Consider the following 72,089-nt stretch of genomic DNA (forward strand, 5'->3'; position numbering starts at 1 on the left):
ACAATAATAATCAATAAAAACAATAATACATACAACAAACCAACAAGAGCAACAAGTCTCTCAATAAGAGTCATTGTGATCCTGGAGGAAACTAACATATTATAAACAAACGCAAACTAATACATCAGTAACACAATCTCTAAACTAAGCTTCCCACAGTAAAAACATATGTCAGAGACATAGAGCAATTAAAAAGACCACAGACATTAGAGGAATTTGTAACCATAAGCACCATAAGCACAGCCATCAGGGTAACCATAAGCACAGCCATCAGGGTAACCATAAGCACAGCCATCAGGGTAACCATAAGCACAGCCATCAGGGTAACCATAAGCACAGCCATCAGGGTAACCATAAGCACAGCCATCAGGGTAACCATAAGCACAGCCATCAGGGTAACCATAAGCACAGCCATCAGGGTAACCATAAGCACAGCCATCAGGGTAACCATAAGCACAGCCATCAGGGTAACCATAAGCACAGCCATCAGGGTAACCATAAGCACAGCCATCAGGGTAACCATAAGCACAGCCATCAGGGTAACCATAAGCACAGCCATCAGGGTAACCATAAGCACAGCCATCAGGGTAACCATAAGCACAGCCATCAGGGTAACCATAAGCACAGCCATCAGGGTAACCATAAGCACAGCCATCAGGGTAACCATAAGCACAGCCATCAGGGTAACCATAAGCACAGCCATCAGGGTAACCATAAGCACAGCCATCAGGGTAACCATAAGCACGGCCATCAGGGTAACCATAAGCACGGCCATCAGGGTAACCATAAGCACAGCCATCAGGGTAACCATAAGCACGGCCATCAGGGTAACCATAAGCACAGCCATCAGGGTAACCATAAGCACAGCCATCAGGGTAACCATAAGCACAGCCATCAGGGTAACCATAAGCACAGCCATCAGGGTAACCATAAGCACAGCCATCAGGGTAACCATAAGCACAGCCATCAGGGTAACCATAAGCACAGCCATCAGGGTAACCATAAGCACAGCCATCAGGGTAACCATAAGCACAGCCATCAGGGTAACCATAAGCACAGCCATCAGGGTAACCATAAGCACAGCCATCAGGGTAACCATAAGCACAGCCATCAGGGTAACCATAAGCACAGCCATCAGGGTAACCATAAGCACAGCCATCAGGGTAACCATAAGCACAGCCATCAGGGTAACCATAAGCACAGCCATCAGGGTAACCATAAGCACAGCCATCAGGGTAACCATAAGCACAGCCATCAGGGTAACCATAAGCACAGCCATCAGGGTAACCATAAGCACAGCCATCAGGGTAACCATAAGCACAGCCATCAGGGTAACCATAAGCACAGCCATCAGGGTAACCATAAGCACAGCCATCAGGGTAACCATAAGCACAGCCATCAGGGTAACCATAAGCACAGCCATCAGGGTAACCATAAGCACAGCCATCAGGGTAACCATAAGCACAGCCATCAGGGTAATGGGTGTCCATGTTGTTGTGAGTCACTCATTACAAATGGATGACCTCCTGTTATCTTCCATCTCACGTACCTCCTGTTATCTTCCATCTCACGTACCTCCTGTTATCTTCCATCTCACGTACCTCCTGTTATCTTCCATCTCACGTACCTCCTGTTATCTTCCATCTCACGTGAGGCTGGCTCTGTCATTCCTCTGGACAATACCCTGGGGAGGGAGGGGGGAGAGGAAAATAAAGGAAGGGAGGGAGAGATCGAGAGAAATGGATCAAGGAATGGAGATAGAAAAATGTGGGTGAAGAAGAGAGAAACAGTGGAGAGAGAGAGAGGGAAGGAGAAAGAGAGTGGAAGAGATACAGAAAAAAGAGAGATGGAGAAATAGATGAAGAGAGAGAAATTTAAAGGCGGATAACAAAAGTAAAACAGATAGGGTGGGACTGATTCAATCATCTTTGTCTGGGACAGATAGATGACTGGAGGAGGAGAAACAGGAAAAATAGATGAATTGTAACATTTAACAATATCTTCCAGTCCAAGCGATGCTATCTATTAAAAACAGGTGTAACTGGAAGCAACACAAATGTGTAAATATGGCTTACTGCACATGCTGGTGCCATAACCATTCGTTTGTGTCTGGTTGTAAAAACAAACTATAGTGCAAATATGGAGGGACACATTCTCTGTTTGTTTAGGGAAAATATTTAGACTGCCAGGGGCCAAAATGTGTTTGTCATCTGACAGTTAATGGGATAAGCAGCTGACTCAGTAAAACAAACACAAATTATGATGGCTACTCTGATTCTATTACAGTGGTTGATGTCTTATTAATAACAATTCATTCATAATTTATGCATGTTGTATTATAGGATGACAAGCTAGGTAAACTCTTCTATCTGTGGCCATGGCAACGTGTGTGTGTGTACTTGATGTACCTCTGAAGAGCTGGCTGTGTCTGCTGGCTGCTCCCATCCAGTACAACTATTAAGATTCAATTCATTCATTCATTCATAGACTCAAATGTATGATCCGCTGTCCTTGTCTGAATCTATCAGACACATTCCTGGAAAACAACCTGTAAACAGTCACCCATCTCAACACAAGGACAGCCAGAGCAGTCTGTCCATAGGAGTCAACTCCATCACCAAGAAGACACTTTCCAGTTACAATATAATCACCGCAAATATTCTCCCTCAGAATCACAACTGCATCTCATGTACATACCGTACATTCTCTCCTCTTGACCAATCACACTCCTCTTCCCATGCTCCCTTACCACATTGACTTCCTGTTTGTTTAGCTCCTCATGGTCCTTTGCTCCCACACTGAGTACACAGCATCACCCTGTCTGACTGCAGAGAGAATAGCTGCTTTCATTCTGGCATATGCTTTGGTATCTTTACGGGCCAAAATTCACAGACACTAACTTCTATCTTGAGTAAATAAACATAAGAATTCTCTTTCAACCAAACTTTGTCCTTTGTTGTTGGTAATTGTGTTGAATAGTAGAGCCCTATGTTGTGTGCTGTGAGGTGTGTGTTGTGTGGTATGTGTTGTGTGTCTTACTCACTGACAAAACTCAGTATCTGAGAGAGACAGATACAAACTTAGAAAAAGAGAGACAAAGACAGAGATACAGAGAAAGAAGGGTCAATGTACCAGTGCTTAGTCCTGCTACCTTACACAACAACTTGAGCTACATTCTCTGGCTCCAACTCACGCCACATGAATCAGCTGTGTGAATCACCTCAGCATCATAGCATAGCTGCCCCTGACACTGGGCTTGGGTTGTCAAGATTACACTTTTAGAGACCAAGTCCTCCTGTTAATGGTTAAGAAGAGGGTTTAGCTGGTCATTTACATGAGAGCCCTTTTAACCACAGAGAGAGTCTAGGTCCTCTATGACCCAATCCTTTCAGCATGTACCTATAAACAGGGTAAACAGTTTCTTCTGTAAAGTCTTATTCTGGTCCGTTCTCAGCAGGGGGTGTGGTCAATGTGTGTGTTGTTTCCCAGAACACCTCCAGTTAGGAAAGACTGAGGAATGGAGACTAATGAAAATGGGATTAGTGTACCAATGAGGAGTTGATTTAAAAGTGTCAGCTGGGAAACACATTATAAACACATGCTAAACACATTCTAGTATTAGAAACCTATCAGCCAGTGTAGTCGTCAGTACTGTATTTTATGTGCAGGCATACGTGTATTTGACTTGATATGCGTTATAGTGTTGAGTGTTGTGAGGGAGAGCTGTCTTGAGTTGCTATGTCTTGAGTTTGTACTTATTTTTTTAAGTGTTTATTTTTGTGCCTACACTCTGTGTAGTTTTTTAATTTTCCCCGGCAAGGAACAAATCAAATCAAATTAAATTTATTTGTATAGCCCTTTTTACACGCAAGCATGTCACAGAGGGCTTCACATATGCCCTTAGAACTGCCCCTCAACCAACCTAAACCCTCAAGGAAGACAAGGAAAAACTCCCAAAAAACTCTCAACAGGAGAAAAAAATGGAAGAAACCTTGGGAGGAGCAATTCAGAGAGGGATCCCCTCCTCCAGAGACGGTTGGTGAGAGAGAGGAGCAGAACACAGGCTAAACATAGTCATACAGTGTCGATGGGTTTTTAAAACACCAAAATCCATTGTTCAACTTTATAGATGTAGGACAGGACCGGGAGACTCGCGACCAGGTCCAGCGTTGGCTGACCGACGACCAGGCAGGTGCTGACAACTCAAACCCCCCACACCACAAGGGATGTGTGTGGGGGGGACAGAGAGAGGAGAGCAGGGATTAGAGAATGCCAGGAGCAGCTAACAGTTACAGTCATAATAGAATGAGATCCCCACCGGTCAAGTGTGGACTGGTGCAGCAATTTAACAGAGCAAAAAAGGGGAATTTTATGCAACCCCACACACCAAGACAGCGACAGCCCCCCTCATTTGGAACATGAAATCTGTTCCAGGGGAAGAGAACTCTAAAATAAGTTATACTTATAGAATAAGGATGGAAACAACCCGTCCCCCGTTGCCTCCAACTAGTAACATACTTACCTTTAACAGTCGTAGAATTGACTAAACAATAACGTTTTTAACCTAATTTTAAATGTCAAAACAGTATCAGACTCCTTAATTGAGACGGGTAATTTGTTCCAGAGAAGAGGTGCTCTATATGAGAACGCCCTACCTCCAGCTGTTTTTTTCTTAATTTTGGGAACCACCAGATAGCCGGTATCTTGAGATCTAAGTGTCCTTGCGGGGCAATAGGGTGCAAGGAGACCGGAGAGGTACAGTGGTGCCAATCCATGCAGAGATTTGTAGGTTAGTAGTAGAACTTTGAAGTCAGCTCTGGCTTGGATAGGGAGCCAGTGTAGAGAGACAAGAGTAGATGTTATGTGATCAAACTTTCTTGTTCTGGTCAATAGTCTAGCAGCAGCATTTTGCACCCGCAGTAAATTTTTTAGGTGGGTAATTGGGAGGCCAGAGAACAACACATTGCAATAGTCCAATCGGGACGTAACAAATGCATGTATTAGTTTTTCGGCATCATCCTTTGAGATACATTTTCGTATTTTGGCAATATTACGTAGATGGAAAAATGCAGTTCTGGTAATTTGCTTAATATGGTACTCAAACGAAAGGTCTGGGTCCATTGTGACTCCAAAAATTTTTACTAGCTGGCTTTGAGAGACTTTGACGCCGTCTAGGTCTAAGGTCAGATTGGAAAAATTATTTCTATATTTTTTAGGACCGAAAATTTGAACCTCGGTTTTATCCGAATTTAGAAGAAGGAAATTTGCAGTCATCCAAGCTCTCAACCTAGAAACACATTTTTCCATAGCATGTGGACATTCTCCAGACTTTATAGACATATATAGCTGAGTATCATCTGCATAACAGTGAAAATTTACCCCAGAGCTTCTAATTATTTTTCCTAAAGGCAGCATATAGAGAGAAAATAACAGAGGGCCTAGAACTGAACCCTGTGGTACTCCGTATTTTACAGTGGAGCTCCTGGATGAGCAGCCATCATAGTGGACATATTGTGATCTATCAGATAGATACGATCTAAACCACTGAAGTGACGTACCAGAAATCCCAACATAGTTCTCCATACGTTCCAAGAGAATCTCATGATCCACCGTGTCAAAAGCTGCACTTAGGTCTAGAAGAACCAGGACAGAGATAGAACCCGCGTCAGAGGCTAACAGTAGATCATTGACTACCTTGGCTAATGCTGTTTCAGTGCTGTGGTGGAGACGAAATCCAGACTGGAGAGGTTCATAAAGCTGATTTGAGGAGAGGTGCTCAGTGAGCTGTTGTGCCACAGCCTTCTCTAAAATTTTGGAAAGAAATGGCAAATTTGAAATTGGCCTGTAGTTGCTAAGACAACCTGGATCCAGGTTTGTTTTTTTAAGAAGGGGCTTAATAATAGCTTGTTTGAAATCGTTGGGGACTTGGCCAATTACAATAGATTCATTAATAATACTAAGCATGGGTGGTCCAATAATAGGGAGAAGTTCCCTACAGAGTTTAGCAGGGAGGGGATCGAGAAGGCAGCTAGTGGGTTTCGAGGAGTCTATCAGCTCGATGAACGCTTCCATAGAAATAGGGTTAAAGTGAGTGAGAGCCTCAACATGCAGCATGCTTGGTATAGGGGAAAGTTCAGTGTTGATGGCCACTCCTCCAGGACTAGTCTGTAGTTTGTCCCTTATTGCATAGATTTTTTGGTCAAAGAAATCTAAGAAATCATTGGGAGAGAAATCTGAACTAACACAGAGTGTACTTTTCTTAGTGAGATTTGCAACAGTATCAAAGAGGAACTTAGTGTTGTGTTTGTTCTTACTAATCAACCTAGAGAAATAATCTGATCTGGACCTAATGAGGACTTGCTTGTACTCCATTAGGCTGTCCTTCCAGGCCAGGCGGAAAACCTCCAATTTAGTGGTACGCCACTTATGTTCTAGTTTTCTAGTGGACCTCTTAAGAGTGCGGGTTTCCTCTGAATACCATGGAGCCAGTTTCTTGTCCTTTCTTTTCCTTGGTTTGAGAGGGGCAACAGAGTCTAGGGATAGCTGAAGAACCAAATTCAGATCCCTCGTTTTAGTATTTAATGATTTATTTGGGACGTAAAGGACTTCTAGTGCAGCGGGTAGAATATTAGCCAGTTCCAGAGCTGTGTTTGGGGTTATGCAGCGGCTAGTAGAAATATTCTTAGTGCCTCCAAGGCTCTGGCAGAGGTCCATTTTGAAGGTGACCAGGCAATGGTCTGATAATATAGGATTGTGGGGGTGGACAATGACGTCACTAATCTTGATTCCCCGCGTGAGAACTAAATCCAATGTATGCGAGTGAAGATGGGTAGGTTTGGAAACCACCTGAGTGAGACCTGTGGAATACATTAGAGCAGTAAAGGCCTTACTTAAAGGATCTTTTGGGTCATCCACATGAATGTTAAAATCACCCATAATCAAGACGTTATCAGTATATGTCACAAGATCAGCACTAAAATCTGCAAATTCCTCCAGGAAGAGGGAATACGGGCCGGGGGGCCGGTATAGAGTAACTATACAAAATGAGGGAGGGGGGCCAGGAGTAGTAGCATTATTCCTTTTTAAAATAGTTGGTGGTTTCATGCAAATTATTTCAAATGATTTAAAGGTATTTACAGATTTTAGGCTGAGGTTGAAGCTAGCTTTATATATCATAGCAACACCACCACCTTTCTTTGATACACGAGGGATGTGTGAGTACGCAAAATCCGGAGGCGATGCTTCATTCAGGGGGGAATATTCATCAAGTTTTAACCAGGTTTCGGTGAGTCCAATCAAGTACAGGCTGTATTCAGACATTAGATCATTAATCAAAACGGCCTTTGTGGATAGAGATCTGATGTTTAGGAGCCCAACAAGCTACCCATGGGTCTACTCTCCCATCACGTAGTTAAAACCCTGTTGAAGAACACTAGGCAAGGAGCGGGTGCCGCCCATAGTACTTGTTTAGTTGGTATATAGGCAGGGTGTTTTACTCTGCTCTTTTATTTGGCACCGCTCTCCGTTCCCTTGTAACCTTGTCGAGGCTGTTAGTTTAAAATAACATTATTATTTCCATATATATCTCTATATATTATATATTATAGTTGCAATCCCCTTTCCTGACCTAGACACACCATATCTGGGCAACGATATGTACAAGAGCCAACACACACAACCCCAACACACACAGACTCAACACACACATGTCCAACACACCCTGAACACACACACCTCTAACACAGACACCTCCAACACACACACCTCCAACACACACACTTCCAACACACCCTCAACACACACAACCCCAACAAACACACACACACACCCAACACACCCTCAACACACACATTCCCAACACACTGCTGTTTTGTAAAAACAGCAGCTTTCCTCCTGCCACAGCACTCCCTCATCACATTAATATGAATCATGTATCGTGGAAGGGCTATACAAGCACTTTCACAGACATAATGAGATTACAAATGTGTTATACTTCTCTCCGTGTACAGAACCAAGGATGCTGGGTGGTGTGTCACAGCAGCATAATGAGCCACAGCTGAGATGTTTATTCTATCTGTGACTAGGATCTGTATCCATTAGGACTTAAGGGCCTTTTAGAATGGGCCTGTGAGAGGGGAAACAGAATAGGAAATATGATTAAATTGTATAGATTACACTGTATAGATAGTGATAGTTGTTACAGGAGGGTGGGACCCTGTAGAGGGCAAAAGGATAATTAGTAAAGTGTTTGTGTGTGAATGTGTCTGTGTGAGTATGTGTGTGTGTAAAACCATGTGAACAGGTCAACAGTGGGTCTACTCAGCTGAGTGGGATAATGGAGGCTTTACCAACCCTGACACCAGCAGGCTGGTCAACTGCTGCAGCAATAAATACGCCATTGTGTGATGTTGTCCTAGTGTGCGGAATAAGACTACTTTGGGCCTATAAATACCGTGATAAGTCACTTATTATTAGAAAACGGACATGTCAGCTCTCAATTGTGTGTAAGAGTGCTCTTGGGTGTGCGTAAATTCTGTTCTTACCTAAGAACAAATACCAAATAAGAAAACATTGGTGAATGCCAGAATCTTCGTGAAAACTGCGTAAGTGGGATTTAAAAACAAATAAGTTCTTAAAGAACATTTTGTGAATGAGGTCAATTGTTTTGGGGGGGCAGCCCAGGGCCTCTCCAAATTTCTGGGGAGTGGCCCTGACACCTTTGGTGCCAATCACCAATTGCTATGTCTATCAGACAGACAGATCGGCTTGATCTTCACTTAAAACCATGCCTGTACCCCTCTTCGTGGGTACCATTACTACATTTGGTTTCTCTCAATCAAGAGGGAGTCAAGCGGGAGTCCAAACCCCCCTTTCTTCAAAATGGTACAGTCCAAAACACCCCTTTCTTCAAAATGGTAAAAGTCTCTTTCTCTTTCCTCCATGGTAAATTTCAAACCCCCCTTTGTTCTACATAGTAAAGTCCTAACACCCCTTTCTTCTCCATGGTAAAGTCCTAAAGGCTCATTAGGTGCATTCGACATGGATTGCGGCTGCATGAAACGACCGGCGAGAGTAGCCGCTTGCAGTCATGGATGTGTTAAAAACGGCTCTGCGAAGTCGGCTATCCAGCTTCTCGTGGTTTGCTGCATTGACGTCAGTCATGGCCGATCAAGCGCTGTTTGCTTACTTAACTTTATTTATAATTAATCTTAGTCTTTCCGTTAGTGAAGAGGAGTACTAAAACCCTTTCTTCAACACATATTTTATTCAATTAAACTGTTCCGTCCGGATTAGAGCATTGGCGAAACTGAAGGTGTCAGAATAATTAGCAAGTGCAGGTAAAACAGAACTCATCATCCCGGCCAAACCCTCCATCTCCCACGATCTCTCAATCACCCTGGGATCGGCGACGGTGACCCCTTCATCCTCTGCCAGGAACCTCGGGGTGATCATGGATGACGAGCTCTCCCTCACGGCCCACATTGCTGCGGTCTCCCGGTCGTGTAGATTCACCCTCTACAACATCCGGAAGATCAGGAGATACCTATCTGAGCATTCCACCCAGCTGCTAGTCCAAGCACTTGTCCTCTCAAAGTTGGACTACTGCAACTGGGGAGTCAGTTGGCTGAGCGGTGAGGGAATCGGGCTAGTAATCCGAAGGTTGCCAGTTCGATTCCCGGTCCTGCCGACTGACGCTGTGTCCTTGGGCAAGGCACTTCACCCTACTTGCCTTGTCCCTGTACTTACTGTAAGTCGCTCTGGATAAGAGCGTCTGCTAAATGACTAAATGTAAATGTAACTCGCTGCTCGCCGGTCTCCCAGCATGCGCAACCCGCCCTCTCCAGAGGATTCAGAACGCGGCGGCCCATCTGGTCTTCAATCTACCCAGACGCTCCCATGTTACCCTGCTCCTCATCTCCCTCCACTGGCTTCCCATCACGGCCCGTATCAGATTCAAGACTCTGGTACTGACCTTCCGAGCGGTGAACGGGACTGCACTCGACTACATCAAGTCTCTCCTCCAGCCTTACACCCCCCCACCCACCACCTACGGTCTTCTTCTGACAACCGTCTGGTGGTCCCACCGCTCAAGAGCGCCCGGTCCCAACACAAGCTCTTCTCCTGTCTGGCCCCCCAATGGTGGAATCAACTCCCCACCTCCGTCAGGGACACTGACTGTCTCCCCACCTTCAAGAAAAGGCTCAAGACGCACTTGTTCCGGGAGTACAACGGCACTTAGGAATGCTTGGCTGGACCTTATGTTAGTTTCCTCCAGGATCACAATGACTCGTATTGAGAGACTTGTTGCTCTTGGTCGTTAGTTGTAACGGTTTCAAATTCTTGTACTCGCTGTGAAATATTTTTACTGTTGATTGTTTTTTCTACAGGTACCCTCTTGCACTCTTGTGGGGAGTTTCATGTTGTTCAATTGTAACTTGTTTAACTGCATGTTCTTATGGTTCTTCCCTTTGGCACTTATGTATGCTTCATGTTTTGGCTGCTCGCAATGTTTGGCGCTATCTCGTTGTTATGATCAGTGACCTATGCTCTTTTGTAAAGCTCTCTCTTGGAAGTCGCTTTGGATAAAAGCATCTGCTAAATGCATAAATGTAAATGTAAATTACAAAACACGTATCAAAGTTGTTGTGTGTGAGTCTGGCCAATCATGAAATAGCTGTGTCGTCATTAGAACCCGTGCAGTTGCTCTTGAGAAAATGCGCTCGGCTACACAGCCGGCAGTTCTCGAATCGATCTCACGGTACTTTGAAGGCTACGTCACAGTGACCTAGCCTCGGTGCTGTCTCAAGTCGGACAAAAAGTCTGACTAGAGAGGGTACAATTTCTGCGGAAATTGTAGGGTGTGCTTGCTTGCGTCGGTTGCACAGGGGTCCGTTTTTGAATGACATTTTTACAACTGATATTTCTGTATATTTTATATAAAAATGCATACTTATTTTTTATAAAGATTACATAGATTTAAAAGCATTTTTTTTTCTGCTCATTTACCACTGAATACGAGTGAAGTGTAGAATGAAATAGATGTCTTCTCATTTCCCCTGCAAGAAGCAGCCTCATCGTTGAATCAAAACTAATACATTTGGCAGACCGGTGTAAAAATTGATCTAATCTCTATGATTTACACGTCCTTTTAAGTTTTTCCCTTCTTGTGATATTTTCAGGCATTTAGCCTACTCATTGCATTCATTCATTAATAAAGAACCCCCTTTGAAGATTATTCTACGACGTTACCGGCAGTAGAAGATGGAATCGCGATTCAAACAGTACCATCTGCTAACTGAAAATATGCCCCCCAAAACGTGAATAAGCTTGACATTTATTTCGTGGAAAATCGCTCATTCATAAAAAGCTCACTGGTAGCAATCATTGTCAGTAACAACGCAAAATGCGATATAGCCCTGTGTGGAGAAGCTGCCCCGGTAAATTGTACTACTACGGTACAGTACTAGACTACTGCTGTGTTCGTCTTGGTAGCGATTGCGTTGGTTGAATTCGATGTAACGTTCCGTTGTACGGTTTAGGCTGAAATTAAATATTTTCATGAACAGATTTACAAAGTTTAGGCTGTGGCAATGAAGTTCAGGTTAGAAGTCAGATAGTTTCACCTATTGAAAGACTTTTGATTTAAGTAAGGGGAGTGCCAAACATGTTCTGTTGCCGTTTGACTTCCTAAACAGCTGTGTAGATGTTTTTGTAGTGTGTCTCGCGTAGGCTACAGCGTTGCAGTGAGCAACACTGGTTTGAAAAAACAGGTAAATGATCATTTACCTGCTTCCCAGGTGCTTAACAGCCCAGGTGCTTCCCGGGTGCTTCCCAGGTTCTTAACAGCCTAGGTGCTTAACAGCCTAGGTGCCTCCCAGGTGCTTCCCAGGTGCCTAACATTCTAGGTGCTTCCCAGGTGCCTAACAGCCTAGGTGCTTCCCAGGTGCTTCCCAGGTGCTTAACAGCCCAGGTGCTTCCCAGGTGCTTCCCAGCCTAGGTGCTTCCCAGCCTAGGTGCTTCCCAGCCTAGGTGCTTCCCAGCCTAGGTGCTTCCCAGCCTAGGTGCTTCGCAGCCTAGGTGCTTCGCAGCCTAGGTGCTTCGCAGCCTAGGTGCTTCGCAGCCTAGGTGCTTCGCAGCCTAGGTGCTGTGCTTCCCAGGTGCTGTGCTTCCCAGGTGCTCTTAGAGCAGCAGACCTGTTGATATGGTCTCCGCTTTCTCTTAGAGCAGTAGACCTGTTGACATGGTCTCAGCTTTCTCTTAGAGCAGTAGACCTGTTGACATGGTCTCAACTTGTTGAAATCCAATGAGCAGAGAGTGTCTGTGTGTGTGTGTGCCGGGAGTATTTTGAAAAGTAATTTGAAAAGTATTAAAGTATTTAGAAAAGTATTAAAGTAAAAAAGGGAAGACAAATATGGTCAAAAATCTTAAAATCCAATCCAAAACACGCCCGTAGAGGGGACCCTGATGAGCAGACCAGACCAAGTTTGGGGCATGTAGGGCATTTCTAGGCAGAGTTATGGGCCGGACAAAAAAAGAAGACAAATATGGTCAAAAATCTTAAAATCCAATCCAAAACACACCCGTAGAGGGGACTCTGATGAGCAGACCAGACCAAGTTTGGGGCATGAAGGGCCTTTCTAGGAAGAGTTATGGGCCGGACAAAAAGGGAAGACAAATATGGTCATAAAAAAAAAAAAATCCAATCCAAAACACGCCCGTAGACGGGACTATGATGAGCAGACCAGATCAAGTTTGGGGCATGTAGGGCCTTTGTAGGCAGAGTTATGGGCCGGACAAAAAGGGAAGACAAACATTGTCAAAAATCTTAAAATCCAATCCAAAACACGCCCGTAGAGGGGACTCTGATGAGCAGACCAGACAAAGATTGGGGCATGTAGGGCCTTTCTAGGCAGAGTTATGGGCCGGATAAAAAGGGAAGTCAAATATGGTCAATTTTTTTAAAAATCTAATCCAAAACACGCCCGTAGAGGGGACTCTGATGAGCAGACCAGACCAAGATTGGGGCATGTAGGGCCTTTCTAGGCAGAGTTATGGGCCGGATAAAAAGGGAAGTCAAATATGGTCAATTTTTTTTTAAATCTAATCCAAAACACGCCCGTAGAGGGGCCTCTGATGAGCAGACCAGACCAAGTTTGGGGCATGTAGGGCCTTTTTAGGCAGAGTTATGGGCCGGACAAAAAGGGAAGACAAATATGGTCAAAAATCTTAAAATCCAATCCAAAACACGCCCGTAGAGGGGACTCTGATGAGCAGACCAGACCAAGATTGGGGCATGTAGGGCCTTTCTAGGCAGAGTTATGGGCCGGATAAAAAGGGAAGTCAAATATGGTCAATTTTTTTTTAAATCTAATCCAAAACACGCCCGTAGAGGGGACTCTGATGAGCAGACCAGACCAAGTTTGGGGCATGTAGGGCCTTTCTAGGCAGAGTTATGGGCCGGACAAAAAGGGAAGACAAATATGGTCAAAAATCTTAAAATCCAATCCAAAACACGCCCGTAGAGGGGACCCTGATGAGCAGACCAGACCAAGTTTGGGGCATGTAGGGCCTTTCTAGGCAGAGTTATGGGCCGGACAAAAAAAGAAGACAAATATGGTCAAAAATCTTAAAATCCAATCCAAAACACACCCGTAGAGGGGACTCTGATGAGCAGACCAGACCAAGTTTGGGGCATGTAGGGCCTTTCTAGGCAGAGTTATGGGCCGGACAAAAAGGGAAGTCAAATATGGTAAAAAAAAAAAAAAAATCTAATCCAAAACACGCCCGTAGAGGGGACTCTGATGAGCAGACCAGACCAAGTTTGGGGCATGTAGGGCCTTTCTAGGAAGAGTTATGGGCCGGACAAAAAGGGAAGACAAATATGGTCAAAAATCTTAAAATCCAATCCAAAACACGCCCGTAGAGGGGACCCTGATGAGCAGACCAGACCAAGTTTGGGGCATGTAGGGCCTTTCTAGGCAGAGTTATGGGCCGGACAAAAAGGGAAGACAAATATGGTAAAAAAAAATTAATCCAATCCAAAACACGCCCGTAGAGGGGACTCTGATGAGCAGACCAGACCAAGTTTGGGGCATGTAGAGCCTTTCTAGGCAGAGTTATGGGCCGGACAAAAAGGGAAGTCAAATATGGTTTTTTTTTTTTAATCCAATCCAAAACACGCCCGTAGAGGGGACTCTGATGAGCAGACCAGACCAAGTTTGGGGCATGTAGGGCCTTTCTAGGCAGAGTTATGGGCCGGACAAAAAGGGAAGACAAATATGGTCAAAAATCTTAAAATCCAATCCAAAACACGCCCGTAGAGGGGACCCTGATGAGCAGACCAGACCAAGTTTGGGGCATGTAGGGCCTTTCTAGGCAGAGTTATGGGCCGGACAAAAAGGGAAGTCAAATATGGTAAAAAAAAATTAATCCAATCCAAAACACGCCCGTAGAGGGGACTCTGATGAGCAGACCAGACCAAGTTTGGGGCATGTAGAGCCTTTCTAGGCAGAGTTATGGGCCGGACAAAAAGGGAAGTCAAAAATGGTAAAAAATAAATAAAAATCTAATCCAAAACACGCCCGTAGAGGGGACCCTGATGAGCAGACCAGACCAAGTTTGGGGCATGTAGGGCCTTTCTAGGCAGAGTTATGGGCCGGACAAAAAGGGAAGACAAATATGGTCAAAAATCTTAAAATCCAATCCAAAACACGCCCGTAGAGGGGACCCTGATGAGCAGACCAGACCAAGTTTGGGGCATGTAGGGCCTTTCTAGGCAGAGTTATGGGCCGGACAAAAAGGGAAGTCAAATATGGTAATTTTTTTTTAATCCAATCCAAAACACGCCCGTAGAGGGGACTCTGATGAGCAGACCAGACCAAGTTTGGGGCATGTAGAGCCTTTCTAGGCAGAGTTATGGGCCGGACAAAAAGGGAAGACAAATATGGTCATTTAAAAAAAAAATCCAATCCAAAACACGCCCGTAGAGGGGACTCTGATGAGCAGACCAGACCAAGATTGGGGCATGTAGGGCCTTTCTAGGCAGAGTTATGGGCCGGATAAAAAGGGAAGTCAAATATGGTCAATTGTTTTAAAAATCTAATCCAAAACACGCCCGTAGAGGGGACTCTGATGAGCAGACCAGACCAAGTTTGGGGCATGTAGGGCCTTTCTAGGCAGAGTTATGGGCCGGACAAAAAGGGAAGTCAAATATGGTAAAAAAAAAAATCTAATCTAATCCAAAACACGCCCGTAGAGGGGACCCTGATGAGCAGACCAGACCAAGTTTGGGGCATGTAGGGCCTTTCTAGGCAGAGTTATGGGCCGGACAAAAAGGGAAGTCAAATATGGTAAAAAAAAAAAAATCTAATCCAAAACACGCCCGTAGAGGGGACCCTGATGAGCAGACCAGACCAAGTTTGGGGCATGTAGGGCCTTTCTAGGCAGAGTTATGGGCCAGACAAAAAGGGAAGACAAATATGGTCAATTTAAAAAAAAATCCAATCCAAAACATGCCCGTAGAGGGACCTCTGATGAGCAGACCAGACCAAGTTTGGGGCATGTAGGGCCTTTCTAGGCAGAGTTATGGGCCAGACAAAAAGGGAAGACAAATATGGTCAAAAATCTTAAAATCCAATCCAAAACATGCCCGTAGAGGGGACTCTGATGAGCAGACCAGACCAAGTTTGGGGCATGTAGGGCCTTTCTAGGCAGAGTTATGGGCCGGACAAAAAGGGAAGACAAATATGGTCATTTTTTTTTTATCCAATCCAAAACATGCCCGTAGAGGGACCTCTGATGAGCAGACCAGACCAAGTTTGGGGCATGTAGGGCCTTTCTAGGCAGAGTTATGGGCCAGACAAAAAGGGAAGACAAATATGGTCAAAAATCTTAAAATCCAATCCAAAACACGCCCGTAGAGGGGACTCTGATGAGCAGACCAGACCAAGTTTGGGGCATGTAGGGCCTTTCTAGGCAGAGTTATGGGCCAGACAAAAAGGGAAGACAAATATGGTCAAAAATCTTAAAATCCAATCCAAAACACGCCCGTAGAGGGGACTCTGATGAGCAGACCAGACCAAGTTTGGGGCATGTAGGGCCTTTCTAAGCAGAGTTATGGGCCGGACAAAAAGGGAAGACAAATATGGTCAATTTAAAAAAAAATCCAATCCAAAACATGCCCATAGAGGGACCTCTGATGAGCAGACCAGACCAAGTTTGGGGCATGTAGGGCCTTTCTAGGCAGAGTTATGGGCCAGACAAAAAGGGAAGACAAATATGGTCAAAAATCTTAAAATCCAATCCAAAACACGCCCGTAGAGGGGACTCTGATGAGCAGACCAGACCAAGTTTGGGGCATGTAGGGCCTTTCTAGGCAGAGTTATGGGCCGGACAAAAAGGGAAGACAAATATAGTCATTTAAAAAAAAAAATCCAATCCAAAACACGCCCGTAGAGGGGACTCTGATGAGCAGACCAGACCAAGTTTGGGGCATGTAGGGCCTTTCTAGGCAGAGTTATGGGCCAGACAAAAAGGGAAGACAAATATGGTCAAAAATCTTAAAATCCAATCCAAAACACGTCCGTAGAGGGGACTCTGATGAGCAGACCAGACCAAGTTTGGGGCATGTAGGGCCTTTCTAGGCAGAGTTATGGGCCAGACAAAAAGGGAAGACAAATATGGTCATTTTTTTTTTTTATCCAATCCAAAACATGCCCGTAGAGGGACCTCTGATGAGCAGACCAGACCAAGTTTGGGGCATGTAGGGCCTTTCTAGGCAGAGTTATGGGCCGGACAAAAAGGGAAGACAAATATGGTCAATTAAAAAAAAAATCCAATCCAAAACATGCCCGTAGAGGGACCTCTGATGAGCAGACCAGACCAAGTTTGGGGCATGTAGGGCCTTTCTAGGCAGAGTTATGGGCCAGACAAAATGGGAAGACAAATATGGTCAAAAATCTTAAAATCCAATCCAAAACACGCCCGTAGAGGGGACTCTGATGAGCAGACCAGACCAAGTTTGGGGCATGTAGGGCCTTTCTAGGCAGAGTTATGGGCCAGACAAAAAGGGAAGACAAATATGGTCATTTTTTTTTTAAATCCAATCCAAAACATGCCCGTAGAGGGACCTCTGATGAGCAGACCAGACCAAGTTTGGGGCATGTAGGGCCTTTCTAGGCAGAGTTATGGGCCAGACAAAAAGGGAAGACAAATATGGTCAAAAATCTTAAAATCCAATCCAAAACACGTCCGTAGAGGGGACTCTGATGAGCAGACCAGACCAAGTTTGGGGCATGTAGGGCCTTTCTAGGCAGAGTTATGGGCCAGACAAAAAGGGAAGACAAATATGGTCATTTTTTTTTTTTATCCAATCCAAAACATGCCCGTAGAGGGACCTCTGATGAGCAGACCAGACCAAGTTTGGGGCATGTAGGGCCTTTCTAGGCAGAGTTATGGGCCGGACAAAAAGGGAAGACAAATATGGTCAATTAAAAAAAAAATCCAATCCAAAACATGCCCGTAGAGGGACCTCTGATGAGCAGACCAGACCAAGTTTGGGGCATGTAGGGCCTTTCTAGGCAGAGTTATGGGCCAGACAAAATGGGAAGACAAATATGGTCAAAAATCTTAAAATCCAATCCAAAACACGCCCGTAGAGGGGACTCTGATGAGCAGACCAGACCAAGTTTGGGGCATGTAGGGCCTTTCTAGGCAGAGTTATGGGCCAGACAAAAAGGGAAGACAAATATGGTCATTTTTTTTTAAAATCCAATCCAAAACATGCCCGTAGAGGGACCTCTGATGAGCAGACCAGACCAAGTTTGGGGCATGTAGGGCCTTTCTAGGCAGAGTTATGGGCCAGACAAAAAGGGAAGACAAATATGGTCATTTTTTTTTAAATCCAATCCAAAACATGCCCGTAGAGGGACCTCTGATGAGCAGACCAGACCAAGTTTGGGGCATATAGGGCCTTTCTAGGCAGAGTTATGGGCCAGACAAAAAGGGAAGACAAATATGGTCAAAAATCTTAAAATCCAATCCAAAACACGCCCGTAGAGGGGACTCTGATGAGCAGACCAGACCAAGTTTGGGGCATGTAGGGCCTTTCTAGGCAGAGTTATGGGCCGGACAAAAAGGGAAGACAAATATGGTCAATTTAAAAAAAAATCCAATCCAAAACATGCCCGTAGAGGGACCTCTGATGAGCAGACCAGACCAAGTTTGGGGCATGTAGGGCCTTTCTAGGCAGAGTTATGGGCCAGACAAAAAGGGAAGACAAATATGGTCAAAAATCTTAAAATCCAATCCAAAACACGCCCGTAGAGGGGACTCTGATGAGCAGACCAGACCAAGTTTGGGGCATGTAGGGCCTTTCTAGGCAGAGTTATGGGCCGGACAAAAAGGGAAGACAAATATGGTCATTTTTTTTTAAAATCCAATCCAAAACATGCCCGTAGAGGGACCTCTGATGAGCAGACCAGACCAAGTTTGGGGCATGTAGGGCCTTTCTAGGCAGAGTTATGGGCCAGACAAAAAGGGAAGACAAATATGGTCAAAAATCTTAAAATCCAATCCAAAACACGCCCGTAGAGGGGACTCTGATGAGCAGACCAGACCAAGTTTGGGGCATGTAGGGCCTTTCTAGGCAGAGTTATGGGCCAGACAAAAAGGGAAGACAAATATGGTCATTTTTTTAAAAAATCCAATCCAAAACATGCCCGTAGAGGGACCTCTGATGAGCAGACCAGACCAAGTTTGGGGCATGTAGGGCCTTTCTAGGCAGAGTTATGGGCCAGACAAAAAGGGAAGACAAATATGGTCAAAAATCTTAAAATCCAATCCAAAACACGCCCGTAGAGGGGACTCTGATGAGCAGACCAGACCAAGTTTGGGGCATGTAGGGCCTTTCTAGGCAGAGTTATGGGCCGGACAAAAAGGGAAGACAAATATGGTCAATTTAAAAAAAAATCCAATCCAAAACATGCCCGTAGAGGGACCTCTGATGAGCAGACCAGACCAAGTTTGGGGCATGTAGGGCCTTTCTAGGCAGAGTTATGGGCCAGACAAAAAGGGAAGACAAATATGGTCAAAAATCTTAAAATCCAATCCAAAACACGCCCGTAGAGGGGACTCTGATGAGCAGACCAGACCAAGTTTGGGGCATGTAGGGCCTTTCTAGGCAGAGTTATGGGCCGGACAAAAAGGGAAGACAAATATGGTCATTTTTTTTTAAAATCCAATCCAAAACATGCCCGTAGAGGGACCTCTGATGAGCAGACCAGACCAAGTTTGGGGCATGTAGGGCCTTTCTAGGCAGAGTTATGGGCCAGACAAAAAGGGAAGACAAATATGGTCAAAAATCTTAAAATCCAATCCAAAACACGTCCGTAGAGGGGACTCTGATGAGCAGACCAGACCAAGTTTGGGGCATGTAGGGCCTTTCTAGGCAGAGTTATGGGCCAGACAAAAAGGGAAGACAAATATGGTCATTTTTTTTTTTTATCCAATCCAAAACATGCCCGTAGAGGGACCTCTGATGAGCAGACCAGACCAAGTTTGGGGCATGTAGGGCCTTTCTAGGCAGAGTTATGGGCCGGACAAAAAGGGAAGACAAATATGGTCAATTTAAAAAAAAATCCAATCCAAAACATGCCCGTAGAGGGACCTCTGATGAGCAGACCAGACCAAGTTTGGGGCATGTAGGGCCTTTCTAGGCAGAGTTATGGGCCAGACAAAATGGGAAGACAAATATGGTCAAAAATCTTAAAATCCAATCCAAAACACGCCCGTAGAGGGGACTCTGATGAGCAGACCAGACCAAGTTTGGGGCATGTAGGGCCTTTCTAGGCAGAGTTATGGGCCAGACAAAAAGGGAAGACAAATATGGTCATTTTTTTTTTAAATCCAATCCAAAACATGCCCGTAGAGGGACCTCTGATGAGCAGACCAGACCAAGTTTGGGGCATGTAGGGCCTTTCTAGGCAGAGTTATGGGCCAGACAAAAAGGGAAGACAAATATGGTCATTTTTTTTAAAAATCCAATCCAAAACATGCCCGTAGAGGGACCTCTGATGAGCAGACCAGACCAAGTTTGGGGCATGTAGGGCCTTTCTAGGCAGAGTTATGGGCCAGACAAAAAGGGAAGACAAATATGGTCAAAAATCTTAAAATCCAATCCAAAACACGCCCGTAGAGGGGACTCTGATGAGCAGACCAGACCAAGTTTGGGGCATGTAGGGCCTTTCTAGGCAGAGTTATGGGCCGGACAAAAAGGGAAGACAAATATGGTCAATTTAAAAAAAAATCCAATCCAAAACATGCCCGTAGAGGGACCTCTGATGAGCAGACCAGACCAAGTTTGGGGCATGTAGGGCCTTTCTAGGCAGAGTTATGGGCCAGACAAAAAGGGAAGACAAATATGGTCAAAAATCTTAAAATCCAATCCAAAACACGCCCGTAGAGGGGACTCTGATGAGCAGACCAGACCAAGTTTGGGGCATGTAGGGCCTTTCTAGGCAGAGTTATGGGCCGGACAAAAAGGGAAGACAAATATGGTCTTTTTTTTTTTAAATCCAATCCAAAACATGCCCGTAGAGGGACCTCTGATGAGCAGACCAGACCAAGTTTGGGGCATGTAGGGCCTTTCTAGGCAGAGTTATGGGCCAGACAAAAAGGGAAGACAAATATGGTCAAAAATCTTAAAATCCAATCCAAAACACGCCCGTAGAGGGGACTCTGATGAGCAGACCAGACCACGTTTGGGGCATGTAGGGCCTTTCTAGGCAGAGTTATGGGCCAGACAAAAAGGGAAGACAAATATGGTAAAAAAAAAAAAATCTAATCCAAAACACGCCCGTAGAGGGGACTCTGATGAGCAGACCAGACCAAGTTTGGGGCATGTAGGGCCTTTCTAGGAAGAGTTATGGGCCGGACAAAAAGGGAAGACAAATATGGTCAAAAATCTTAAAATCCAATCCAAAACACGCCCGTAGAGGGGACCCTGATGAGCAGACCAGACCAAGTTTGGGGCATGTAGGGCCTTTCTAGGCAGAGTTATGGGCCAGACAAAAAGGGAAGACAAATATGGTCAATTTAAAAAAAAATCCAATCCAAAACATGCCCGTAGAGGGACCTCTGATGAGCAGACCAGACCAAGTTTGGGGCATGTAGGGCCTTTCTAGGCAGAGTTATGGGCCAGACAAAAAGGGAAGACAAATATGGTCAAAAATCTTAAAATCCAATCCAAAACATGCCCGTAGAGGGGACTCTGATGAGCAGACCAGACCAAGTTTGGGGCATGTAGGGCCTTTCTAGGCAGAGTTATGGGCCGGACAAAAAGGGAAGACAAATATGGTCATTTTTTTTTTTATCCAATCCAAAACATGCCCGTAGAGGGACCTCTGATGAGCAGACCAGACCAAGTTTGGGGCATGTAGGGCCTTTCTAGGCAGAGTTATGGGCCAGACAAAAAGGGAAGACAAATATGGTCAAAAATCTTAAAATCCAATCCAAAACACGCCCGTAGAGGGGACTCTGATGAGCAGACCAGACCAAGTTTGGGGCATGTAGGGCCTTTCTAGGCAGAGTTATGGGCCAGACAAAAAGGGAAGACAAATATGGTAAAAAAAAAAAAATCTAATCCAAAACACGCCCGTAGAGGGGACTCTGATGAGCAGACCAGACCAAGTTTGGGGCATGTAGGGCCTTTCTAGGAAGAGTTATGGGCCGGACAAAAAGGGAAGACAAATATGGTCAAAAATCTTAAAATCCAATCCAAAACACGCCCGTAGAGGGGACCCTGATGAGCAGACCAGACCAAGTTTGGGGCATGTAGGGCCTTTCTAGGCAGAGTTATGGGCCAGACAAAAAGGGAAGACAAATATGGTCAATTTAAAAAAAAATCCAATCCAAAACATGCCCGTAGAGGGACCTCTGATGAGCAGACCAGACCAAGTTTGGGGCATGTAGGGCCTTTCTAGGCAGAGTTATGGGCCAGACAAAAAGGGAAGACAAATATGGTCAAAAATCTTAAAATCCAATCCAAAACATGCCCGTAGAGGGGACTCTGATGAGCAGACCAGACCAAGTTTGGGGCATGTAGGGCCTTTCTAGGCAGAGTTATGGGCCGGACAAAAAGGGAAGACAAATATGGTCTTTTTTTTTTATCCAATCCAAAACATGCCCGTAGAGGGACCTCTGATGAGCAGACCAGACCAAGTTTGGGGCATGTAGGGCCTTTCTAGGCAGAGTTATGGGCCAGACAAAAAGGGAAGACAAATATGGTCAAAAATCTTAAAATCCAATCCAAAACACGCCCGTAGAGGGGACTCTGATGAGCAGACCAGACCAAGTTTGGGGCATGTAGGGCCTTTCTAGGCAGAGTTATGGGCCAGACAAAAAGGGAAGACAAATATGGTCAAAAATCTTAAAATCCAATCCAAAACACGCCCGTAGAGGGGACTCTGATGAGCAGACCAGACCAAGTTTGGGGCATGTAGGGCCTTTCTAGGCAGAGTTATGGGCCAGACAAAAAGGGAAGACAAATATGGTAAAAAAAAAAAATCTAATCCAAAACACGCCCGTAGAGGGGACTCTGATGAGCAGACCAGACCAAGTTTGGGGCATGTAGGGCCTTTCTAGGAAGAGTTATGGGCCGGACAAAAAGGGAAGACAAATATGGTCAAAAATCTTAAAATCCAATCCAAAACACGCCCGTAGAGGGGACCCTGATGAGCAGACCAGACCAAGTTTGGGGCATGTAGGGCCTTTCTAGGCAGAGTTATGGGCCGGACAAAAAGGGAAGACAAATATGGTCATTTTTTTTTTAAATCCAATCCAAAACATGCCCGTAGAGGGACCTCTGATGAGCAGACCAGACCAAGTTTGGGGCATGTAGGGCCTTTCTAGGCAGAGTTATGGGCCAGACAAAAAGGGAAGACAAATATGGTCAAAAATCTTAAAATCCAATCCAAAACACGCCCGTAGAGGGGACTCTGATGAGCAGACCAGACCAAGTTTGGGGCATGTAGGGCCTTTCTAGGCAGAGTTATGGGCCAGACAAAAAGGGAAGACAAATATGGTAAAAAAAAAAAAATCTAATCCAAAACACGCCCGTAGAGGGGACTCTGATGAGCAGACCAGACCAAGTTTGGGGCATGTAGGGCCTTTCTAGGAAGAGTTATGGGCCGGACAAAAAGGGAAGACAAATATGGTCAAAAATCTTAAAATCCAATCCAAAACACGCCCGTAGAGGGGACCCTGATGAGCAGACCAGACCAAGTTTGGGGCATGTAGGGCCTTTCTAGGCAGAGTTATGGGCCAGACAAAAAGGGAAGACAAATATGGTCAATTTAAAAAAAAATCCAATCCAAAACATGCCCGTAGAGGGACCTCTGATGAGCAGACCAGACCAAGTTTGGGGCATGTAGGGCCTTTCTAGGCAGAGTTATGGGCCAGACAAAAAGGGAAGACAAATATGGTCAAAAATCTTAAAATCCAATCCAAAACATGCCCGTAGAGGGGACTCTGATGAGCAGACCAGACCAAGTTTGGGGCATGTAGGGCCTTTCTAGGCAGAGTTATGGGCCAGACAAAAAGGGAAGACAAATATGGTAAAAAAAAAAAATCTAATCCAAAACACGCCCGTAGAGGGGACTCTGATGAGCAGACCAGACCAAGTTTGGGGCATGTAGGGCCTTTCTAGGAAGAGTTATGGGCCGGACAAAAAGGGAAGACAAATATGGTCAAAAATCTTAAAATCCAATCCAAAACACGCCCGTAGAGGGGACCCTGATGAGCAGACCAGACCAAGTTTGGGGCATGTAGGGCCTTTCTAGGCAGAGTTATGGGCCAGACAAAAAGGGAAGACAAATATGGTCAATTTAAAAAAAAATCCAATCCAAAACATGCCTGTAGAGGGACCTCTGATGAGCAGACCAGACCAAGTTTGGGGCATGTAGGGCCTTTCTAGGCAGAGTTATGGGCCAGACAAAAAGGGAAGACAAATATGGTCAAAAATCTTAAAATCCAATCCAAAACATGCCCGTAGAGGGGACTCTGATGAGCAGACCAGACCAAGTTTGGGGCATGTAGGGCCTTTCTAGGCAGAGTTATGGGCCAGACAAAAAGGGAAGACAAATATGGTCATTTTTTTTTTAAATCCAATCCAAAACATGCCCGTAGAGGGACCTCTGATGAGCAGACCAGACCAAGTTTGGGGCATGTAGGGCCTTTCTAGGCAGAGTTATGGGCCAGACAAAAAGGGAAGACAAATATGGTCAAAAATCTTAAAATCCAATCCAAAACACGCCCGTAGAGGGGACTCTGATGAGCAGACCAGACCAAGTTTGGGGCATGTAGGGCCTTTCTAGGCAGAGTTATGGGCCGGACAAAAAGGGAATACAAATATGGTCAATTTAAAAAAAAATCCAATCCAAAACATGCCCGTAGAGGGACCTCTGATGAGCAGACCAGACCAAGTTTGGGGCATGTAGGGCCTTTCTAGGCAGAGTTATGGGCCAGACAAAAAGGGAAGACAAATATGGTCAAAAATCTTAAAATCCAATCCAAAACACGCCCGTAGAGGGGACTCTGATGAGCAGACCAGACCAAGTTTGGGGCATGTAGGGCCTTTCTAGGCAGAGTTATGGGCCGGACAAAAAGGGAAGACAAATATGGTCATTTTTTTTTAAAATCCAATCCAAAACATGCCCGTAGAGGGACCTCTGATGAGCAGACCAGACCAAGTTTGGGGCATGTAGGGCCTTTCTAGGCAGAGTTATGGGCCAGACAAAAAGGGAAGACAAATATGGTCAAAAATCTTAAAATCCAATCCAAAACACGCCCGTAGAGGGGACTCTGATGAGCAGACCAGACCAAGTTTGGGGCATGTAGGGCCTTTCTAGGCAGAGTTATGGGCCAGACAAAAAGGGAAGACAAATATGGTAAAAAAAAAAAAATCTAATCCAAAACACGCCCGTAGAGGGGACTCTGATGAGCAGACCAGACCAAGTTTGGGGCATGTAGGGCCTTTCTAGGCAGAGTTATGGGCCAGACAAAAAGGGAAGACAAATATGGTCAATTAAAAAAAAAATCCAATCCAAAACATGCCCGTAGAGGGACCTCTGATGAGCAGACCAGACCAAGTTTGGGGCATGTAGGGCCTTTCTAGGCAGAGTTATGGGCCAGACAAAAAGGGAAGACAAATATGGTCAAAAATCTTAAAATCCAATCCAAAACATGCCCGTAGAGGGGACTCTGATGAGCAGACCAGACCAAGTTTGGGGCATGTAGGGCCTTTCTAGGCAGAGTTATGGGCCGGACAAAAAGGGAAGACAAATATGGTCATTTTTTTTTTTATCCAATCCAAAACATGCCCGTAGAGGGACCTCTGATGAGCAGACCAGACCAAGTTTGGGGCATGTAGGGCCTTTCTAGGCAGAGTTATGGGCCAGACAAAAAGGGAAGACAAATATGGTCAAAAATCTTAAAATCCAATCCAAAACACGCCCGTAGAGGGGACTCTGATGAGCAGACCAGACCAAGTTTGGGGCATGTAGGGCCTTTCTAGGCAGAGTTATGGGCCAGACAAAAAGGGAAGACAAATATGGTCAAAAATCTTAAAATCCAATCCAAAACACGCCCGTAGAGGGGACTCTGATGAGCAGACCAGACCAAGTTTGGGGCATGTAGGGCCTTTCTAGGCAGAGTTATGGGCCAGACAAAAAGGGAAGACAAATATGGTAAAAAAAAAAAATCTAATCCAAAACACGCCCGTAGAGGGGACTCTGATGAGCAGACCAGACCAAGTTTGGGGCATGTAGGGCCTTTCTAGGAAGAGTTATGGGCCGGACAAAAAGGGAAGACAAATATGGTCAAAAATCTTAAAATCCAATCCAAAACACGCCCGTAGAGGGGACCCTGATGAGCAGACCAGACCAAGTTTGGGGCATGTAGGGCCTTTCTAGGCAGAGTTATGGGCCAGACAAAAAGGGAAGACAAATATGGTCAATTTAAAAAAAAATCCAATCCAAAACATGCCCGTAGAGGGACCTCTGATGAGCAGACCAGACCAAGTTTGGGGCATGTAGGGCCTTTCTAGGCAGAGTTATGGGCCAGACAAAAAGGGAAGACAAATATGGTCAAAAATCTTAAAATCCAATCCAAAACATGCCCGTAGAGGGGACTCTGATGAGCAGACCAGACCAAGTTTGGGGCATGTAGGGCCTTTCTAGGCAGAGTTATGGGCCGGACAAAAAGGGAAGACAAATATGGTCATTTTTTTTTTTATCCAATCCAAAACATGCCCGTAGAGGGACCTCTGATGAGCAGACCAGACCAAGTTTGGGGCATGTAGGGCCTTTCTAGGCAGAGTTATGGGCCAGACAAAAAGGGAAGACAAATATGGTCAAAAATCTTAAAATCCAATCCAAAACACGCCCGTAGAGGGGACTCTGATGAGCAGACCAGACCAAGTTTGGGGCATGTAGGGCCTTTCTAGGCAGAGTTATGGGCCAGACAAAAAGGGAAGACAAATATGGTCATTTTTTTTTTAAATCCAATCCAAAACATGCCTGTAGAGGGACCTCTGATGAGCAGACCAGACCAAGTTTGGGGCATGTAGGGCCTTTCTAGGCAGAGTTATGGGCCAGACAAAAAGGGAAGACAAATATGGTCAAAAATCTTAAAATCCAATCCAAAACACGCCCGTAGAGGGGACTCTGATGAGCAGACCAGACCAAGTTTGGGGCATGTAGGGCCTTTCTAAGCAGAGTTATGGGCCGGACAAAAAGGGAAGACAAATATGGTCAATTTAAAAAAAAATCCAATCCAAAACATGCCCATAGAGGGACCTCTGATGAGCAGACCAGACCAAGTTTGGGGCATGTAGGGCCTTTCTAGGCAGAGTTATGGGCCAGACAAAAAGGGAAGACAAATATGGTCATTTTTTTTTTTTATCCAATCCAAAACATGCCCGTAGAGGGACCTCTGATGAGCAGACCAGACCAAGTTTGGGGCATGTAGGGCCTTTCTAGGCGGAGTTATGGGCCGGACAAAAAGGGAAGACAAATATGGTCATTTTTTTTTAAAATCCAATCCAAAACATGCCCGTAGAGGGACCTCTGATGAGCAGACCAGACCAAGTTTGGGGCATGTAGGGCCTTTCTAGGCAGAGTTATGGGCCGGACAAAAAGGGAAGTCAAATATGGTAAAAAAAAAAAAAATCTAATCCAAAACACGCCCGTAGAGGGGACTCTGATGAGCAGACCAGACCAAGTTTGGGGCATGTAGGGCCTTTCTAGGAAGAGTTATGGGCCGGACAAAAAGGGAAGACAAATATGGTCAAAAATCTTAAAATCCAATCCAAAACACGCCCGTAGAGGGGACCCTGATGAGCAGACCAGACCAAGTTTGGGGCATGTAGGGCCTTTCTAGGCAGAGTTATGGGCCGGACAAAAAGGGAAGACAAATATGGTCAAAAATCTTAAAATCCAATCCAAAACATACCCGTAGAGGGGACTCTGATGAGCAGACCAGACCAAGTTTGGGGCATGTAGAGCCTTTCTAGGCAGAGTTATGGGCCGGACAAAAAGGGAAGACAAATATGGTCAAAAATCTTAAAATCCAATCCAAAACACGCCCGTAGAGGGGACTCTGATGAGCAGACCAGACCAAGTTTGGGGCATGTAGAGCCTTTCTAGGCAGAGTTATGGGCCGGACAAAAAGGGAAGACAAATATGGTCATTTTTTTTTTTATCCAATCCAAAACATGCCCGTAGAGGGACCTCTGATGAGCAGACCAGACCAAGTTTGGGGCATGTAGGGCCTTTCTAGGCGGAGTTATGGGCCGGACAAAAAGGGAAGACAAATATGGTCATTTTTTTTTTAAATCCAATCCAAAACATGCCCGTAGAGGGACCTCTGATGAGCAGACCAGACCAAGTTTGGGGCATGTAGGGCCTTTCTAGGCAGAGTTATGGGCCGGACAAAAAGGGAAGTCAAATATGGTAAAAAAAAAAAAAATCTAATCCAAAACACGCCCGTAGAGGGGACTCTGATGAGCAGACCAGACCAAGTTTGGGGCATGTAGGGCCTTTCTAGGAAGAGTTATGGGCCGGACAAAAAGGGAAGACAAATATGGTCAAAAATCTTAAAATCCAATCCAAAACACGCCCGTAGAGGGGACCCTGATGAGCAGACCAGACCAAGTTTGGGGCATGTAGGGCCTTTCTAGGCAGAGTTATGGGCCAGACAAAAAGGGAAGACAAATATGGTCAATTTAAAAAAAAATCCAATCCAAAACATGCCCGTAGAGGGACCTCTGATGAGCAGACCAGACCAAGTTTGGGGCATGTAGGGCCTTTCTAGGCAGAGTTATGGGCCGGACAAAAAGGGAAGACAAATATGGTAAAAAAAAAAAAAATCTAATCCAAAACACGCCCGTAGAGGGGACCCTGATGAGCAGACCAGACCAAGTTTGGGGCATGTAGGGCCTTTCTAGGCAGAGTTATGGGCCGGACAGAAAAAGAAGACAAATATGGTCAAAAATCTTAAAATCCAATCCAAAACACACCCGTAGAGGGGACTCTGATGAGCAGACCAGACCAAGTTTGGGGCATGTAGGGCCTTTCTAGGCAGAGTTATGGGCCGGACAAAAAGGGAAGACAAATATGGTCAAAAATCTTAAAATCCAATCCAAAACATACCCGTAGAGGGGACTCTGATGAGCAGACCAGACCAAGTTTGGGGCATGTAGAGCCTTTCTAGGCAGAGTTATGGGCCGGACAAAAAGGGAAGACAAATATGGTCAAAAATCTTAAAATCCAATCCAAAACACGCCCGTAGAGGGGACCCTGATGAGCAGACCAGACCAAGTTTGGGGCATGTAGGGCCTTTCTAGGCAGAGTTATGGGCCGGACAAAAAGGGAAGTCAAATATGGTAATTTTTTTTTAATCCAATCCAAAACACGCCCGTAGAGGGGACTCTGATGAGCAGACCAGACCAAGTTTGGGGCATGTAGAGCCTTTCTAGGCAGAGTTATGGGCCGGACAAAAAGGGAAGACAAATATGGTCATTTAAAAAAAAAATCCAATCCAAAACACGCCCGTAGAGGGGACTCTGATGAGCAGACCAGACCAAGATTGGGGCATGTAGGGCCTTTCTAGGCAGAGTTATGGGCCGGATAAAAAGGGAAGTCAAATATGGTCAATTGTTTTAAAAATCTAATCCAAAACACGCCCGTAGAGGGGACTCTGATGAGCAGACCAGACCAAGTTTGGGGCATGTAGGGCCTTTCTAGGCAGAGTTATGGGCCGGACAAAAAGGGAAGTCAAATATGGTTAAAAAAAAAATCTAATCTAATCCAAAACACGCCCGTAGAGGGGACTCTGATGAGCAGACCAGACCAAGTTTGGGGCATGTAGGGCCTTTCTAGGAAGAGTTATGGGCCGGACAAAAAGGGAAGACAAATATGGTCAAAAATCTTAAAATCCAATCCAAAACACGCCCGTAGAGGGGACCCTGATGAGCAGACCAGACCAAGTTTGGGGCATGTAGGGCCTTTCTAGGCAGAGTTATGGGCCAGACAAAAAGGGAAGACAAATATGGTCAATTTAAAAAAAAATCCAATCCAAAACATGCCCGTAGAGGGACCTCTGATGAGCAGACCAGACCAAGTTTGGGGCATGTAGGGCCTTTCTAGGCAGAGTTAAGGGCCAGACAAAAAGGGAAGACAAATATGGTCAAAAATCTTAAAATCCAATCCAAAACATGCCCGTAGAGGGGACTCTGATGAGCAGACCAGACCAAGTTTGGGGTATGTAGGGCCTTTCTAGGCAGAGTTATGGGCCGGACAAAAAGGGAAGTCAAATATGGTCATTTTTTTTTTTATCCAATCCAAAACATGCCCGTAGAGGGACCTCTGATGAGCAGACCAGACCAAGTTTGGGGCATGTAGGGCCTTTCTAGGCAGAGTTATGGGCCAGACAAAAAGGGAAGACAAATATGGTCAAAAATCTTAAAATCCAATCCAAAACACGCCCGTAGAGGGGACTCTGATGAGCAGACCAGACCAAGTTTGGGGCATGTAGGGCCTTTCTAGGCAGAGTTATGGGCCAGACAAAAAGGGAAGACAAATATGGTCATTTTTTTTTAAAATCCAATCCAAAACATGCCTGTAGAGGGACCTCTGATGAGCAGACCAGACCAAGTTTGGGGCATGTAGGGCCTTTCTAGGCAGAGTTATGGGCCAGACAAAAAGGGAAGACAAATATGGTCAAAAATCTTAAAATCCAATCCAAAACACGCCCGTAGAGGGGACTCTGATGAGCAGACCAGACCAAGTTTGGGGCATGTAGGGCCTTTCTAAGCAGAGTTATGGGCCGGACAAAAAGGGAAGACAAATATGGTCAATTTAAAAAAAAATCCAATCCAAAACATGCCCATAGAGGGACCTCTGATGAGCAGACCAGACCAAGTTTGGGGCATGTAGGGCCTTTCTAGGCAGAGTTATGGGCCAGACAAAAAGGGAAGACAAATATGGTCAATTTAAAAAAAAATCCAATCCAAAACATGCCCGTAGAGGGACCTCTGATGAGCAGACCAGACCAAGTTTGGGGCATGTAGGGCCTTTCTAGGCAGAGTTATGGGCCAGACAAAAAGGGAAGACAAATATGGTCAAAAATCTTAAAATCCAATCCAAAACATGCCCGTAGAGGGGACTCTGATGAGCAGACCAGACCAAGTTTGGGGCATGTAGGGCCTTTCTAGGCAGAGTTATGGGCCGGACAAAAAGGGAAGACAAATATGGTCATTTTTTTTTTTATCCAATCCAAAACATGCCCGTAGAGGGACCTCTGATGAGCAGACCAGACCAAGTTTGGGGCATGTAGGGCCTTTCTAGGCAGAGTTATGGGCCAGACAAAAAGGGAAGACAAATATGGTCAAAAATCTTAAAATCCAATCCAAAACACGCCCGTAGAGGGGACTCTGATGAGCAGACCAGACCAAGTTTGGGGCGTGTAGGGCCTTTCTAGGCAGAGTTATGGGCCAGACAAAAAGGGAAGACAAATATGGTCATTTTTTTTTAAAATCCAATCCAAAACATGCCTGTAGAGGGACCTCTGATGAGCAGACCAGACCAAGTTTGGGGCATGTAGGGCCTTTCTAGGCAGAGTTATGGGCCAGACAAAAAGGGAAGACAAATATGGTCTAAAATCCAATCCAAAACACGCCCGTAGAGGGGACTCTGATGAGCAGACCAGACCAAGTTTGGGGCATGTAGGGCCTTTCTAGGCAGAGTTATGGGCCGGACAAAAAGGGAAGTCAAATATGGTAAAAAAAAAAAAAATCTAATCCAAAACACGCCCGTAGAGGGGACTCTGATGAGCAGACCAGACCAAGTTTGGGGCATGTAGGGCCTTTCTAGGAAGAGTTATGGGCCGGACAAAAAGGGAAGACAAATATGGTCAAAAATCTTAAAATCCAATCCAAAACACGCCCGTAGAGGGGACCCTGATGAGCAGACCAGACCAAGTTTGGGGCATGTAGGGCCTTTCTAGGCAGAGTTATGGGCCAGACAAAAAGGGAAGACAAATATGGTCAAAAATCTTAAAATCCAATCCAAAACATGCCCGTAGAGGGGACTCTGATGAGCAGACCAGACCAAGTTTGGGGCATGTAGGGCCTTTCTAGGCAGAGTTATGGGCCGGACAAAAAGGGAAGACAAATATGGTCATTTTTTTTTTTATCCAATCCAAAACATGCCCGTAGAGGGACCTATGGGCCAGACAAAAAGGGAAGACAAATATGGTCAAAAATCTTAAAATCCAATCCAAAACACGCCCGTAGAGGGGACCCTGATGAGCAGACCAGACCAAGTTTGGGGCATGTAGGGCCTTTCTAGGCAGAGTTATGGGCCGGACAAAAAGGGAAGACAAATATGGTCAAAAATCTTAAAATCCAATCCAAAACATACCCGTAGAGGGGACTCTGATGAGCAGACCAGACCAAGTTTGGGGCATGTAGAGCCTTTCTAGGCAGAGTTATGGGCCGGACAAAAAGGGAAGACAAATATGGTCAAAAATCTTAAAATCCAATCCAAAACACGCCCGTAGAGGGGACCCTGATGAGCAGACCAGACCAAGTTTGGGGCATGTAGGGCCTTTCTAGGCAGAGTTATGGGCCGGACAAAAAGGGAAGTCAAATATGGTAATTTTTTTTTAATCCAATCCAAAACACGCCCGTAGAGGGGACTCTGATGAGCAGACCAGACCAAGTTTGGGGCATGTAGAGCCTTTCTAGGCAGAGTTATGGGCCGGACAAAAAGGGAAGACAAATATGGTCATTTTTTTTTTTATCCAATCCAAAACATGCCCGTAGAGGGACCTCTGATGAGCAGACCAGACCAAGTTTGGGGCATGTAGGGCCTTTCTAGGCGGAGTTATGGGCCGGACAAAAAGGGAAGACAAATATGGTCATTTTTTTTTAAAATCCAATCCAAAACATGCCCGTAGAGGGACCTCTGATGAGCAGACCAGACCAAGTTTGGGGCATGTAGGGCCTTTCTAGGCAGAGTTATGGGCCGGACAAAAAGGGAAGTCAAATATGGTAAAAAAAAAAAAAATCTAATCCAAAACACGCCCGTAGAGGGGACTCTGATGAGCAGACCAGACCAAGTTTGGGGCATGTAGGGCCTTTCTAGGAAGAGTTATGGGCCGGACAAAAAGGGAAGACAAATATGGTCAAAAATCTTAAAATCCAATCCAAAACACGCCCGTAGAGGGGACCCTGATGAGCAGACCAGACCAAGTTTGGGGCATGTAGGGCCTTTCTAGGCAGAGTTATGGGCCGGACAGAAAAAGAAGACAAATATGGTCAAAAATCTTAAAATCCAATCCAAAACACACCCGTAGAGGGGACTCTGATGAGCAGACCAGACCAAGTTTGGGGCATGTAGGGCCTTTCTAGGCAGAGTTATGGGCCAGACAAAAAGGGAAGACAAATATGGTCAAAAATCTTAAAATCCAATCCAAAACACGCCCGTAGAGGGGACCCTGATGAGCAGACCAGACCAAGTTTGGGGCATGTAGGGCCTTTCTAGGCAGAGTTATGGGCCGGACAAAAAGGGAAGTCAAATATGGTAATTTTTTTTTAATCCAATCCAAAACACGCCCGTAGAGGGGACTCTGATGAGCAGACCAGACCAAGTTTGGGGCATGTAGAGCCTTTCTAGGCAGAGTTATGGGCCGGACAAAAAGGGAAGACAAATATGGTCATTTAAAAAAAAAATCCAATCCAAAACACGCCCGTAGAGGGGACTCTGATGAGCAGACCAGACCAAGATTGGGGCATGTAGGGCCTTTCTAGGCAGAGTTATGGGCCGGATAAAAAGGGAAGTCAAATATGGTCAATTGTTTTAAAAATCTAATCCAAAACACGCCCGTAGAGGGGACTCTGATGAGCAGACCAGACCAAGTTTGGGGCATGTAGGGCCTTTCTAGGCAGAGTTATGGGCCGGACAAAAAGGGAAGTCAAATATGGTTAAAAAAAAAATCTAATCTAATCCAAAACACGCCCGTAGAGGGGACTCTGATGAGCAGACCAGACCAAGTTTGGGGCATGTAGGGCCTTTCTAGGAAGAGTTATGGGCCGGACAAAAAGGGAAGACAAATATGGTCAAAAATCTTAAAATCCAATCCAAAACACGCCCGTAGAGGGGACCCTGATGAGCAGACCAGACCAAGTTTGGGGCATGTAGGGCCTTTCTAGGCAGAGTTATGGGCCAGACAAAAAGGGAAGACAAATATGGTCAATTTAAAAAAAAATCCAATCCAAAACATGCCCGTAGAGGGACCTCTGATGAGCAGACCAGACCAAGTTTGGGGCATGTAGGGCCTTTCTAGGCAGAGTTATGGGCCAGACAAAAAGGGAAGACAAATATGGTCAAAAATCTTAAAATCCAATCCAAAACATGCCCGTAGAGGGGACTCTGATGAGCAGACCAGACCAAGTTTGGGGTATGTAGGGCCTTTCTAGGCAGAGTTATGGGCCGGACAAAAAGGGAAGTCAAATATGGTCATTTTTTTTTTTATCCAATCCAAAACATGCCCGTAGAGGGACCTCTGATGAGCAGACCAGACCAAGTTTGGGGCATGTAGGGCCTTTCTAGGCAGAGTTATGGGCCAGACAAAAAGGGAAGACAAATATGGTCAAAAATCTTAAAATCCAATCCAAAACACGCCCGTAGAGGGGACTCTGATGAGCAGACCAGACCAAGTTTGGGGCATGTAGGGCCTTTCTAGGCAGAGTTATGGGCCAGACAAAAAGGGAAGACAAATATGGTCATTTTTTTTAAAAATCCAATCCAAAACATGCCTGTAGAGGGACCTCTGATGAGCAGACCAGACCAAGTTTGGGGCATGTAGGGCCTTTCTAGGCAGAGTTATGGGCCAGACAAAAAGGGAAGACAAATATGGTCAAAAATCTTAAAATCCAATCCAAAACACGCCCGTAGAGGGGACTCTGATGAGCAGACCAGACCAAGTTTGGGGCATGTAGGGCCTTTCTAAGCAGAGTTATGGGCCGGACAAAAAGGGAAGACAAATATGGTCAATTTAAAAAAAAATCCAATCCAAAACATGCCCATAGAGGGACCTCTGATGAGCAGACCAGACCAAGTTTGGGGCATGTAGGGCCTTTCTAGGCAGAGTTATGGGCCAGACAAAAAGGGAAGACAAATATGGTCAATTTAAAAAGAAATCCAATCCAAAACATGCCCGTAGAGGGACCTCTGATGAGCAGACCAGACCAAGTTTGGGGCATGTAGGGCCTTTCTAGGCAGAGTTATGGGCCAGACAAAAAGGGAAGACAAATATGGTCAAAAATCTTAAAATCCAATCCAAAACATGCCCGTAGAGGGGACTCTGATGAGCAGACCAGACCAAGTTTGGGGCATGTAGGGCCTTTCTAGGCAGAGTTATGGGCCGGACAAAAAGGGAAGACAAATATGGTCATTTTTTTTTTTATCCAATCCAAAACATGCCCGTAGAGGGACCTCTGATGAGCAGACCAGACCAAGTTTGGGGCATGTAGGGCCTTTCTAGGCAGAGTTATGGGCCAGACAAAAAGGGAAGACAAATATGGTCAAAAATCTTAAAATCCAATCCAAAACACGCCCGTAGAGGGGACTCTGATGAGCAGACCAGACCAAGTTTGGGGCGTGTAGGGCCTTTCTAGGCAGAGTTATGGGCCAGACAAAAAGGGAAGACAAATATGGTCATTTTTTTTTAAAATCCAATCCAAAACATGCCTGTAGAGGGACCTCTGATGAGCAGACCAGACCAAGTTTGGGGCATGTAGGGCCTTTCTAGGCAGAGTTATGGGCCAGACAAAAAGGGAAGACAAATATGGTCAAAAATCTTAAAATCCAATCCAAAACACGCCCGTAGAGGGGACTCTGATGAGCAGACCAGACCAAGTTTGGGGCATGTAGGGCCTTTCTAGGCAGAGTTATGGGCCGGACAAAAAGGGAAGTCAAATATGGTAAAAAAAAAAAAAATCTAATCCAAAACACGCCCGTAGAGGGGACTCTGATGAGCAGACCAGACCAAGTTTGGGGCATGTAGGGCCTTTCTAGGAAGAGTTATGGGCCGGACAAAAAGGGAAGACAAATATGGTCAAAAATCTTAAAATCCAATCCAAAACACGCCCGTAGAGGGGACCCTGATGAGCAGACCAGACCAAGTTTGGGGCATGTAGGGCCTTTCTAGGCAGAGTTATGGGCCAGACAAAAAGGGAAGACAAATATGGTCAAAAATCTTAAAATCCAATCCAAAACATGCCCGTAGAGGGGACTCTGATGAGCAGACCAGACCAAGTTTGGGGCATGTAGGGCCTTTCTAGGCAGAGTTATGGGCCGGACAAAAAGGGAAGACAAATATGGTCATTTTTTTTTTTATCCAATCCAAAACATGCCCGTAGAGGGACCTATGGGCCAGACAAAAAGGGAAGACAAATATGGTCAAAAATCTTAAAATCCAATCCAAAACACGCCCGTAGAGGGGACTCTGATGAGCAGACCAGACCAAGTTTGGGGCATGTAGGGCCTTTCTAGGCAGAGTTATGGGCCAGACAAAAAGGGAAGACAAATATGGTCATTTTTTTTTAAAATCCAATCCAAAACATGCCTGTAGAGGGACCTCTGATGAGCAGACCAGACCAAGTTTGGGGCATGTAGGGCCTTTCTAGGCAGAGTTATGGGCCAGACAAAAAGGGAAGACAAATATGGTCAAAAATCTTAAAATCCAATCCAAAACACGCCCGTAGAGGGGACCCTGATGAGCAGACCAGACCAAGTTTGGGGCATGTAGGGCCTTTCTAGGCAGAGTTATGGGCCGGACAAAAAGGGAAGTCAAATATGGTAATTTTTTTTTAATCCAATCCAAAACACGCCCGTAGAGGGGACTCTGATGAGCAGACCAGACCAAGTTTGGGGCATGTAGAGCCTTTCTAGGCAGAGTTATGGGCCGGACAAAAAGGGAAGACAAATATGGTCAATTTTTTTTTTTATCCAATCCAAAACATGCCCGTAGAGGGACCTCTGATGAGCAGACCAGACCAAGTTTGGGGCATGTAGGGCCTTTCTAGGCGGAGTTATGGGCCGGACAAAAAGGGAAGACAAATATGGTCATTTTTTTTTAAAATCCAATCCAAAACATGCCCGTAGAGGGACCTCTGATGAGCAGACCAGACCAAGATTGGGGCATGTAGGGCCTTTCTAGGCAGAGTTATGGGCCGGATAAAAAGGGAAGTCAAATATGGTCAATTGTTTTAAAAATCTAATCCAAAACACGCCCGTAGAGGGGACTCTGATGAGCAGACCAGACCAAGTTTGGGGCATGTAGGGCCTTTCTAGGCAGAGTTATGGGCCGGACAAAAAGGGAAGTCAAATATGGTTAAAAAAAAAATCTAATCTAATCCAAAACACGCCCGTAGAGGGGACTCTGATGAGCAGACCAGACCAAGTTTGGGGCATGTAGGGCCTTTCTAGGAAGAGTTATGGGCCGGACAAAAAGGGAAGACAAATATGGTCAAAAATCTTAAAATCCAATCCAAAACACGCCCGTAGAGGGGACCCTGATGAGCAGACCAGACCAAGTTTGGGGCATGTAGGGCCTTTCTAGGCAGAGTTATGGGCCAGACAAAAAGGGAAGACAAATATGGTCAATTTAAAAAAAAATCCAATCCAAAACATGCCCGTAGAGGGACCTCTGATGAGCAGACCAGACCAAGTTTGGGGCATGTAGGGCCTTTCTAGGCAGAGTTATGGGCCAGACAAAAAGGGAAGACAAATATGGTCAAAAATCTTAAAATCCAATCCAAAACATGCCCGTAGAGGGGACTCTGATGAGCAGACCAGACCAAGTTTGGGGTATGTAGGGCCTTTCTAGGCAGAGTTATGGGCCGGACAAAAAGGGAAGTCAAATATGGTCATTTTTTTTTTTATCCAATCCAAAACATGCCCGTAGAGGGACCTCTGATGAGCAGACCAGACCAAGTTTGGGGCATGTAGGGCCTTTCTAGGCAGAGTTATGGGCCAGACAAAAAGGGAAGACAAATATGGTCATTTTTTTAAAAAATCCAATCCAAAACATGCCTGTAGAGGGACCTCTGATGAGCAGACCAGACCAAGTTTGGGGCATGTAGGGCCTTTCTAGGCAGAGTTATGGGCCAGACAAAAAGGGAAGACAAATATGGTCAAAAATCTTAAAATCCAATCCAAAACACGCCCGTAGAGGGGACTCTGATGAGCAGACCAGACCAAGTTTGGGGCATGTAGGGCCTTTCTAAGCAGAGTTATGGGCCGGACAAAAAGGGAAGACAAATATGGTCAATTTAAAAAAAAATCCAATCCAAAACATGCCCATAGAGGGACCTCTGATGAGCAGACCAGACCAAGTTTGGGGCATGTAGGGCCTTTCTAGGCAGAGTTATGGGCCAGACAAAAAGGGAAGACAAATATGGTCAATTTAAAAAGAAATCCAATCCAAAACATGCCCGTAGAGGGACCTCTGATGAGCAGACCAGACCAAGTTTGGGGCATGTAGGGCCTTTCTAGGCAGAGTTATGGGCCAGACAAAAAGGGAAGACAAATATGGTCAAAAATCTTAAAATCCAATCCAAAACATGCCCGTAGAGGGGACTCTGATGAGCAGACCAGACCAAGTTTGGGGCATGTAGGGCCTTTCTAGGCAGAGTTATGGGCCGGACAAAAAGGGAAGACAAATATGGTCATTTTTTTTTTTATCCAATCCAAAACATGCCCGTAGAGGGACCTCTGATGAGCAGACCAGACCAAGTTTGGGGCATGTAGGGCCTTTCTAGGCAGAGTTATGGGCCAGACAAAAAGGGAAGACAAATATGGTCAAAAATCTTAAAATCCAATCCAAAACACGCCCGTAGAGGGGACTCTGATGAGCAGACCAGACCAAGTTTGGGGCGTGTAGGGCCTTTCTAGGCAGAGTTATGGGCCAGACAAAAAGGGAAGACAAATATGGTCATTTTTTTTTAAAATCCAATCCAAAACATGCCTGTAGAGGGACCTCTGATGAGCAGACCAGACCAAGTTTGGGGCATGTAGGGCCTTTCTAGGCAGAGTTATGGGCCAGACAAAAAGGGAAGACAAATATGGTCAAAAATCTTAAAATCCAATCCAAAACACGCCCGTAGAGGGGACTCTGATGAGCAGACCAGACCAAGTTTGGGGCATGTAGGGCCTTTCTAGGCAGAGTTATGGGCCGGACAAAAAGGGAAGTCAAATATGGTAAAAAAAAAAAAAATCTAATCCAAAACACGCCCGTAGAGGGGACTCTGATGAGCAGACCAGACCAAGTTTGGGGCATGTAGGGCCTTTCTAGGAAGAGTTATGGGCCGGACAAAAAGGGAAGACAAATATGGTCAAAAATCTTAAAATCCAATCCAAAACACGCCCGTAGAGGGGACCCTGATGAGCAGACCAGACCAAGTTTGGGGCATGTAGGGCCTTTCTAGGCAGAGTTATGGGCCAGACAAAAAGGGAAGACAAATATGGTCAAAAATCTTAAAATCCAATCCAAAACATGCCCGTAGAGGGGACTCTGATGAGCAGACCAGACCAAGTTTGGGGCATGTAGGGCCTTTCTAGGCAGAGTTATGGGCCGGACAAAAAGGGAAGACAAATATGGTCATTTTTTTTTTTATCCAATCCAAAACATGCCCGTAGAGGGACCTATGGGCCAGACAAAAAGGGAAGACAAATATGGTCAAAAATCTTAAAATCCAATCCAAAACACGCCCGTAGAGGGGACTCTGATGAGCAGACCAGACCAAGTTTGGGGCATGTAGGGCCTTTCTAGGCAGAGTTATGGGCCAGACAAAAAGGGAAGACAAATATGGTCATTTTTTTTTAAAATCCAATCCAAAACATGCCTGTAGAGGGACCTCTGATGAGCAGACCAGACCAAGTTTGGGGCATGTAGGGCCTTTCTAGGCAGAGTTATGGGCCAGACAAAAAGGGAAGACAAATATGGTCAAAAATCTTAAAATCCAATCCAAAACACGCCCGTAGAGGGGACCCTGATGAGCAGACCAGACCAAGTTTGGGGCATGTAGGGCCTTTCTAGGCAGAGTTATGGGCCGGACAAAAAGGGAAGTCAAATATGGTAATTTTTTTTTAATCCAATCCAAAACACGCCCGTAGAGGGGACTCTGATGAGCAGACCAGACCAAGTTTGGGGCATGTAGAGCCTTTCTAGGCAGAGTTATGGGCCGGACAAAAAGGGAAGACAAATATGGTCATTTAAAAAAAAAATCCAATCCAAAACACGCCCGTAGAGGGGACTCTGATGAGCAGACCAGACCAAGATTGGGGCATGTAGGGCCTTTCTAGGCAGAGTTATGGGCCGGATAAAAAGGGAAGTCAAATATGGTCAATTGTTTTAAAAATCTAATCCAAAACACGCCCGTAGAGGGGACTCTGATGAGCAGACCAGACCAAGTTTGGGGCATGTAGGGCCTTTCTAGGCAGAGTTATGGGCCGGACAAAAAGGGAAGTCAAATATGGTTAAAAAAAAAATCTAATCTAATCCAAAACACGCCCGTAGAGGGGACTCTGATGAGCAGACCAGACCAAGTTTGGGGCATGTAGGGCCTTTCTAGGAAGAGTTATGGGCCGGACAAAAAGGGAAGACAAATATGGTCAAAAATCTTAAAATCCAATCCAAAACACGCCCGTAGAGGGGACCCTGATGAGCAGACCAGACCAAGTTTGGGGCATGTAGGGCCTTTCTAGGCAGAGTTATGGGCCAGACAAAAAGGGAAGACAAATATGGTCAATTTAAAAAAAAATCCAATCCAAAACATGCCCGTAGAGGGACCTCTGATGAGCAGACCAGACCAAGTTTGGGGCATGTAGGGCCTTTCTAGGCAGAGTTATGGGCCAGACAAAAAGGGAAGACAAATATGGTCAAAAATCTTAAAATCCAATCCAAAACATGCCCGTAGAGGGGACTCTGATGAGCAGACCAGACCAAGTTTGGGGTATGTAGGGCCTTTCTAGGCAGAGTTATGGGCCGGACAAAAAGGGAAGTCAAATATGGTCATTTTTTTTTTTATCCAATCCAAAACATGCCCGTAGAGGGACCTCTGATGAGCAGACCAGACCAAGTTTGGGGCATGTAGGGCCTTTCTAGGCAGAGTTATGGGCCAGACAAAAAGGGAAGACAAATATGGTCAAAAATCTTAAAATCCAATCCAAAACACGCCCGTAGAGGGGACTCTGATGAGCAGACCAGACCAAGTTTGGGGCATGTAGGGCCTTTCTAGGCAGAGTTATGGGCCAGACAAAAAGGGAAGACAAATATGGTCATTTTTTTTAAAAATCCAATCCAAAACATGCCTGTAGAGGGACCTCTGATGAGCAGACCAGACCAAGTTTGGGGCATGTAGGGCCTTTCTAGGCAGAGTTATGGGCCAGACAAAAAGGGAAGACAAATATGGTCAAAAATCTTAAAATCCAATCCAAAACACGCCCGTAGAGGGGACTCTGATGAGCAGACCAGACCAAGTTTGGGGCATGTAGGGCCTTTCTAAGCAGAGTTATGGGCCGGACAAAAAGGGAAGACAAATATGGTCAATTTAAAAAAAAATCCAATCCAAAACATGCCCATAGAGGGACCTCTGATGAGCAGACCAGACCAAGTTTGGGGCATGTAGGGCCTTTCTAGGCAGAGTTATGGGCCAGACAAAAAGGGAAGACAAATATGGTCAATTTAAAAAAAAATCCAATCCAAAACATGCCCGTAGAGGGACCTCTGATGAGCAGACCAGACCAAGTTTGGGGCATGTAGGGCCTTTCTAGGCAGAGTTATGGGCCAGACAAAAAGGGAAGACAAATATGGTCAAAAATCTTAAAATCCAATCCAAAACATGCCCGTAGAGGGGACTCTGATGAGCAGACCAGACCAAGTTTGGGGCATGTAGGGCCTTTCTAGGCAGAGTTATGGGCCGGACAAAAAGGGAAGACAAATATGGTCATTTTTTTTTTTATCCAATCCAAAACATGCCCGTAGAGGGACCTCTGATGAGCAGACCAGACCAAGTTTGGGGCATGTAGGGCCTTTCTAGGCAGAGTTATGGGCCAGACAAAAAGGGAAGACAAATATGGTCAAAAATCTTAAAATCCAATCCAAAACACGCCCGTAGAGGGGACTCTGATGAGCAGACCAGACCAAGTTTGGGGCATGTAGGGCCTTTCTAGGCAGAGTTATGGGCCAGACAAAAAGGGAAGACAAATATGGTCATTTTTTTTTTAAATCCAATCCAAAACATGCCTGTAGAGGGACCTCTGATGAGCAGACCAGACCAAGTTTGGGGCATGTAGGGCCTTTCTAGGCAGAGGGTTAGGGTTAGGGTTAGGGTTAGGGTTAGGGTTAGGGTTAGGGTTAGGGTTAGGGTTAGGTGTGGCATTAATAACGGGGAAACACCCTGTGGGACCCCAACGGGACCACAGTACAGGTGAGACCCCAATTAGGCACGCGCACCTGAAACCCCACTAACTCCGTCCCCTTATAATAAACTAAGATATAAGAGCTTGCATAATGTCTAAAGTCCAGTAGAAATTCCAGAAGGGCAGCAACCCCAACTTTCCTAGATTGTCTAGCAATGACATAAACTGGATATACCAAGGTCTAGGATGAGAAACGCTAAAAACGGGTCTGGAGAATGGGAGTTAAAGTATTACCATCCCACCGGGATGACATACCGCTGTCCGAAGACTTTAACACCATTCTTATCTAAATTGGGCAAGTGTAAACAATTCACGAAGGAGACCGGATACACCGAGTTCTAGGGCGAAATCCGTTTGAACAGATCTAGGGAGTGGGAGAAAAAGTATTGACATCCCCCAAGGATGACATACCGCTGTCCGAAGACTTTAACCCCATTTTCGACTAAACTAGAAACAAGAAGGTCTGACACAAAATCTGTAGAAAACGGTCCGGAGAATGGAGGGAAGAGCATTAACATCCCAACGGGATAACAAACCGTTGTCCGAAGACTTCAACACCATTCTTATCCAAATTGGGCAAGTAGCAATAATTCACGAAGGGACCGGATATATCAAGTTTCAGGGCGAAAACTTTTGAACAGATCCAGGGAATGGGAGAAAAAGTATTGACATCCCCCAAGGATGACATACCGCTGTCCGGAGACTTTAACCCCATTCCTGGCTAAATTAGACACAAAAAGGTTTATCACCAAATCTGTTGAAAAACGGTTCGGAGAATGGGAGTAAGGACAGTAACATCCTACCGGGATGACACATCACTGTCCGAAGACTAACTTTCTTCTCGTCCAAATCGGGTCCTTTGATATTATTTTCACAAATTAATTCTGAGTAGTTTGTCCAGTATATCCAAGGAAACATTAATGAATTTCTTCCATCGAGTAGTGAGCCACCAGAGCTAATAATTATCCAAGTTCTACAAGTGACAAGCCATTATCCGGAAATTGAAGTCCAATAGGTCAGAATCGATTCAAAAACCCATAGTTTGGGAACATTCGGTTCCGGAGTAAACCCCAAAAGATCATTAGCACAAGTCCAAGATAACAGAAACCAATCAGTATTGACCTCCAACAGGGGTAACATACTGTTGTCCGAAGACATTACTACTACCAATTGTTCAAAATAACCATAATGAAAGGTCATTGGTGAGCACTAAGGAATGTACATTATCCCAGGAGCTAAGTCTAGAGTGATGGATCCCAATGGTCCCTATAAGCACTCTTGTGGAGACCTGAAAACCTGATAAGTCAAAGTCCTATGAACTAGAAAGGAGAAAACAGCAAGGGGAGGGATAGAAAGGGAAGGAGAACAAATGACTATACAGAGCCGATACCCACAGGGCAAGGGACAATGTTGCCCACAGGGCTTAGTCAATCTCTACCTACCACCCAAGGGATATCCCAGGGGTGGGAGGAGAGGGTATAGGGGGGTAGGGAAGAGATGGGGCGTGTACCAGGAGGGATCAGAAACCAATCAAAAAGGTCCAAGGTTGGGTTTAGGTATAGTGAAGGTAATTGGGGTTAGACATAAATGCTAATGGTTGGGTTTAGGGTTGGAGTCAGGGTTGGGGTAGTGTTATTATAGGGTATCTCGCATCAAATTCAGAATAATGATTGGTTGAGTCCATACCAAGTTACCTTGGGTCAAGTTGAGGTAGTAGTCCCAAGTTCTCAGGTTTAGGCACAGGTTCAGAGTTTAGGATCAGGCCTAGTAACAGCATTCTTATAGTGGACCATGGATAGCCAACAATGTTAAGTTTCCAGATTGAAATATTGTAAGTTAAATTCTATTAAAACTGACTGCCAGGTCATGGTCTTAAGACACAAATTGGTCGAAGCAAAGTCAAGGTCGGGAAGAGAATAGTGAATAATCTAGGTGGGCACTAAATTGAGGAATCACATCATCAGTAGTATACCTAGGATCATCGGGCGTTTCGGCCTTCGAAACACTAGACACCCTCCCCATAGGCAGGCCCACCAGGGTTGATCAAGTCCCCAGTGTGTGATTCCAGTCCAATTGGTGAGGTAAAGGTCCTAGAGGTACTATAAGGTCCAGTCCGTAGAGTCCATTAAAGAACTATTCGAGAGAGATGAGTAAATCCAAGTACTGTAGTAGACACAAGAGGATAAAGGCTCAAATTGGGAGTGCACTGCCAGGTTTTGTAATGAACTGCCATGGTGGACGTAACCAGGGAGATCAGGTCAAGTACGGTAGGAGTCCCGTCCATCTTTGTAGGAATCTTGTTACTTTTTGTAGGTAACTAGGTGTTTTTGAAGGAGGTGTGGTATAAAATTTGGTTGGTGTTGCTGGCGTGTGAGTTGAGGGGAGATCGGTGTGATTCAATAGAGGTATTGAATGGGGAGATGAGGTGCTGGGAAGAAAAGGAACTCTACCGGGCTGGGGGATTGGTGGCTAAGGGTGGGGGCAAAATTGGGGTGACTGGGAGTAAAGGGTTATTGAAAAAGTAGTGTGCATTACTAGAGGGTGGGGATAATTGAGAATTAAGGTGTGAGAATTGAAAGAGTCCAAATAGGGGTGGGGCATTATGTGATGGGGATATTGGGGCAAACCGAGTGAACAGTCCATATGGGCAATCGTCGAGGGTCCGACATATGGGGGAGGTATGGGGCCTGGTAGAAGGTCTAAGATTGGGGCCAGAGCGGAGGGTCCATTATTTGGGGATGAAGGAAAGGTCCTAATATATGGGATGAGATAAAAGTCGAGTGAATGTGAGTAATTGGGACGTAAATTGTAATTTTACAGTTTTTGGAAAATGTTATCTCCCTAATTGCTGATCGTGAATTGTCAGAGGATGGAGTGGAGAGTCTATATTTAGGATGAAGTGGAGAGTCTAAGGTGAATATGGATTCAATTTTGAATTGTAAAGTCTTATTTTTGAAATTTTTGGAAAAATTAATTTTTTGAAAATTATTAAAAAATTATTCACAATAAATGCTAATGCTAATAAACAAAATGGTGCAAGTTTAAGGAGGAATTAGGGAGTCTAAGGTCCATGTGGAGTAAATTTGAAATGCAAAGCTTAATTGTGAATTTTTGAAAATTAAATTTTTTGAAAATTAATTTTTGAAAATTAACTTTTTTGAAAATTAAAAAATATTAGCAAAAAATGCTAATGCTAATAAGCAAAATGGTGTAAGTTTAAGGAGGAATTGGGGAGTCCAAGGTCCATGTGGAGTAAATTTGAAATGTAAAGCTTAAATTGGGATTTTTTCAGAAATTCAATTTTTGAAAATTATTTTTTTGAAAATTATTTTTTTGAAAATTATTTTTTTTAAATATTAGCAAAAAATGCTAATGCTAATAAGCAAAATGGTGCAATTTTAAGGAGGAATTGGGGAGTCTAAGGGCCATGTGGAGCAAATTTGAGTTGTAAAGCCTAAATTTAGAAATTTTGGAAAATTATTTTTTGAAAAGTGAGTATGAAAATTTATTTTTAAAAATAATTAGCAATCAGTGCTAATGCTAATAAGTGGAATAGTGCAATTCTTACCTTGAGTCCTGCCCACTGCTCTCGCCACACGGAAAATGTTGGGGTAGAATGGATACCCAGTAAGAGGCACAATAAACTGTGCAAGAGAACATGTCCAAGAGAAGAAATTTCTCATGGGGAAGTCAACAAGCGCCAGAAACCAGGGAGGCAAAAAGCGTATCCTGGGGTATGGGTTTGATCACACCCCTTGGGCTAGAGGGTGATGATCAGAATCAGTCAAGATGTAGTGCCTGGGTGCATGGGTGGGGCTATCCCCCGTAAAAAACTGGGCTACGATCAAGGTCCTGAGCCCTGGACCACCACATCCTGCGTGCTGTCCCGAATGGGACCCAGGAGGGCCGCATACTTACCACCCACCCAAACAGACTGCTTGTTAACACCGCAAGGTTACCACAGCCTGCCCGGAGAGGGCCCGAAGAACCACTTACCCAGACAGACTGCTTGTGATCACAGCCTGCCCAGAGCGGATCAGCCTCCCGTCCATCCAGACAAGCTGCCCCTGTCGCAGCCTGCCCAGCATGGGTTGGGGAGGTCTCCCGCCCCCCGTGACAAGCTGCCCCTGTCGCAGCCTGCCCAACGGGGGCTAAGGACTTCTCCCGCCCACCCAGACAAGCTGCCCCTGTCGCAGCCTGCCCAGCGTGGGCTGGGGAGGTCTCCCGCCCACCTAGACAAGCTGCCCCTGTCGCAGCCCGCCCAGCGAAGGCTAAGGAGAGTGCTGGCGGAAGGGAGGTAAGGCTCCTATTGAGCCTTGGAACTCCCTACAAGCTTCTACCAGCGGCTAGGGCCTAGGTTTGTCGGCGGGTGAGTCCTGGGAATATGTCCCATTGTGCTAAACCACTGGACCCACCAATCTTCTACCGACGCTAACTATACCTCGTAAAAGCATACTCACCAGAGTCTGGAAAACCCGGTCTGGTCTGGAAAAGCCCGTCAGGAATCTGCCGAGGAATCCGGATGAAGATCTCAACAGAGACTGGAAGACCCCATCAAGCGAGGTAGCAAACTTTTCAACGGTGAGAACCACCGGCTGCGCCTGCACTAAGTGCCATTGAATATAATAATGTTGAACATTTTATGGAAATTTTCCTAAGTCCAGAAAAGGGGTAACCGAGGATGGGAAGGGTTAGGGTTAGGGTTAGGGTTAGGGTTAGGGTTAGGGTTAGGGTTAGGGTTAGGGTTAGGGTTAGGGTTAGGGTTAGGGTTAGGGTTAGGGTTAGGGTTAGGTGTGGCATTAATAACGGGGAAACACCCTGTGGGACCCCAACGGGACCACAGTACAGGTGAGACCCCAATTAGGCACGCGCACCTGAAACCCCACTAACTCCGTCCCCTTATAATAAACTAAGATATAAGAGCTTGCATAATGTCTAAAGTCCAGTAGAAATTCCAGAAGGGCAGCAACCCCAACTTTCCTAGATTGTCTAGCAATGACATAAACTGGATATACCAAGGTCTAGGATGAGAAACGCTAAAAACGGGTCTGGAGAATGGGAGTTAAAGTATTACCATCCCACCGGGATGACATACCGCTGTCCGAAGACTTTAACACCATTCTTATCTAAATTGGGCAAGTGTAAACAATTCACGAAGGAGACCGGATACACCGAGTTCTAGGGCGAAATCCGTTTGAACAGATCTAGGGAGTGGGAGAAAAAGTATTGACATCCCCCAAGGATGACATACCGCTGTCCGAAGACTTTAACCCCATTTTCGACTAAACTAGAAACAAGAAGGTCTGACACAAAATCTGTAAAAAACGGTCCGGAGAATGGAGGGAAGAGCATTAACATCCCAACGGGATAACAAACCGTTGTCCGAAGACTTCAACACCATTCTTATCCAAATTGGGCAAGTAGCAATAATTCACGAAGGGACCGGATATATCAAGTTTCAGGGCGAAAACTTTTGAACAGATCCAGGGAATGGGAGAAAAAGTATTGACATCCCCCAAGGATGACATACCGCTGTCCGGAGACTTTAACCCCATTCCTGGCTAAATTAGACACAAAAAGGTTTATCATCAAATCTGTTGAAAAACGGTTCGGAGAATGGGAGTAAGGACAGTAACATCCTACCGGGATGACACATCACTGTCCGAAGACTAACTTTCTTCTCGTCCAAATCGGGTCCTTTGATATTATTTTCACAAATTAATTCTGAGTAGTTTGTCCAGTATATCCAAGGAAACATTAATGAATTTCTTCCATCGAGTAGTGAGCCACCAGAGCTAATAATTATCCAAGTTCTACAAGTGACAAGCCATTATCCGGAAATTGAAGTCCAATAGGTCAGAATCGATTCAAAAACCCATAGTTTGGGAACATTCGGTTCCGGAGTAAACCCCAAAAGATCATTAGCACAAGTCCAAGATAACAGAAACCAATCAGTATTGACCTCCAACAGGGGTGACATACTGTTGTCCGAAGACATTACTACTACCAATTGTTCAAAATAACCATAACGAAAGGTCATTGGTGAGCACTAAGGAATGTACATTATCCCAGGAGCTAAGTCTAGAGTGATGGATCCCAATGGTCCCTATAAGCACTCTTGTGGAGACCTGAAAACCTGATAAGTCAAAGTCCTATGAACTAGAAAGGAGAAAACAGCAAGGGGAGGGATAGAAAGGGAAGGAGAACAAATGACTATACAGAGCCGATACCCACAGGGCAAGGGACAATGTTGCCCACAGGGCTTAGTCAATCTCTACCTACCACCCAAGGGATATCCCAGGGGTGGGAGGAGAGGGTATAGGGGGGTAGGGAAGAGATGGGGCGTGTACCAGGAGGGATCAGAAACCAATCAAAAAGGTCCAAGGTTGGGTTTAGGTATAGTGAAGGTAATTGGGGTTAGACATAAATGCTAATGGTTGGGTTTAGGGTTGGAGTCAGGGTTGGGGTAGTGTTATTATAGGGTATCTCGCATCAAATTCAGAATAATGATTGGTTGAGTCCATACCAAGTTACCTTGGGTCAAGTTGAGGTAGTAGTCCCAAGTTCTCAGGTTTAGGCACCGGTTCAGAGTTTAGGATCAGGCCTAGTAACAGCATTCTTATAGTGGACCATGGATAGCCAACAATGTTAAGTTTCCAGATTGAAATATTGTAAGTTAAATTCTATTAAAACTGACTGCCAGGTCATGGTCTTAAGACACAAATTGGTCGAAGCAAAGTCAAGGTCGGGAAGAGAATAGTGAATAATCTAGGTGGGCACTAATTTGAGGAATCACATCATCAGTAGTATACCTAGGATCATCGGGCGTTTCGGCCTTCGAAACACTAGACACCCTCCCCATAGGCAGGCCCACCAGGGTTGATCAAGTCCCCAGTGTGTGATTCCAGTCCAATTGGTGAGGTAAAGGTCCTAGAGGTACTATAAGGTCCAGTCCGTAGAGTCCATTAAAGAACTATTCGAGAGAGATGAGTAAATCCAAGTACTGTAGTAGACACAAGAGGATAAAGGCTCAAATTGGGAGTGCACTGCCAGGTTTTGTAATGAACTGCCATGGTGGACGTAACCAGGGAGATCAGGTCAAGTACGGTAGGAGTCCCGTCCATCTTTGTAGGAATCTTGTTACTTTTTGTAGGTAACTAGGTGTTTTTGAAGGAGGTGTGGTATAAAATTTGGTTGGTGTTGCTGGCGTGTGAGTTGAGGGGAGATCGGTGTGGTTCAATAGAGGTATTGAATGGGGAGATGAGGTGCTGGGAAGAAAAGGAACTCTACCGGGCTGGGGGATTGGTGGCTAAGGGTGGGGGCAAAATTGGGGTGACTGGGAGTAAAGGGGTATTGAAAAAGTAGTGTGCATTACTAGAGGGTGGGGATAATTGAGAATTAAGGTGTGAGAATTGAAAGAGTCCAAATAGGGGTGGGGCATTATGTGATGGGGATATTGGGGCAAACCGAGTGAACAGTCCATATGGGCAATCGTCGAGGGTCCGACATATGGGGGAGGTATGGGGCCTGGTAGAAGGTCTAAGATTGGGGCCAGAGCGGAGGGTCCATTATTTGGGGATGAAAGGAAGGGTCCTAATATATGGGATGAGATAAAAGTCGAGTGAATGTGAGTAATTGGGACGTAAATTGTAATTTTACAGTTTTTGGAAAATGTTATCTCCCTAATTGCTGATCGTGAATTGTCAGAGGATGGAGTGGAGAGTCTATATTTAGGATGAAGTGGAGAGTCTAAGGTGAATATGGATTCAATTTTGAATTGTAAAGTCTTATTTTTGAATTTTTTGGAAAAATTAATTTTTTGAAAATTATTAAAAAATTATTCGCAATAAATGCTAATGCTAATAAACAAAATGGTGCAAGTTTAAGGAGGAATTAGGGAGTCTAAGGTCCATGTGGAGTAAATTTGAAATGCAAAGCTTAATTGTGAATTTTTGAAAATTAAATTTTTTGAAAATTAATTTTTGAAAATTAACTTTTTTGAAAATTAAAAAATATTAGCAAAAAATGCTAATGCTAATAAGCAAAATGGTGTAAGTTTAAGGAGGAATTGGGGAGTCCAAGGTCCATGTGGAGTAAATTTGAAATGTAAAGCTTAAATTGGGATTTTTTCAGAAATTCAATTTTTGAAAATTATTTTTTTGAAAATTATTTTTTTGAAAATTATTTTTTTTAAATATTAGCAAAAAATGCTAATGCTAATAAGCAAAATGGTGCAATTTTAAGGAGGAATTGGGGAGTCTAAGGGCCATGTGGAGCAAATTTGAGTTGTAAAGCCTAAATTTAGAAATTTTGGAAAATTATTTTTTGAAAAGTATGAAAATTTATTTTTAAAAATAATTAGCAATCAGTGCTAATGCTAATAAGTGGAATAGTGCAATTCTTACCTTGAGTCCTGCCCACTGCTCTCGCCACACGGAAAATGTTGGGGTAGAATGGATACCCAGTAAGAGGCACAATAAACTGTGCAAGAGAACATGTCCAAGAGAAGAAATTTCCCATGGGGAAGTCAACAAGCGTCAGAAACCAGGGAGGCAAAAGCGTATCCTGGGGTATGGGTTTGATCACACCCCTTGGGCTAGAGGGTGATGATCAGAATCAGTCAAGATGTAGTGCCTGGGTGCATGGGTGGGGCTATCCCCCGTAAAAAACTGGGCTACGATCAAGGTCCTGAGCCCTGGACCACCACATCCTGCGTGCTGTCCCGAATGGGACCCAGGAGGGCCGCATACTTACCACCCACCCAAACAGACTGCTTGTTAACACCGCAAGGTTACCACAGCCTGCCCGGAGAGGGCCCGAAGAACCACTTACCCAGACAGACTGCTTGTGATCACAGCCTGCCCAGAGCGGATCAGCCTCCCGTCCATCCAGACAAGCTGCCCCTGTCGCAGCCCGCCCAGCATGGGTTGGGGAGGTCTCCCGCCCCCCGTGACAAGCTGCCCCTGTCGCAGCCTGCCCAACGGGGGCTAAGGACTTCTCCCGCCCACCCAGACAAGCTGCCCCTGTCGCAGCCTGCCCAGCGTGGGCTGGGGAGGTCTCCCGCCCACCTAGACAAGCTGCCCCTGTCGCAGCCCGCCCAGCGAAGGCTAAGGAGAGTGCTGGCGGAAGGGAGGTAAGGCTCCTATTGAGCCTTGGAACTCCCTACAAGCTTCTACCAGCGGCTAGGGCCTAGGTTTGTCGGCGGGTGAGTCCTGGGAATATGTCCCATTGTGCTAAACCACTGGACCCACCAATCTTCTACCGACGCTAACTATACCTCGTAAAAGCATACTCACCAGAGTCTGGAAAACCCGGTCTGGTCTGGAAAAGCCCGTCAGGAATCTGCCGAGGGATCCGGATGAAGATCTCAACAGAGACTGGAAGACCCCATCAAGCGAGGTAGCAAACTTTTCAACGGTGAGAACCACCGGCTGCGCCTGCACTAAGTGCCATTGAATATAATAATGTTGAACATTTTATGGAAATTTTCCTAAGTCCAGAAAAGGGGTAACCGAGGATGGGAAAGGCAGCTGCGAAGATGGGTATGCGTCTAAGTGTCGGAGGGGATTGATCTGATCTGCCGGTCTGAATAGGCAGAGCAATCGGTGATTGGCAAGAAATTGTCAGGGTTCCTCCTCAGAAATGAGGAGAGGTCATGGACTGTCCCCCCAACATAATGCGGAGAGGTCCAAGGCCGCCCCCCCAGACATGGGGAGGGGCCCTTGTGAAAGTAAATGGGTCCCCCGACCTGTCAGTCCAGTGGACATGGCAGTGGAGGGTGGATCAGGCACCCCCGGTGTCGGGGCCCCAACCCAGAAATGGGCAGAGGTCATGGACTGTCCCCCCAACATAATGTGGAGAGGTCCAAGGCCGCCCCCCCAGACATGGGGAGGGGCCCTTGTGAAAGTAAATGGGTCCCCCGACCTGTCAGTCCAGTGGACATGGCAGTGGAGGGTGGATCGGGCACCCCCGGTGTCGGGGCCCCAACCCAGAAATGGGCAGAGGTCCAGGGTCCCCCCAGAGTTAGAAAGGGGGGCCTTTGTAAAAGTAAATGGGTCCCCCGACCTGTCAGTCTGGCAGAGTAGGAGGAGGGTTGAGGGGGGGTTTTTTTGGGGGCACCCGGGGGGCCAGGGGCCCCCGAGGGTAAAAATTGAAACAGGTGAGGTGTGAGGCGACGGACGGGGTCCAGGGGGGCCGGGGGGCCCCCCGGGGGGGCCCTGGACCCCAGGGTCCCTTAAGGGTCAAAATCGAAATAGATGAGGCATGAGGTGATGGGCGGGGTCAAGGGGGGCCGGGGGGCCCCCCGGGGGGTCAACGGACCCCAGGGGCCCCCGAGGGTCAAAATCAAATTTGGCGAAGTGTGAGGTGACGGATGGGGTCGAGGGGGGCCGGGGGACCCCCCGGGGGGTCCACGGACCCCAGGGGGCCCGAGGGTCAAAATCGAAATGAGTGAAGTGTAAGGGGATAGACGGGGCCAAGAGGGGCCGGGGGGCCCCCCGGTGGGGGCCAACGGACCCCAGTAGGCCCGAGGGTCAAAATCAAAATGAGTGAAGTGTAAGGGGACAGACGGGGTCAAGGGGGGCCGGGGGGCCCCCCGGGGGGCCAACGGACCCCAGGGGCCCCCGAGGGTCCAAATCAAATATGGTGAAGTGTGAAGTGATGGACGGGGTCGAAGGGGGTCGGGGGGCCCCCCGGGGGGTCAATGGATCCCAGGGGGCCCCGAGGGTCAAAATCGAAATGAGTGAAGTGTGAGGGGATGGACGGGGTCAAGGGGGGCCAGGGGTTCTTAATGGGCCAAAATTTTAAAGGAGTGGAAGGCAAGGGTATTAAGGTATGTTTGAGTGGTGAAACTAGGGGTTGGGGTAAGATGTAGTGCTCAGGGGTTGTGGTTAGGGTCAGCAAGTGGGGTAGGGTTCCGGTCAGGTTTAAGGTCTTATCAGGCAGAGGTGAGGTACTGGTCCTGAGTTTTAGGTTCAGGCATGATTTCAGTCGTCGAGGGTCAGAAGTGGTGGTCCAGGAAACTCAGGGTCCAGGTCCAAAGTTCTATCAGGGTAGAATTGAGTACTGTTCCTCTGGGTTTAGGTTCAAAGAAGGGTGTAATGATTTGAGGCACAGACTATGGATTCCGGTCGTATGTTGGGTCCAGAGATCCGGATTGAGGTAATGAATTCAAATGGTTGAGATCAGGAACCCGGATGGGTTCCAGGTTCAATTCTCAGTTCTAGTTAGGTAAAAAGTAAATTATCGGTCCACCCTATGATCGATAAGGGAGGGAGGGAAAGGGGGAGGGGGGGAGGGGGGGGGGGGGGGGGGGGGAAATTAAAAGTTTGCAAGTATAATTCATCCCAAGATTCAGGTAGGGAATAAGGTGCCAACTGGCTAAACCTGATAGCCCTTGCTGGGATAGATGGAATTACTAAATTTGGGGCATGGGGCTCAAGAATTCTGAGTGTAATTTGGTGAAGACATAAATTGTTCCCAGGTCCGAAATAAGTAAGATGAAAAGGAAGGGGGTTCAGAGTCGTGGGAGCCTTCCGTGGACCGAGGTCCAAAGGCTTCACAGCCATCATCATATGTTACCCCCATATTTCACCTTTCCATTTAAAAGTATTTTATTTATTTATTTAAATTTTTTTGCATTTTTTGTTTTATTTAATTTTTGTTTTTTTATTATTTTTTTATGTTGTAGGAATTAGTAACATGCATACAAACAGTAACAACAGGTCATCAAAGGTAACAAAGTCTAAGTGGAACTAGGAACAAGGAACATAAGAGGGGGGAACAAGAAACCTAACAAGCATTGGGAACTATGTACAAGGTTATAAATCTGGGGAGGGGTAGGGTTAGTGTAAGGGACAAGTAGGGTTGGGTTTAGGGTTAAGAGTAGGTAGGGTCAAGGTAAAGAATAAGAGGGGTTGGGGTTAGGGTTAAAACAGGTGGGGTGGGGTCAGGGTAAGGGTAAGTGGGGTTAGGGTTGGGGTTGGGGTTAGGGTTGGGGTTAGGGTTGGGGTTAGGGTTAGGGTTAGGGTTAGGGTTAGGGTTAGGGTTAGGGTTAGGGTTAGGGTTAGGGTTAGGGTTAGGGTTAGGGTTAGGGTTAGGTGTGACATTAATAACGAAGAAACACCCTGTGGGACCCCAACGGGACCACAGTACAGGTGAGACCCCAATTAGGCACGCGCACCTGAAACCCCACTCACTCCGTCCCCCTGAAATGAATGAATGAGCAGGAGTCTGTTTTATAGGCTCCTCCCTTTCCACTGCCAGACCTATTGACCAATAGGAGTAGTATTAGTAACCCTCAGGGAAACAATTGTCCGAAGACTTTACTACCACCTATTGTTACATAGGATATTCTTCTTGGACGTATTGTTCCTGATGATCCTATGTCCATGACTTGTTTTCTTCTTTCCAACCTGACCCTATTGGCAAATAGGAGCCTATCAGTATTAACAACCCCCAGGGATGACATACTGTTGTCCGAAGACATTAACACTACCCATTGCTAAGGTCATCAGAATAAAAAAATCTTGTGTCCAAGTCTTCATCCAACATCTTGTGTCCAAGTCTTCTTCCAATAACCTATGTTCAAGTCTTCATCCAACATCCTGTGTCCAAATCTTCTTCCAATATCCTGTGTCCAAGTCTTCTGTCACTGTCTGGTCTTCTTCTTTCAGACCTAACCTTTTTTGGCAAGTAGGAGCCTATCAGCATTAACATCCCTCAGGGATGACATACTGTTGTCCGAAGACTTTAACACTACCCATTGCTAACACAAGTACAGCTGTCTCAGCGTCTGTCAGTCAAGTAAAAGTGAGAAATAAATCCAAATGTGAATCTAAATTGTGGAAACACATCATCAGTAGTATACCTAGGATCATCGGGCGTTTCGGCCTTCGAAACACTAGACACCCTCCCCATAGGCAGGCCCACCAGGGTTGATCAAATCCCCAGTGTGTGTTTCCAGTCCAATTGGTGAATCAACATATAAATTTGGAAAAATAGTCTGGTCCACAGAAAAACAGTCCATCCTAATGCAGTCTTGAGTAACTGGGGATAATAAAGAAAATACAAGCGGAATACATATACATTTATTAATTAAACAGTCGCCTTGAACCAAAGCGTCTTTACAATAAAAAGTCACTTAACAATAAAACAACATGAATGTCAACAATAATACTTACCAATAAAAATAACATGAATGTCAACAATAATACTTACCAATAAAAAGTCACTTAACAATAAAACAACATGAATGTCAACAATAATACAACATGAATGTCAACAATAATACTTACCTGTGCTGGGAGTAAAAGAGGGTTAGGGTTAGAAGAGAAAGCAAGGAGGGTTAGGTTTAAGACAAGAAAGAGAGAGACCCACCAGGGGCCTAGGGTTGGGGTTAGGATAGGGTGCAGGTGGGGTTAGGGTCGAGAGCAGGAGGGTTGGGTTTAGGTAAGAGAAGGAGAGGGAAATTAAATCAGTGACTCATACAGGGTCGACACCCACAGGGCGAATGACACTGTTGCCCACAGGGCTTGAGTCGAATTCTCCCGTCCAGCCCAAAGGAATCAATCCTAGGGGGTGGAAGGCAGAGACAGAGTAGGAAAAGCAGGGAATAGTGAGGAAGATCTGTTTGACCCGGTCCAGAATGATGTGAAAAAATCCTGTAGAAGACTGGAATGAGGAAATCCTGTTTACTTCAGTCCAGAGTGTTGTGAAAAATCTTGTTCAATCTTGTCCAGAGTGTTGTGAAAAATCCCAAAATAGGAGAGTAAGGCCACAGGCCATCTTACAAAAATTGTAGAGTGAACAAAACCTTGTAAAATATCTTCTTGAGGCAATATAGTAAATAAGAGCGGAAATGGAAAAGGGGGCAATAGGAGCAAGTAGGGCCAAGGCCCCGGCAGAGTTAGGTGTGACATTAATAACGAAGAAACACCCTGTGGGACCCCAACGGGACCACAGTACAGGTGAGACCCCAATTAGGCACGCGCACCTGAAACCCCACTCACTCCGTCCCCCTGAAATGAATGAATGAGCAGGAGTCTGTTTTATAGGCTCCTCCCTTTCCACTGCCAGACCTATTGACCAATAGGAGTAGTATTAGTAACCCTCAGGGAAACAATTGTCCGAAGACTTTACTACCACCTATTGTTACATAGGATATTCTTCTTGGACGTATTGTTCCTGATGATCCTATGTCCATGACTTGTTTTCTTCTTTCCAACCTGACCCTATTGGCAAATAGGAGCCTATCAGTATTAACAACCCCCAGGGATGACATACTGTTGTCCGAAGACATTAACACTACCCATTGCTAAGGTCATCAGAATAAAAAAATCTTGTGTCCAAGTCTTCATCCAACATCTTGTGTCCAAGTCTTCTTCCAATAACCTATGTTCAAGTCTTCATCCAACATCCTGTGTCCAAATCTTCTTCCAATATCCTGTGTCCAAGTCTTCTGTCACTGTCTGGTCTTCTTCTTTCAGACCTAACCTTTTTTGGCAAGTAGGAGCCTATCAGCATTAACATCCCTCAGGGATGACATACTGTTGTCCGAAGACTTTAACACTACCCATTGCTAACACAAGTACAGCTGTCTCAGCGTCTGTCAGTCAAGTAAAAGTGAGAAATAAATCCAAATGTGAATCTAAATTGTGGAAACACATCATCAGTAGTATACCTAGGATCATCGGGCGTTTCGGCCTTCGAAACACTAGACACCCTCCCCATAGGCAGGCCCACCAGGGTTGATCAAATCCCCAGTGTGTGTTTCCAGTCCAATTGGTGAATCAACATATAAATTTGGAAAAATAGTCTGGTCCACAGAAAAACAGTCCATCCTAATGCAGTCTTGAGTAACTGGGGATAATAAAGAAAATACAAGCGGAATACATATACATTTATTAATTAAACAGTCGCCTTGAACCAAAGCGTCTTTACAATAAAAAGTCACTTAACAATAAAACAACATGAATGTCAACAATAATACTTACCAATAAAAATAACATGAATGTCAACAATAATACTTACCAATAAAAAGTCACTTAACAATAAAACAACATGAATGTCAACAATAATACAACATGAATGTCAACAATAATACTTACCTGTGCTGGGAGTAAAAGAGGGTTAGGGTTAGAAGAGAAAGCAAGGAGGGTTAGGTTTAAGACAAGAAAGAGAGAGACCCACCAGGGGCCTAGGGTTGGGGTTAGGATAGGGTGCAGGTGGGGTTAGGGTCGAGAGCAGGAGGGTTGGGTTTAGGTAAGAGAAGGAGAGGGAAATTAAATCAGTGACTCATACAGGGTCGACACCCACAGGGCGAATGACACTGTTGCCCACAGGGCTTGAGTCGAATTCTCCCGTCCAGCCCAAAGGAATCAATCCTAGGGGGTGGAAGGCAGAGACAGAGTAGGAAAAGCAGGGAATAGTGAGGAAGATCTGTTTGACCCGGTCCAGAATGATGTGAAAAAATCCTGTAGAAGACTGGAATGAGGAAATCCTGTTTACTTCAGTCCAGAGTGTTGTGAAAAATCTTGTTCAATCTTGTCCAGAGTGTTGTGAAAAATCCCAAAATAGGAGAGTAAGGCCACAGGCCATCTTACAAAAATTGTAGAGTGAACAAAACCTTGTAAAATATCTTCTTGAGGCAATATAGTAAATAAGAGCGGAAATGGAAAAGGGGGCAATAGGAGCAAGTAGGGCCAAGGCCCCGGCAGAGTTAGGTGTGACATTAATAACGAAGAAACACCCTGTGGGACCCCAACGGGACCACAGTACAGGTGAGACCCCAATTAGGCACGCGCACCTGAAACCCCACTCACTCCGTCCCCCTGAAATGAATGAATGAGCAGGAGTCTGTTTTATAGGCTCCTCCCTTTCCACTGTCAGACCTATTGACCAATAGGAGTAGTATTAGTAACCCTCAGGGAAACAATTGTCCGAAGACTTTACTACCACCTATTGTTACATAGGATATTCTTCTTGGACGTATTGTTCCTGATGATCCTATGTCCATGACTTGTTTTCTTCTTTCCAACCTGACCCTATTGGCAAATAGGAGCCTATCAGTATTAACAACCCCCAGGGATGACATACTGTTGTCCGAAGACATTAACACTACCCATTGCTAAGGTCATCAGAATAAAAAAATCTTGTGTCCAAGTCTTCATCCAACATCTTGTGTCCAAGTCTTCTTCCAATAACCTATGTTCAAGTCTTCATCCAACATCCTGTGTCCAAATCTTCTTCCAATATCCTGTGTCCAAGTCTTCTGTCACTGTCTGGTCTTCTTCTTTCAGACCTAACCTTTTTTGGCAAGTAGGAGCCTATCAGCATTAACATCCCTCAGGGATGACATACTGTTGTCCGAAGACTTTAACACTACCCATTGCTAACACAAGTACAGCTGTCTCAGCGTCTGTCAGTCAAGTAAAAGTGAGAAATAAATCCAAATGTGAATCTAAATTGTGGAAACACATCATCAGTAGTATACCTAGGATCATCGGGCGTTTCGGCCTTCGAAACACTAGACACCCTCCCCATAGGCAGGCCCACCAGGGTTGATCAAATCCCCAGTGTGTGTTTCCAGTCCAATTGGTGAATCAACATATAAATTTGGAAAAATAGTCTGGTCCACAGAAAAACAGTCCATCCTAATGCAGTCTTGAGTAACTGGGGATAATAAAGAAAATACAAGCGGAATACATATACATTTATTAATTAAACAGTCGCCTTGAACCAAAGCGTCTTTACAATAAAAAGTCACTTAACAATAAAACAACATGAATGTCAACAATAATACTTACCAATAAAAATAACATGAATGTCAACAATAATACTTACCAATAAAAAGTCACTTAACAATAAAACAACATGAATGTCAACAATAATACAACATGAATGTCAACAATAATACTTACCTGTGCTGGGAGTAAAAGAGGGTTAGGGTTAGAAGAGAAAGCAAGGAGGGTTAGGTTTAAGACAAGAAAGAGAGAGACCCACCAGGGGCCTAGGGTTGGGGTTAGGATAGGGTGCAGGTGGGGTTAGGGTCGAGAGCAGGAGGGTTGGGTTTAGGTAAGAGAAGGAGAGGGAAATTAAATCAGTGACTCATACAGGGTCGACACCCACAGGGCGAATGACACTGTTGCCCACAGGGCTTGAGTCGAATTCTCCCGTCCAGCCCAAAGGAATCAATCCTAGGGGGTGGAAGGCAGAGACAGAGTAGGAAAAGCAGGGAATAGTGAGGAAGATCTGTTTGACCCGGTCCAGAATGATGTGAAAAAATCCTGTAGAAGACTGGAATGAGGAAATCCTGTTTACTTCAGTCCAGAGTGTTGTGAAAAATCTTGTTCAATCTTGTCCAGAGTGTTGTGAAAAATCCCAAAATAGGAGAGTAAGGCCACAGGCCATCTTACAAAAATTGTAGAGTGAACAAAACCTTGTAAAATATCTTCTTGAGGCAATATAGTAAATAAGAGCGGAAATGGAAAAGGGGGCAATAGGAGCAAGTAGGGCCAAGGCCCCGGCAGAGTTAGGTGTGACATTAATAACGAAGAAACACCCTGTGGGACCCCAACGGGACCACAGTACAGGTGAGACCCCAATTAGGCACGCGCACCTGAAACCCCACTCACTCCGTCCCCCTGAAATGAATGAATGAGCAGGAGTCTGTTTTATAGGCTCCTCCCTTTCCACTGCCAGACCTATTGACCAATAGGAGTAGTATTAGTAACCCTCAGGGAAACAATTGTCCGAAGACTTTACTACCACCTATTGTTACATAGGATATTCTTCTTGGACGTATTGTTCCTGATGATCCTATGTCCATGACTTGTTTTCTTCTTTCCAACCTGACCCTATTGGCAAATAGGAGCCTATCAGTATTAACAACCCCCAGGGATGACATACTGTTGTCCGAAGACATTAACACTACCCATTGCTAAGGTCATCAGAATAAAAAAATCTTGTGTCCAAGTCTTCATCCAACATCTTGTGTCCAAGTCTTCTTCCAATAACCTATGTTCAAGTCTTCATCCAACATCCTGTGTCCAAATCTTCTTCCAATATCCTGTGTCCAAGTCTTCTGTCACTGTCTGGTCTTCTTCTTTCAGACCTAACCTTTTTTGGCAAGTAGGAGCCTATCAGCATTAACATCCCTCAGGGATGACATACTGTTGTCCGAAGACTTTAACACTACCCATTGCTAACACAAGTACAGCTGTCTCAGCGTCTGTCAGTCAAGTAAAAGTGAGAAATAAATCCAAATGTGAATCTAAATTGTGGAAACACATCATCAGTAGTATACCTAGGATCATCGGGCGTTTCGGCCTTCGAAACACTAGACACCCTCCCCATAGGCAGGCCCACCAGGGTTGATCAAATCCCCAGTGTGTGTTTCCAGTCCAATTGGTGAATCAACATATAAATTTGGAAAAATAGTCTGGTCCACAGAAAAACAGTCCATCCTAATGCAGTCTTGAGTAACTGGGGATAATAAAGAAAATACAAGCGGAATACATATACATTTATTAATTAAACAGTCGCCTTGAACCAAAGCGTCTTTACAATAAAAAGTCACTTAACAATAAAACAACATGAATGTCAACAATAATACTTACCAATAAAAATAACATGAATGTCAACAATAATACTTACCAATAAAAAGTCACTTAACAATAAAACAACATGAATGTCAACAATAATACAACATGAATGTCAACAATAATACTTACCTGTGCTGGGAGTAAAAGAGGGTTAGGGTTAGAAGAGAAAGCAAGGAGGGTTAGGTTTAAGACAAGAAAGAGAGAGACCCACCAGGGGCCTAGGGTTGGGGTTAGGATAGGGTGCAGGTGGGGTTAGGGTCGAGAGCAGGAGGGTTGGGTTTAGGTAAGAGAAGGAGAGGGAAATTAAATCAGTGACTCATACAGGGTCGACACCCACAGGGCGAATGACACTGTTGCCCACAGGGCTTGAGTCGAATTCTCCCGTCCAGCCCAAAGGAATCAATCCTAGGGGGTGGAAGGCAGAGACAGAGTAGGAAAAGCAGGGAATAGTGAGGAAGATCTGTTTGACCCGGTCCAGAATGATGTGAAAAAATCCTGTAGAAGACTGGAATGAGGAAATCCTGTTTACTTCAGTCCAGAGTGTTGTGAAAAATCTTGTTCAATCTTGTCCAGAGTGTTGTGAAAAATCCCAAAATAGGAGAGTAAGGCCACAGGCCATCTTACAAAAATTGTAGAGTGAACAAAACCTTGTAAAATATCTTCTTGAGGCAATATAGTAAATAAGAGCGGAAATGGAAAAGGGGGCAATAGGAGCAAGTAGGGCCAAGGCCCCGGCAGAGTTAGGTGTGACATTAATAACGAAGAAACACCCTGTGGGACCCCAACGGGACCACAGTACAGGTGAGACCCCAATTAGGCACGCGCACCTGAAACCCCACTCACTCCGTCCCCCTGAAATGAATGAATGAGCAGGAGTCTGTTTTATAGGCTCCTCCCTTTCCACTGCCAGACCTATTGACCAATAGGAGTAGTATTAGTAACCCTCAGGGAAACAATTGTCCGAAGACTTTACTACCACCTATTGTTACATAGGATATTCTTCTTGGACGTATTGTTCCTGATGATCCTATGTCCATGACTTGTTTTCTTCTTTCCAACCTGACCCTATTGGCAAATAGGAGCCTATCAGTATTAACAACCCCCAGGGATGACATACTGTTGTCCGAAGACATTAACACTACCCATTGCTAAGGTCATCAGAATAAAAAAATCTTGTGTCCAAGTCTTCATCCAACATCTTGTGTCCAAGTCTTCTTCCAATAACCTATGTTCAAGTCTTCATCCAACATCCTGTGTCCAAATCTTCTTCCAATATCCTGTGTCCAAGTCTTCTGTCACTGTCTGGTCTTCTTCTTTCAGACCTAACCTTTTTTGGCAAGTAGGAGCCTATCAGCATTAACATCCCTCAGGGATGACATACTGTTGTCCGAAGACTTTAACACTACCCATTGCTAACACAAGTACAGCTGTCTCAGCGTCTGTCAGTCAAGTAAAAGTGAGAAATAAATCCAAATGTGAATCTAAATTGTGGAAACACATCATCAGTAGTATACCTAGGATCATCGGGCGTTTCGGCCTTCGAAACACTAGACACCCTCCCCATAGGCAGGCCCACCAGGGTTGATCAAATCCCCAGTGTGTGTTTCCAGTCCAATTGGTGAATCAACATATAAATTTGGAAAAATAGTCTGGTCCACAGAAAAACAGTCCATCCTAATGCAGTCTTGAGTAACTGGGGATAATAAAGAAAATACAAGCGGAATACATATACATTTATTAATTAAACAGTCGCCTTGAACCAAAGCGTCTTTACAATAAAAAGTCACTTAACAATAAAACAACATGAATGTCAACAATAATACTTACCAATAAAAATAACATGAATGTCAACAATAATACTTACCAATAAAAAGTCACTTAACAATAAAACAACATGAATGTCAACAATAATACAACATGAATGTCAACAATAATACTTACCTGTGCTGGGAGTAAAAGAGGGTTAGGGTTAGAAGAGAAAGCAAGGAGGGTTAGGTTTAAGACAAGAAAGAGAGAGACCCACCAGGGGCCTAGGGTTGGGGTTAGGATAGGGTGCAGGTGGGGTTAGGGTCGAGAGCAGGAGGGTTGGGTTTAGGTAAGAGAAGGAGAGGGAAATTAAATCAGTGACTCATACAGGGTCGACACCCACAGGGCGAATGACACTGTTGCCCACAGGGCTTGAGTCGAATTCTCCCGTCCAGCCCAAAGGAATCAATCCTAGGGGGTGGAAGGCAGAGACAGAGTAGGAAAAGCAGGGAATAGTGAGGAAGATCTGTTTGACCCGGTCCAGAATGATGTGAAAAAATCCTGTAGAAGACTGGAATGAGGAAATCCTGTTTACTTCAGTCCAGAGTGTTGTGAAAAATCTTGTTCAATCTTGTCCAGAGTGTTGTGAAAAATCCCAAAATAGGAGAGTAAGGCCACAGGCCATCTTACAAAAATTGTAGAGTGAACAAAACCTTGTAAAATATCTTCTTGAGGCAATATAGTAAATAAGAGCGGAAATGGAAAAGGGGGCAATAGGAGCAAGTAGGGCCAAGGCCCCGGCAGAGTTAGGTGTGACATTAATAACGAAGAAACACCCTGTGGGACCCCAACGGGACCACAGTACAGGTGAGACCCCAATTAGGCACGCGCACCTGAAACCCCACTCACTCCGTCCCCCTGAAATGAATGAATGAGCAGGAGTCTGTTTTATAGGCTCCTCCCTTTCCACTGCCAGACCTATTGACCAATAGGAGTAGTATTAGTAACCCTCAGGGAAACAATTGTCCGAAGACTTTACTACCACCTATTGTTACATAGGATATTCTTCTTGGACGTATTGTTCCTGATGATCCTATGTCCATGACTTGTTTTCTTCTTTCCAACCTGACCCTATTGGCAAATAGGAGCCTATCAGTATTAACAACCCCCAGGGATGACATACTGTTGTCCGAAGACATTAACACTACCCATTGCTAAGGTCATCAGAATAAAAAAATCTTGTGTCCAAGTCTTCATCCAACATCTTGTGTCCAAGTCTTCTTCCAATAACCTATGTTCAAGTCTTCATCCAACATCCTGTGTCCAAATCTTCTTCCAATATCCTGTGTCCAAGTCTTCTGTCACTGTCTGGTCTTCTTCTTTCAGACCTAACCTTTTTTGGCAAGTAGGAGCCTATCAGCATTAACATCCCTCAGGGATGACATACTGTTGTCCGAAGACTTTAACACTACCCATTGCTAACACAAGTACAGCTGTCTCAGCGTCTGTCAGTCAAGTAAAAGTGAGAAATAAATCCAAATGTGAATCTAAATTGTGGAAACACATCATCAGTAGTATACCTAGGATCATCGGGCGTTTCGGCCTTCGAAACACTAGACACCCTCCCCATAGGCAGGCCCACCAGGGTTGATCAAATCCCCAGTGTGTGTTTCCAGTCCAATTGGTGAATCAACATATAAATTTGGAAAAATAGTCTGGTCCACAGAAAAACAGTCCATCCTAATGCAGTCTTGAGTAACTGGGGATAATAAAGAAAATACAAGCGGAATACATATACATTTATTAATTAAACAGTCGCCTTGAACCAAAGCGTCTTTACAATAAAAAGTCACTTAACAATAAAACAACATGAATGTCAACAATAATACTTACCAATAAAAATAACATGAATGTCAACAATAATACTTACCAATAAAAAGTCACTTAACAATAAAACAACATGAATGTCAACAATAATACAACATGAATGTCAACAATAATACTTACCTGTGCTGGGAGTAAAAGAGGGTTAGGGTTAGAAGAGAAAGCAAGGAGGGTTAGGTTTAAGACAAGAAAGAGAGAGACCCACCAGGGGCCTAGGGTTGGGGTTAGGATAGGGTGCAGGTGGGGTTAGGGTCGAGAGCAGGAGGGTTGGGTTTAGGTAAGAGAAGGAGAGGGAAATTAAATCAGTGACTCATACAGGGTCGACACCCACAGGGCGAATGACACTGTTGCCCACAGGGCTTGAGTCGAATTCTCCCGTCCAGCCCAAAGGAATCAATCCTAGGGGGTGGAAGGCAGAGACAGAGTAGGAAAAGCAGGGAATAGTGAGGAAGATCTGTTTGACCCGGTCCAGAATGATGTGAAAAAATCCTGTAGAAGACTGGAATGAGGAAATCCTGTTTACTTCAGTCCAGAGTGTTGTGAAAAATCTTGTTCAATCTTGTCCAGAGTGTTGTGAAAAATCCCAAAATAGGAGAGTAAGGCCACAGGCCATCTTACAAAAATTGTAGAGTGAACAAAACCTTGTAAAATATCTTCTTGAGGCAATATAGTAAATAAGAGCGGAAATGGAAAAGGGGGCAATAGGAGCAAGTAGGGCCAAGGCCCCGGCAGAGTTAGGTGTGACATTAATAACGAAGAAACACCCTGTGGGACCCCAACGGGACCACAGTACAGGTGAGACCCCAATTAGGCACGCGCACCTGAAACCCCACTCACTCCGTCCCCCTGAAATGAATGAATGAGCAGGAGTCTGTTTTATAGGCTCCTCCCTTTCCACTGCCAGACCTATTGACCAATAGGAGTAGTATTAGTAACCCTCAGGGAAACAATTGTCCGAAGACTTTACTACCACCTATTGTTACATAGGATATTCTTCTTGGACGTATTGTTCCTGATGATCCTATGTCCATGACTTGTTTTCTTCTTTCCAACCTGACCCTATTGGCAAATAGGAGCCTATCAGTATTAACAACCCCCAGGGATGACATACTGTTGTCCGAAGACATTAACACTACCCATTGCTAAGGTCATCAGAATAAAAAAATCTTGTGTCCAAGTCTTCATCCAACATCTTGTGTCCAAGTCTTCTTCCAATAACCTATGTTCAAGTCTTCATCCAACATCCTGTGTCCAAATCTTCTTCCAATATCCTGTGTCCAAGTCTTCTGTCACTGTCTGGTCTTCTTCTTTCAGACCTAACCTTTTTTGGCAAGTAGGAGCCTATCAGCATTAACATCCCTCAGGGATGACATACTGTTGTCCGAAGACTTTAACACTACCCATTGCTAACACAAGTACAGCTGTCTCAGCGTCTGTCAGTCAAGTAAAAGTGAGAAATAAATCCAAATGTGAATCTAAATTGTGGAAACACATCATCAGTAGTATACCTAGGATCATCGGGCGTTTCGGCCTTCGAAACACTAGACACCCTCCCCATAGGCAGGCCCACCAGGGTTGATCAAATCCCCAGTGTGTGTTTCCAGTCCAATTGGTGAATCAACATATAAATTTGGAAAAATAGTCTGGTCCACAGAAAAACAGTCCATCCTAATGCAGTCTTGAGTAACTGGGGATAATAAAGAAAATACAAGCGGAATACATATACATTTATTAATTAAACAGTCGCCTTGAACCAAAGCGTCTTTACAATAAAAAGTCACTTAACAATAAAACAACATGAATGTCAACAATAATACTTACCAATAAAAATAACATGAATGTCAACAATAATACTTACCAATAAAAAGTCACTTAACAATAAAACAACATGAATGTCAACAATAATACAACATGAATGTCAACAATAATACTTACCTGTGCTGGGAGTAAAAGAGGGTTAGGGTTAGAAGAGAAAGCAAGGAGGGTTAGGTTTAAGACAAGAAAGAGAGAGACCCACCAGGGGCCTAGGGTTGGGGTTAGGATAGGGTGCAGGTGGGGTTAGGGTCGAGAGCAGGAGGGTTGGGTTTAGGTAAGAGAAGGAGAGGGAAATTAAATCAGTGACTCATACAGGGTCGACACCCACAGGGCGAATGACACTGTTGCCCACAGGGCTTGAGTCGAATTCTCCCGTCCAGCCCAAAGGAATCAATCCTAGGGGGTGGAAGGCAGAGACAGAGTAGGAAAAGCAGGGAATAGTGAGGAAGATCTGTTTGACCCGGTCCAGAATGATGTGAAAAAATCCTGTAGAAGACTGGAATGAGGAAATCCTGTTTACTTCAGTCCAGAGTGTTGTGAAAAATCTTGTTCAATCTTGTCCAGAGTGTTGTGAAAAATCCCAAAATAGGAGAGTAAGGCCACAGGCCATCTTACAAAAATTGTAGAGTGAACAAAACCTTGTAAAATATCTTCTTGAGGCAATATAGTAAATAAGAGCGGAAATGGAAAAGGGGGCAATAGGAGCAAGTAGGGCCAAGGCCCCGGCAGAGTTAGGTGTGACATTAATAACGAAGAAACACCCTGTGGGACCCCAACGGGACCACAGTACAGGTGAGACCCCAATTAGGCACGCGCACCTGAAACCCCACTCACTCCGTCCCCCTGAAATGAATGAATGAGCAGGAGTCTGTTTTATAGGCTCCTCCCTTTCCACTGCCAGACCTATTGACCAATAGGAGTAGTATTAGTAACCCTCAGGGAAACAATTGTCCGAAGACTTTACTACCACCTATTGTTACATAGGATATTCTTCTTGGACGTATTGTTCCTGATGATCCTATGTCCATGACTTGTTTTCTTCTTTCCAACCTGACCCTATTGGCAAATAGGAGCCTATCAGTATTAACAACCCCCAGGGATGACATACTGTTGTCCGAAGACATTAACACTACCCATTGCTAAGGTCATCAGAATAAAAAAATCTTGTGTCCAAGTCTTCATCCAACATCTTGTGTCCAAGTCTTCTTCCAATAACCTATGTTCAAGTCTTCATCCAACATCCTGTGTCCAAATCTTCTTCCAATATCCTGTGTCCAAGTCTTCTGTCACTGTCTGGTCTTCTTCTTTCAGACCTAACCTTTTTTGGCAAGTAGGAGCCTATCAGCATTAACATCCCTCAGGGATGACATACTGTTGTCCGAAGACTTTAACACTACCCATTGCTAACACAAGTACAGCTGTCTCAGCGTCTGTCAGTCAAGTAAAAGTGAGAAATAAATCCAAATGTGAATCTAAATTGTGGAAACACATCATCAGTAGTATACCTAGGATCATCGGGCGTTTCGGCCTTCGAAACACTAGACACCCTCCCCATAGGCAGGCCCACCAGGGTTGATCAAATCCCCAGTGTGTGTTTCCAGTCCAATTGGTGAATCAACATATAAATTTGGAAAAATAGTCTGGTCCACAGAAAAACAGTCCATCCTAATGCAGTCTTGAGTAACTGGGGATAATAAAGAAAATACAAGCGGAATACATATACATTTATTAATTAAACAGTCGCCTTGAACCAAAGCGTCTTTACAATAAAAAGTCACTTAACAATAAAACAACATGAATGTCAACAATAATACTTACCAATAAAAATAACATGAATGTCAACAATAATACTTACCAATAAAAAGTCACTTAACAATAAAACAACATGAATGTCAACAATAATACAACATGAATGTCAACAATAATACTTACCTGTGCTGGGAGTAAAAGAGGGTTAGGGTTAGAAGAGAAAGCAAGGAGGGTTAGGTTTAAGACAAGAAAGAGAGAGACCCACCAGGGGCCTAGGGTTGGGGTTAGGATAGGGTGCAGGTGGGGTTAGGGTCGAGAGCAGGAGGGTTGGGTTTAGGTAAGAGAAGGAGAGGGAAATTAAATCAGTGACTCATACAGGGTCGACACCCACAGGGCGAATGACACTGTTGCCCACAGGGCTTGAGTCGAATTCTCCCGTCCAGCCCAAAGGAATCAATCCTAGGGGGTGGAAGGCAGAGACAGAGTAGGAAAAGCAGGGAATAGTGAGGAAGATCTGTTTGACCCGGTCCAGAATGATGTGAAAAAATCCTGTAGAAGACTGGAATGAGGAAATCCTGTTTACTTCAGTCCAGAGTGTTGTGAAAAATCTTGTTCAATCTTGTCCAGAGTGTTGTGAAAAATCCCAAAATAGGAGAGTAAGGCCACAGGCCATCTTACAAAAATTGTAGAGTGAACAAAACCTTGTAAAATATCTTCTTGAGGCAATATAGTAAATAAGAGCGGAAATGGAAAAGGGGGCAATAGGAGCAAGTAGGGCCAAGGCCCCGGCAGAGTTAGGTGTGACATTAATAACGAAGAAACACCCTGTGGGACCCCAACGGGACCACAGTACAGGTGAGACCCCAATTAGGCACGCGCACCTGAAACCCCACTCACTCCGTCCCCCTGAAATGAATGAATGAGCAGGAGTCTGTTTTATAGGCTCCTCCCTTTCCACTGCCAGACCTATTGACCAATAGGAGTAGTATTAGTAACCCTCAGGGAAACAATTGTCCGAAGACTTTACTACCACCTATTGTTACATAGGATATTCTTCTTGGACGTATTGTTCCTGATGATCCTATGTCCATGACTTGTTTTCTTCTTTCCAACCTGACCCTATTGGCAAATAGGAGCCTATCAGTATTAACAACCCCCAGGGATGACATACTGTTGTCCGAAGACATTAACACTACCCATTGCTAAGGTCATCAGAATAAAAAAATCTTGTGTCCAAGTCTTCATCCAACATCTTGTGTCCAAGTCTTCTTCCAATAACCTATGTTCAAGTCTTCATCCAACATCCTGTGTCCAAATCTTCTTCCAATATCCTGTGTCCAAGTCTTCTGTCACTGTCTGGTCTTCTTCTTTCAGACCTAACCTTTTTTGGCAAGTAGGAGCCTATCAGCATTAACATCCCTCAGGGATGACATACTGTTGTCCGAAGACTTTAACACTACCCATTGCTAACACAAGTACAGCTGTCTCAGCGTCTGTCAGTCAAGTAAAAGTGAGAAATAAATCCAAATGTGAATCTAAATTGTGGAAACACATCATCAGTAGTATACCTAGGATCATCGGGCGTTTCGGCCTTCGAAACACTAGACACCCTCCCCATAGGCAGGCCCACCAGGGTTGATCAAATCCCCAGTGTGTGTTTCCAGTCCAATTGGTGAATCAACATATAAATTTGGAAAAATAGTCTGGTCCACAGAAAAACAGTCCATCCTAATGCAGTCTTGAGTAACTGGGGATAATAAAGAAAATACAAGCGGAATACATATACATTTATTAATTAAACAGTCGCCTTGAACCAAAGCGTCTTTACAATAAAAAGTCACTTAACAATAAAACAACATGAATGTCAACAATAATACTTACCAATAAAAATAACATGAATGTCAACAATAATACTTACCAATAAAAAGTCACTTAACAATAAAACAACATGAATGTCAACAATAATACAACATGAATGTCAACAATAATACTTACCTGTGCTGGGAGTAAAAGAGGGTTAGGGTTAGAAGAGAAAGCAAGGAGGGTTAGGTTTAAGACAAGAAAGAGAGAGACCCACCAGGGGCCTAGGGTTGGGGTTAGGATAGGGTGCAGGTGGGGTTAGGGTCGAGAGCAGGAGGGTTGGGTTTAGGTAAGAGAAGGAGAGGGAAATTAAATCAGTGACTCATACAGGGTCGACACCCACAGGGCGAATGACACTGTTGCCCACAGGGCTTGAGTCGAATTCTCCCGTCCAGCCCAAAGGAATCAATCCTAGGGGGTGGAAGGCAGAGACAGAGTAGGAAAAGCAGGGAATAGTGAGGAAGATCTGTTTGACCCGGTCCAGAATGATGTGAAAAAATCCTGTAGAAGACTGGAATGAGGAAATCCTGTTTACTTCAGTCCAGAGTGTTGTGAAAAATCTTGTTCAATCTTGTCCAGAGTGTTGTGAAAAATCCCAAAATAGGAGAGTAAGGCCACAGGCCATCTTACAAAAATTGTAGAGTGAACAAAACCTTGTAAAATATCTTCTTGAGGCAATATAGTAAATAAGAGCGGAAATGGAAAAGGGGGCAATAGGAGCAAGTAGGGCCAAGGCCCCGGCAGAGTTAGGTGTGACATTAATAACGAAGAAACACCCTGTGGGACCCCAACGGGACCACAGTACAGGTGAGACCCCAATTAGGCACGCGCACCTGAAACCCCACTCACTCCGTCCCCCTGAAATGAATGAATGAGCAGGAGTCTGTTTTATAGGCTCCTCCCTTTCCACTGCCAGACCTATTGACCAATAGGAGTAGTATTAGTAACCCTCAGGGAAACAATTGTCCGAAGACTTTACTACCACCTATTGTTACATAGGATATTCTTCTTGGACGTATTGTTCCTGATGATCCTATGTCCATGACTTGTTTTCTTCTTTCCAACCTGACCCTATTGGCAAATAGGAGCCTATCAGTATTAACAACCCCCAGGGATGACATACTGTTGTCCGAAGACATTAACACTACCCATTGCTAAGGTCATCAGAATAAAAAAATCTTGTGTCCAAGTCTTCATCCAACATCTTGTGTCCAAGTCTTCTTCCAATAACCTATGTTCAAGTCTTCATCCAACATCCTGTGTCCAAATCTTCTTCCAATATCCTGTGTCCAAGTCTTCTGTCACTGTCTGGTCTTCTTCTTTCAGACCTAACCTTTTTTGGCAAGTAGGAGCCTATCAGCATTAACATCCCTCAGGGATGACATACTGTTGTCCGAAGACTTTAACACTACCCATTGCTAACACAAGTACAGCTGTCTCAGCGTCTGTCAGTCAAGTAAAAGTGAGAAATAAATCCAAATGTGAATCTAAATTGTGGAAACACATCATCAGTAGTATACCTAGGATCATCGGGCGTTTCGGCCTTCGAAACACTAGACACCCTCCCCATAGGCAGGCCCACCAGGGTTGATCAAATCCCCAGTGTGTGTTTCCAGTCCAATTGGTGAATCAACATATAAATTTGGAAAAATAGTCTGGTCCACAGAAAAACAGTCCATCCTAATGCAGTCTTGAGTAACTGGGGATAATAAAGAAAATACAAGCGGAATACATATACATTTATTAATTAAACAGTCGCCTTGAACCAAAGCGTCTTTACAATAAAAAGTCACTTAACAATAAAACAACATGAATGTCAACAATAATACTTACCAATAAAAATAACATGAATGTCAACAATAATACTTACCAATAAAAAGTCACTTAACAATAAAACAACATGAATGTCAACAATAATACAACATGAATGTCAACAATAATACTTACCTGTGCTGGGAGTAAAAGAGGGTTAGGGTTAGAAGAGAAAGCAAGGAGGGTTAGGTTTAAGACAAGAAAGAGAGAGACCCACCAGGGGCCTAGGGTTGGGGTTAGGATAGGGTGCAGGTGGGGTTAGGGTCGAGAGCAGGAGGGTTGGGTTTAGGTAAGAGAAGGAGAGGGAAATTAAATCAGTGACTCATACAGGGTCGACACCCACAGGGCGAATGACACTGTTGCCCACAGGGCTTGAGTCGAATTCTCCCGTCCAGCCCAAAGGAATCAATCCTAGGGGGTGGAAGGCAGAGACAGAGTAGGAAAAGCAGGGAATAGTGAGGAAGATCTGTTTGACCCGGTCCAGAATGATGTGAAAAAATCCTGTAGAAGACTGGAATGAGGAAATCCTGTTTACTTCAGTCCAGAGTGTTGTGAAAAATCTTGTTCAATCTTGTCC

The sequence above is a fragment of the Osmerus eperlanus genome, chromosome 3 (assembly GCF_963692335.1).
Source record: "Osmerus eperlanus chromosome 3, fOsmEpe2.1, whole genome shotgun sequence".
Taxonomy (NCBI): domain Eukaryota; kingdom Metazoa; phylum Chordata; class Actinopteri; order Osmeriformes; family Osmeridae; genus Osmerus; species Osmerus eperlanus.